Below are 72089 nucleotides of genomic sequence, written 5' to 3'. Positions count from 1 at the left end.
AATCCAAAAGAACTTTTAGAACTTTGCAGTGATTTCTCAGAATCAGGCTTGTTATTTCACAGGCTAAGTGCCATGGAGACCTCACTGAAATATCTCCTGATGTCCCCTCAACACCTTCTCGAAGGAGTCAATCATCTAACCTCCCCAGGACTAATTCTTCCAAAAACTTCTCTTAATTGGTGCCTCAAGTGGTTTTTAAATTCTCAGATCCCACCCAAAATATCTGTAGCAAGTGGTAGGGCCAGGGAGCACAGTGAAGAACACCCACATGCATTTCATTCTATTCTGCATATAGCAAGTTATTCAGTGATCACAACATCCCTGAACAGTAATGTCTTCTGCTTTTTAACATAAAACAAGATGTTAAAATTAAATTTTTAATAAGTCACCAAGATACAACAGGTGTGCCTGCCAAAGTTAGATACCAGAAAAAAATGCTAGATTTTTTTTTTAAAGATTTTATTTATTTATTTGACAGACAGAAATCACAAGTAGGCAGAGAGGCAGGCAGAGAGAGAGTAGGAAGCAGGCTCCTTGCCAAGCAGAGAGCCCGATGCAGGACCCGATCCCAGAACCCTGAGATCACGACCTGAGCCGAAGGCAGAGGCTCAACCCACTGAGCCATCCAGGCTCCCAAAATTGCTAGATTTTTTGAAGGAATGTTTGAGAACCATTTCCACATTGGCTGGCTTCGGTAGGAAATCACAGATGTGAAAAGAGGTGAAGATATGGAAAGAAAAGAGGATTTCATGAGAAATACGTCTTCAGAGCAATGATATTCAAAATGTGGTCTCCAGACTAGCAGCACCAGCAACTTGGGAACTTAGAAATATAAATTATCAGGCTCTGTCCCAGACCCACTAAATCAGAACCTCTGGGAGTGGGGTCCAGTTATCTGTTTCAATAAGCCTTCCTGTGATTCGGATGCAGGTCAGAGTTTGAGAACCATTACTTCAGAAAAGCCATGTTCTAAATACCCCGGGAAATGTCCCTAGATTGCCAAGAGCATTATTTTAGACCAACCAGGGAATCAGCATCAGTTTAACCAGGGGATGCCTCACTGTCAGCCAACTTCCAAGCCACTTGGGGGTCATTGTTCCCCAGGCAGGAAGGGAAGACAGAAAGAAGATCAGGCTGTTTGTGAGAAAACTTCTGAATTTACTAAAGACACTTAGACTGGGGAAAAGTCAAGACCTCAACCCCCCCTTAATGTCTATGCCCTGATAGAGCTAACCATACTAGCCCTTTCTAACCCCTGGGGAAAATCAGGGACCTCTTGGGGAAGTCCCTGAAAGGGCCTGAGAAACTGACAGACTGGTTTCCCTCCATCACTCAAGCATGCACTCAAGTTCGCTGATGAGACTGGACCACTCAGTCTAATATGTATCTCCTGGGGTTTGTGAAACTCAGTGGACTGAAATATGACCCTCGTCCCTCAAATTATGGAGTGCAGGAAGCATGATCTAGCAAACTAATTTAGTGTCCTTTAAAGTTGAGTGCCTTGGTATAGGTGTGAATTCCCAGATTTTATCAGCGGAAAGATATGTATGTTTTTCATAGGCCCAAGGTATATGGCCTGCATAAAAAAGCCAACATAGCTCCTCTTAGGACCTGTATTAGTTTTCGAAAGCTGTGTAATAAGTTATAACAAATTCAGTGGCTTAAAACATCGCCCATGTATTAGCTCACAATTCTGTAGGTCAAAAGTTCAGGCATGAAGTGTCTGGGTTCTCTATTGAGGGCTGCATTCATTTCCAGAGACTCTGGGGAAGAATTTGCTTCCAGCCCATTCAGGTTGTTGGCCTAACTTGGTTTCTTGCTGCTTAGGATGCAGGCCCCATTTCCTGCTGTTGTCAGCTGGGGCCACTCCCAGCAACTAGAGGGTCCCAACATTCTTTACCACATGGCCTCACCCATCTCAAGAAGATGTAGCAAGTGGTAGAGCCAGGGAGCACAGTGGCCTTAAAAAGCCAGCAGTGTAGAACCTCTCTAACTTGTTGTCTGTGGCTTCCTCTGTCTCTGACCTCTTGCCCCAGATTTAAAGGACATGTGTGATTAAGTTAGGCCAACATAAATAATTTCCATTTTTATTAACTCAGAGTTGACTGATTTTTTAAGTAATCAGTACTTAAGAAAAGTCAACTGATTAAGTAACATCAACTACATATGCAAATATCTTTTGTCATGTCATGTAATAATCACAGAAGTCATACCCATCATATTCTCACCCACATTCAGGATAAAGGAATTATGAAGGATGAAGATCATTGAGGGTTATCTTAGGATTCCGCCTACCAGAGATACTGTCCAAAAACCAAAATGGTAAGTGGACCCCAGCAGGTGATCAATGAAAATGAGTGCCAGGTAGCTAAAAATCATCTTTTGGAGGTTAAAAATTTTGCAAAAGAGGAATCCAAGCAAAAAGAACATCCAAATAGGTCATCAACATGACCTTGAGAGAGAAAGTAAGGTCAAAACTCTGGCAAGTATCAGAGAGCAAGGAGCCAGAAAGGACAGCCCTTCTCATCAGTTATATAAGAACTTCCTTGTAACCTCTTTTCCCCTAGACTCTCTACCAACTTGAACCCAGGCAAGGGAAAAACATGTGTGTAAGCTAGGGAAAGGGTAAATGCTGATACAGGAATGAGGAATCAAGCCATCACATCCTCTTTCACAAAATGCAGGAGGCCAGAAAATACAGGTCTTAACTAGATGGGAGAAATTTCACATTTGCTTGAAGACAGAAGTATCAATTAAAGCCTAGGGCTGCATATTTTCTTCCATAGAATTGCAACTGTAGTTTTCCTTTCTCCTTTTTTATTAACATATAATGTATTATTTATTTCAGGGGTTCAGGTCTGCGATTCGTCAGTCTTACACAATTCACAGCACTCACCATAGCACAATTGTAATTTTTCTTTTGTTTTTGTTCTTTATAGGACGTAAAGCAGCTATAGGTTTCCTAAGAATAAACAGAAAAGTCATGGGGATTCCTGAGCATTAATCAAGGGGTAGGGGAAAATTTTTCTCCAAGGAGTAAAGTTTAAAGGACAATGGGAGACTAAAGAAAATGAAGATGAAGACAAAGACAAAAAAGAAGGAGTGGGACACATTTTTATCACATCCCAAGTGTCATGATTATACAAAGTACTGGTTGCATACGTGTAAGGCAAGGGGGACCAAAGAAGTGAAGTGACTTATCAGACATGCAAATAGGAAGCCAAGGAGTGACTGAGCTGGGGTGGGAATTCAAGTCATCTAGACTCCAAAAAATTTCATTTCACTACTGTGCCAAGTAGAAATCTTGGCTACAGGAAAATCATGAATCTGGTGGACAGAAGCCAGAGAGGAGCTGTATGGAAGTAAAAGCCCGCTCCCACTGTGGAGAGGTTCTTACCACCTCCTTTTTTCTTCACATGGGTTCTTTTCAGGCTTAGGGACCAACATGACTCTTCACAGCAATGTGTCAGCACCTTAAAGAAGCCTAAACTGTTCTTCCAAGATAAAATTCCAGAGACTTAGACTTTCTTTTTCCAAGGACAAGAGGTAAGGACTCTGTTGTGGAAGGGAGCCAGTACCTCCTGGATAACCAAAACTGTGGAGCTTCAGTTAACTTGAGATAACTCTTTTTAATTCTAGTGGAATGAAAAATATATAGCAGCCTCCATTTCTCACCTTCCATCCAGAAAGGCAGTAGAAGACCCTGCTGTGGTGAGAGAGGAGGGAAAGGGAAGGAGAAAGACAGAGTGTTTTCTCTGTGGTCCAGGTCTTTCCCTTCAGTCATAGCAGCAGCCTTCTATGAAGATCAGAGAAGGAAAATAGCACACACCCATCCTTGTCAGCAGGAAATGAGAAGCCAAGGCTATGCCCTGAGATGACATGCAGTTAAATGGGGTTCAATGAGGTTGAGAAGTAAGATCACAGGCTGTGGTAGGGAAGAAGGAATAGGGACATAGCAGCTAGACAGATTATGATTTGTGCCAACTTTGGGATTTTGCACATACTTAACAAGCCTATCTGAATCTCTTTATTTCATCAGACAAATGGACTTACAGCTCCCCAGTATTGCTCTGGGATGAAATCAAATTATATTTATAAAACACTTGACACATGGTTGACATGACTGTTGGTTCTCTCTCCAGTCCTTATCTTTTGGCCATTGCCCTAGGAAATTAAAATTTTTAGAGAAACTCTCAGTGTTTATACAAAATGAAATATAGTCAAAGTCAATTATGATACTTGGACTCCATGAGAACACTCAACCACACATCGATGAACTCATTCATTCTATCTGTAAAATAATGACAAACACTGTGCTATATGCCTAGCATCAGGTTTGCGGTCAATGTTACTCAGTAGGAAGACAGGCCCACCTGCCCCCTTTTTCCTTCACAGAACCAGAGTGATGGAGTTAATGAAGGAACATGAAGCAGGAATAATTACATTTTAACTTTGAACACAAAAGCCAAGTGCTCTGCCAATATCTTGCTACAGCAGAAAGAAGAAGAAGGGAATAGAAAAACTAAGGCAGAAATACCAGATAAAATTGTCAGCCAATGCCTGAGTGGCTCACTCTGGGGCCTACCTGGGTGATAAAGCCCCAGGCACATAAAGACCTTTTCATGCCACTGTCAGTGAAGATGAAAATGTGCCATGCTCCTTGCAGGCTGTAGCTGTAGAGGAGCTGCCCTTCCATGCAATGCACTCACCTTAGCCACTGCACTAGGTGGCAAGAATGTCATGGTCCTAATCTGCAAAGAACTCATAAGTAACAGGAATAACAGATGCTATAGTAATCAAAGTAATTAATGTCCACTTCCCAACAGACCCAACACTTCAGTAATTTAATGCAAGTTTATTTTGTGCTCACACAACATCCAGATATGGGACAGGCAGCTTTCCTTTATGCTGCAGTTACAAAATCTGTAGTTACAATGAATTTCAAGGTCAGGAAAAGGGACGGAGGGTCATGTGGGATGATTTCAAGTGCAGGCCCAGAAGTGGCACACACTGGGCAGAACCCAGCCACATGGCTCCAGTCTAACTGAAATCCAGAGGCGCACCCAGATATTTGCTGAATATTAACAGTCTCCACCACAGATGGAAAAATAACAGCACTATAACAAGTCAAGTACACATTTGGTTTATGGCATAGGCTTGGCAGTGGCACAATGAAGGGAGTTGTTAATCCTGTTTGAGCAGGTCTAGGAAAGTTTCATGGAAAAGAAGACAATTCATATGGGTCTTAGAAAGGAAGTAAAAATAAGATAATGAAAAAATTAAGAGGGGGCATTTTCAGGCAGATGCACGGATGCATGAAACAACATGGCAAGTTTACAGACGGTACCAAATTTGGCATGTCCGGGGAAGAGTATTCATGGGGAGGTATGGTGGAGACACTAGAGTGAGTGGGACCTAATCCTGAAGTTAGGAAGAAGATTTCAGGGCTAGGATAATACTGTCCTTGAACTGATGCCAGGCATCCAGAGAAAATCTGTATCCCAGGGTGTTGCCAGATACGTGAGCGAGGTGTTGTGACCCTCAGGCAATAACCAAGGCCTCCTAAGTTTTCTGCTTTCATGACAAAAGGCAGCACCATAGCAATGAGCACTGTCACAGCCCCACACAGAAGTGAGGGGTTTGAGCGTCAGACACACCAGGCCTCAAATGCTTACTCCACCACTATCAGGCAAGTTGTTCTTGAAGCTACAGTTTTTCTAGAATGAGAAGAATAATGGCTATCATAGGAAATAGCATGCAGATGAAGGTGAATGCTGTTTGTAGGGCCATGAGAATGGCAACCGGCTGTGGGCCTTCCAAACATCGCCAGCACCTTCCACCCTCTGTCAGACCTACTTCTTTCCTCCTCTTTCTAGAACAGGATTTGGTCACACAATAGGCTGATTTGGATTGCTTCCAAAGTGCTTTCTCTTTTTACTGGCGTGTCCTTGGGCTCTGTGTCTGTTGGAGTAAACCCGCTGAGCGCCTGAAAAGTTGCAGGTATTTTGCCACTAAATTAGATGTCTCTTTAAAAAAGGAAGAAAGAAAACAAAAGAAAGAAAACTTGTCTAACTAGTTTCCCTTGTAAATACCCCATAGAAGAGGTATTCTCAAAACACTAAGCAATAAACACCAATTCTCGAGATAAAATAAAGAAGATACAGTGGCCCTCATTTGCTCTTGACTTGTACTGAACAGAAGTAAACTGGGCCCAGTGTTACCAAATGAAATAGCAGGGCCCTGGCACAGGATGAAACCCTCTTTCTTCTTGGTTAGTGCTTTTTTTATTCAGAAATTACGTAACTGATACATGTGTGAATACACAGGATGTACAAACACACGTATGCCCGTGCATTTATATGCATATAAACACATACGTTTACACACACATATACCCCAGTTAACACAAACCAGACTTCATTCTAGCATAGGCGTCATTAACGAGATGAGAGGGAGGATGCTCTAGGTAATCTGACCCTTGCACCCACCATTGAAGACAGTAAGCAAGTGAGGAAAAGTGAAATGAGACCTGGAGTATACAGCATTTCATGGCCAACACCTCTTAGCGAGGAGCTTCATGACCCACACTATTTTTTCTATCAGCTGCCATAGTAGAAGGTGCCAGCCCCCACTTCCCTCCATGCCCTCTCCACTCTCTTTGGTCATCTGCAACGGCTGGTGAGGGGAGCATGCTCAGGCCAGGCTCAGGACATGTCAGTGGTGCCAGGGAGATAATGCCCTAAGAGTGTCCTCCACATTGAATATGTCGGAGCTGGTAGACAAACACCCCAGCTTCCTCACTCACTGCAAGATAAAATCTGGGTGTGCTCTGTACAGCCTCTCTTCAGGACTGGGCTCCAGTCACCCATGGCAGAGACCTGCTAATTGATGTATCCTCACTGGCTTTTCCACTTAGGCCTGTCTGACGTCCCCATTCCCTTTCTCTGCTGACCGTGGTCATTGCCCAAGCAAAATCCCTGCCCAAATCCCATTCAGGGTGTACTAGCTGGGGACCCAAACTACTTCCCCAATTCTAATGCCTTCAAACCAGGTCTCCAACCCCTGACATCTCTGTCCTGCTAGATGCCCTGGGCCCTGTTTCCCAGCCAGTTCCAGAAGAAATCATGGTTTCCTCCTCTCTGCTGTGATTGTTCACACTTTGTGTCCCCAGGAGGCCTGCAGCAGGAATTCTGTCACACATCCAAGGCACCACTGGGACAAAACAGATGTTCAGCAACACATCTCTGGTATGTCTTAGAGCTGTTTAGAGGCTGTGGAGCTGCCTGGCCTGAAATCTGGGAGCCACTGGGGAATCCCACTAGCTGGCTCTGGTAATATGCTTTTCTGTAACTGCAAACAAGCAGACAGACACACCAACAGGCCTCTGGCCCCTGGTGCCCTCTGTCAGTATAGTGTGTGTTCTAAAAGGAACCTGCTTTGTTCCAGAGCAAAGAGATTAGCCACAAATGGCTCCCCGACCCAGCTCCACTTCTTGTAGTCTCCTGGAGTTAGACCCTGTCCCCGCCGTGCTCCAAGTGGTTCCACAGAGCCCAGCCTCCAGTTCCTGCAGGCCAAGGCCATCTTGCACCTGGGCTCAGACAGAGCCACCCTGCATTTGCTGCCAATATGCCCAGCAATCAGGAAAGTCTCACAGATATCTCACCAGAAAGCCTGCTGTTCACCTTCAGTGTAGACTGCCTGCCTCCCTGCTTTGCCTAAACGACCCACCAAGACGATTCCCTGCAAACCCCCTTCCCTCCCCAAGCCAAGCCTGGGAATGTCTTTTCTGCCAGGCTTCCTGAGAACAGGAAAGTTGGTTCATTCCTAAACCCACTGCTGGCCACAGTGCCAATTACACAGAAGGCAGAGCTTTCCACACCAGGGGGCACTAGGCCTTAACATGTAGATGTCCCTTGGAAAGGGGATAGAGTGATATGAATTCACTCAAGAACACAGAGTCTCTGAAGTGTAAAAGAAGGGGACTCCAAAAAGAGGAAAGATAGGAGACCAACAAAGGCATGCTTTGCTTAATTCGCATATCTTAGCCTGGGGAGAATGGGCAGAGCAAAATCTGTGTAGATAGTGCTGAGGAAGGGGAAAAGGAGGACACCTCTGAGAGGCGCATTTCTTCCTATAGTCACAAAGATTAAGACCCCTGAAGTCAGGCAGAATTTGACTTTTAGCCTAGCTTTTCTGTTGTCCATGGAGGACTCTGAAAATGACAACACAGAGTATCCAATGAGCTTTCGAAATGAGCTCAAGCCAGGCAGCATGTCTGATTTTTAGCCAGTCACGGTGTGGTTTATTTGAAGACTGCTTGAAGCTCGTGAAGAAACGAACAGACGGTCATAGCTGCACCAGTTACCTTCCAGATGAAGTGTCCACAGTGAGGACAGAGGTGATTTCTATACCCTGACTCAACTTGGAAAATTGTTTGGAAAATTTCCTGGCAATTATTAGTAGGGGCTTGATCTCAGGATAACTCTGGGTGGGGATGTTTTGATAAGCTCCATAAAGAAAGTCATCATCACAGCTGTGGAGGGATGCTGGCATTCCAGCATATCTGGTGGAGACCCAGCCTGGCCAGCGGCACGCAAAGCTGGCTTGCAGGCATGTGGGAGTCTTACCACAGATCCCACAGTGCTGCAGCAACTGCATTAGAGCCCTGGCCCAGGTGTCATGGAGATAGTTTTATATAAAGTTTTATCCACAGCCTCCTAACCTAGTGCATGAAGTGAGGTCCTTCACCCATCTCCATCCATTTCCATATTCCAACATGGGAGGCGATCCTCTTCTTAAAAGAATCCACTATGTGCCCAGCTCATTCTAGATGCTCCGGATGAATCATTTCACTTAATCTTCACACAGCCTGAAGTAGTTAGGCAGCATAAGGTAGTCTCATCTGTCAGGGTTCACTCAGGAGCACAGAAACCATTCTAGGTACGTCAGCAGAGAGGGAGTTAATACAGAGATCATTAAACGTACGGCAGGAGAGCCACACCTGTAAGAATCTCTTCTGGCTTTGAAGAGATCAGAAAATACTTAGAGCATAGGAAGCCCCTGCCAGTGACCTCACCCGCACATCACACTGAAGCTCATGTGGAAGCCACTGCAAACCGTCACGCCTGGTTTTACATTTGCATGGTCACCACCAAGGCAGAGGGCAAAATGCTTCTCTTTCTTTCTGCCCCAAATTTGCATGAATGCCTTGCGGTAGCATAATCTGAACCAGAGGGTCCTGGAAAGTATTTTTCAGCCTTCAAGCCCCCACAAAACAAGGAAAAACAGAATCAACAGGCAGTATACTTCATAGGGAGGTGCTACTGGGCTTATCTTATTGTCAAAGCAACTAGTTCCAAGAAGTGGAATAATTTTGCCTAAGGACCCACACAGCCAGTTTGCAGTGGCAAGGCCATATGAATAAGCCTACCTCTAAAATTCAGAAGAATGAATGGAACGCTGATGGATGTGGAGACGTAAATTTGTCCACCCGAAACCTGAGAGGACATTTCTATGCGTAGATTGGTGCATACTCACCAACCAGGCCAGCAGGAGAGAGAGAAGTAAGACCCAATGGAGAGGTTCTATGTTAAGAGTCTCTTTGGGGAGCGCCTGGGTGGCTCAGTCAGTTAAGCGTCTGCCTTCAGCTCAGGTCATGATCCCAGGGTCCTGGGATCGAGTCCTGCACTGGGCTCTCTGCTCAGCAGGGGGTCTGCTTCCCCCTCTCTCTGCTTGCCTCTCTACCTACTTGTGATCTAAATAAAATCTTAAAATAAATAAAATAAAATCTTAAAAAAAAAGTCTATTTGGTGTTTACCCATAGTATTTAGGAAGAATCTAAGAAAATAATATTAAAACCTGAAAAAGTTTCAAATGTTCTCAGGGGAATGCAAGTTAAAACTACATTGAGATACTCTTTCACATCCACCAGCTCAGCAACATGAAGGGTTGACAAGGATGGAGAGCCTCGCCTCCTCTCAGATGCTGCTGGTGGACATGTAAATTGGTGTAACCACTTTGAAAAATAACTCAGCATTACCTCTTAAAGTTAAATGTGTTCACAATTTATGAGCAAGAAATCATAAAAGTATTTCCTAAAGAAATTTTTTCATTAGTGCTCCATTATCCGAAACACATAAAAATGTTTACAGTAGCATTGCGCTTAGCAAACTGACCCTTCAAGCAAACCTAATGGCCATAACAGGATGAATAAATAAATAAATTCCATTTCATTCAGTGGAATATGATAGAGCAATGGAAACAAAGGAATCACAACTGGACTTAGCAAGATGTATGAACTTCAGAGTTTTGATGCTGACAGAAGATAGTAAGTTACCAAAGTAGTATTATTCCACTCTTATAGATGACAAAACTAAATAGCATACCATGGAGCTTACATGCATTATATCATAATATTATAAAAAAAAGTAAGTAATATTAATATTAATTAAAATGGAGAAAATGGGCTTTTTTAGAAGGAAAATTGAATGGAATGGAATTGGGAAGCTGTTTTTATGGTCTTAAAAATGATCCGTTTCCAAGAGGGTTAGTGGGTTCTTGTTTGATTGTTACACCTACCTCATATATGTTATATATATTATTTTATGTTTATGACACACTTCACATGCTAAGAAAGTTGATGCCCTAGTGAGGATCTCCTGTCCACCGATCTTTCTGTAGTTCCACCCAACTGTTGTTCCATACTAGGGGTAGTCAGTGTGTGGCCTGTCCAAGCCTCTCTGATCTTCCAAATGCAGCCTCACACATGCTCTAAAACAACATAAAGTTTACTGCAAGCTTATGGACTCCATCCCCAGAATTCCTCCTGACCACCTCTTACTTGCCAGCTCCACATGCAGAGAAATAAACTAAGATAGTTTAGAGCACGGATTTTTGGAAATTGATTTGCATTCTGAAACCTGATTTGAATTCCAGAACCTGGGTTTGAATCTTATCTCTACCATTCATTATCTGTGTGATCTTGGGGACATTATGTAACCATGTATCCCAGCCAGTAATTCAGTACTTATCTCACGGGATGCAACGTGTTAACCCATGTAGAGCACTTAGGAGAGTGATTAGCATACAGTGAGTATCACTCCATTGTCCATTTTTACCATTTATTTGAAGATGTATTTATTTAAGAGAAAGAGTGTGAGAGAAAGAGGGAGAGAGAGAGAGTGTGTGTGTGTGTGTGTGTGAAAGAGAGTGGGGAGAGGGGATGAGGGAGAGGAAAAAGAAAAATCTTCCAGCAGATTCCACACCCAGTGCAGAGCCCAGTGTGGGGCTCCATCCCAGGACCCCAAGATCATGACCTGAGCTGAAACCAAGAGTCGGACATTTAATTGACTGAGCCACCCAGGTGTCCTGTCAATTTTTATCATTTATTTGAAGATTTATTTACTCGAGAGAGAGAGGGAGTGTGGGGTTGGGGGGCGAGGAAGAGGGAGAGAGAAAATCCTCCAACAGACTCCACATTCAGTACAGAGCTCAACGTGGGGCTCAATCCCAGGATCCCAAGATCATGACCTGAGCTGAAACCGAGTCAGCCACTTAACTGACTGAGCCACTCAGGTGTCCTGTCAACTTTTATCATTTCTTCTCATTTTCTCCTTGCAATATTTGTTGCTCAAGCCATCCTTTTTGAACCCATATTACAGTAAATACTATCTGTTTGGTACCATTCTTAAAAATAAGGATCAGCAAACTATGTGACCCATGGGTCAAATAGGTCCAACTGCCTATTTTTATAACTAAAATGTTATTGGAGCACAGCCATGTCCATGCATTTCTCTATGATCTGTGACTGCCTCTGCACCACAATAGAACTGAATAATTGCAATAGAAGCTATATTACCTATAAAGCTTATCTGGCCTTTTATAGAAAATATTTACCAACTCCTACTTAAAAATATGGTTGAACTCTGCTCTCCTGGCTTTGATCTTGCCCCCTGCTTCCATAACCTCCCACCTACAGACCCGTTTCCAGATATCTGTACTCCAACCTCAGGCACAGTGACTGGTGAGGTCAACATAATCTTATGTCCTTGGGCTAGAGAGAACATAAAGTCAACTCCATTTTTTAATTGGTCATCCCACATCATGGATAGAAGATTGGACACATCAAATACCCAAGCCGTTTCTGTCCAAGGCAAGGCATGTGACAGCAGACTCTGACCCTAAGGTCTCACTGTCTCATATTAGAAATTTCCAACAGAACAGAACGTAATCACCTCACTTCCAAATAAAACATGTAAAAATGTAATAAGTATGTTAGTATTATGTATCTGTAAGCCATATAAAGATAACTATTAACTATCAGCATGATCCAGCCATTAAAAATGTTTTAAAGCCTAAATATTACCTATTCAATTCTCCTAAGTAAGACAAAGTCATTAGGATAATAATTATGAAGCCATATGATTTTCTCAACGGGTCTAGGAGAAAACAAGTTGATGTGAAACAAACATCTATTTTTTTAAGTTGTCTCTAATCCACTGACTTGGTCCACATGACCTCACCCACCCAAGACAACACACCGATTTCGCAGTTCTAAATGAGAAGTCCTCTAGTAAGGATAAAGGGTGACACAAAGACAAAGAAACTAGAACAGATGCAAAGAAAAGGAGTTTCAACAAATTACCCATTACCACCCAGGGAAGAAAAGAAAGAGGAGTGCCCTCCTCTGTGTGCTATTTTGGTCACATGTGATTAATAGCCTGTCACCCTGTCAGGAGAACCCAGACTCCATCAAATAGACACACATGGCAGCTCTGGGCACCAAATCAGGGCATATTTCTGTGCAAAATGTGCCAGGGGATGCTCTGTGTGTGCATATATATAGGACACATACCTGCCACCTGCATCCTTTGATCCTGAAATACTGCTGAAATTTCTCTTTCCACACACACTCTCAAACTCTGTGTGTGTGTGTGTGTGTGTGTGTGTGTGTGTGTGTGTATTTTCTCATTTCATTCAGCAAGCAGCTGTGAAAGCTATTATACTGCCTACATAACAACAGAAAAGGATCTGGTAAGTGTTTAATGAGGGGGAGGTGTGATAAAAAGGATAAGGCTGTTAAACTGGGTAACTTGGGAAATAATAAGGTAACGAATGTTGTTGCCTTGGAAACCAGGTCAGAGTCTATTATCTAATACCGCTCTACCTATCACATTCAATATTCTGAGAAATGGGCAAATCCAACTTGATTCACTCATGAATATTATCTTTATAGAGATATTAACAGTCTAGTCAAGGTACTTCATCTCCCCACCCATTAGTGAAGCAATACATAAATGAGATAGGAAGTATGTCCTCTAGAACAGAATGCAAAACCTTTTGTGAATCCTAAAAGGACTCTATAATTTATTTTTGTTCCTTATTAAATTGGTTGTCATATTTTTCTTTACTTTCCATAAACATCCTATCTTCTAAGCCTGCTCTTTAATAAAATATGCATGCAAGAACGTGCAAGAAATTGATACTTTTCTGTAAAATTTGGCCTTGAAAGCAAATGTGTCCCAACTTCAGTGTCAAAAATCTCTTCCAATATCATTCCTGGAAGTTTCTAGGCTGACTGATTCCCCAGAGCAAATTCAGTTCATGGGACTTAAGGTGACTTTAAAATACATATCCTAATGCTAAAACAGAAATAAAAACAAAAATTCAGAACTCAGAAACATAAATCTAAATTAAAGATCAGCATGGGAGAGAGGGTAGTACAGTACATATTTATAGCCTTTAATGTCCTAGCTATACTAGTTGAACCAACAATTTGACTGAACTTCCTGGATGTCAAAGCAAAAGAGAAAGTATGAAGACAATTAACTAAATGAATACAATATAGCATCCTTCAAAATAAGTCAAGCTTTTCCTAAAACTCAGTATTGAAAGAAATTTCTCACTTGGAGGTCCATATATGGACCCTGAGAGATAGTGTGCATAGTAACCCAACTGCAAATGCATTGATGGATTTCATTAGGACCCCTCAAGGAACAAAACAAAAGTGTAGTCCTCTCAAAGCAGTCTGGAGGGGTAGGGAGAAAGAGAGAGGTAGGGGGAATGAAGGGGTATAGGAGGGAATAATATGGAGGATCTACAAATTTATCTTGCTTGATCCAGAAATTATAAAATTTTCAAAACCTCCCACATACCCATTTTCATATATTCCTTATTTCAACTAAACTTTAAGTAAGAATTGGAAATCAGATTTTTTTGAAGCCAATATTGCACTATATGTTAACTAAGTAGAATTCAAATAAAAATTGGGGGAGTGGGAAAAGCATACTTTTCTTTTTTTTTTTTTTTTAATTCTCTGATCTGGAATGCAGATTTGTTCTGAGTACTACTACTACTACTATTAGTACTACTACTTTTATTATTACTATTATTATTCCAGATTGACAACCTTTTAAAAAGGGTGGAGTGAGTTTGATACTCTCCAACCAACTCCTGGATGAAGGTATTACCACAAAGGGATTACTACAATGGAACAAACTCTGAAGATGGTTCTAAAAAGTTAACAATGCAACTGTATCATCTTGCAGACCCTGGTCCTATTCATACACTTTCAAAGACCAAGACCAATCATGCCCACCAGATCTTCATGGGCTTCTCTACATTTCCCAATCTCCTTTGCAGTGAGGTTAGGCTATATGGCTAAGTTCTAACGAAAGGAATGGGGACAAAAAGTTATATAAGCCATTAAAAAGTCCAAAGTAACCCTCCAACGTACTTTCTTCCCTTGCTATGGCAACCTTAGAGGCCATATGTTCCAGATGGTATGGCTACATCTAGCTGTGACATGAGCAAAAAGTAAACTTTAATCTTCCTAAGCCACTGAGATTTCAAGGCTTACCTAGTGTGGGAGTGAGTATCAATTGCCTGAACAATGACTACATTGGCCACCAAACTGCTTCCACCACACTCTTTGTCATTTTTTTAAATTAAGTTTTATTAATTTGATTATAGATGTTATATATTTTGGCTTATCTATTTGTTGTAAAAATTGAGACTTAAAATTATACAAGCTTTAACTACTGCACTATCTTTGAACATAATTCTCTTTCTCTCCACCTACCTATGCTTTCTTAACATAGAGATGTACAAATATAATTAGAAAGAAAGATATAAATGGTGGGTGACAGATACAGATAAATAGTGGGACAGCCAGATGCGATGCTTAGATGGGCTTCTGTGAGTTTCGGGGGTTTGTGTCTTTCACATGTATTTTAATCAGGGATGGAGAAAAGGCCACTCCTGTTGGTTTATAAATGTTGACTGTGAGTACTGAGAGGTCGGCTGAAATTAGCAGTTAGAAAGTAGAAGAGAAGTGTTTTAACTCCAGGAGTCCTCTTCCAGAACCTACATATGAATTACCTTTCTGTCTGCTGCCCTAATTGATTATCTTTCATTCACTCAGTCACCTTTTCCAAAACCTAATGTTGCTTCACTAATAAGATTAGTGATAAGTCATTATTGTTTCGTTTCCTGACAATTTGTGTTTCATTTTCTATAGCTGCCTGTTCTCTTTAAGGATATTTATCTATCTGTTGATTTGTAAGAACTCTTCAAAACTTAAATTTAAAATATGTTAAATAAAAGATATCAACCTTGCATCTGTCATACTTGTTCACAAATATTTATCCAGTTCATTTTTCTTTTAATTTAAGGTGACTTTATTTCCTTTCAGATTTTATTCTATGACTTCCATCATAGTTGTAAAGTTCTTGTTTACTCCAAACTAACATAAATATGTGATTATATTTTCCATGTATGTTAATAGTTTCATTTTTTTTCACCTTGAGATCCTTTGTCTGCTTAAGAGTTACACTTACAAAAGACTTTGCACCCTCCTTAATTTTTGTTTTCCTGTTTTTATTTTTCACAATTTTCCCAATAATATTAACAAATATCTATGCTTTACCCCGTTAATTTAGAGCACTTTATTATACGTTGGATCAGTTGTGGTATAATGGGGAGAGCAGACAGTCTTAACTTGTACTAAGACTGGCTCTCAGGCTTGCATTGTAAGCATACTGCACAAGTGTCGGCCACGTATGTTTTCATTACATACAAAAATAGAAAGAAGTCCTATTTTACTATAGCTTTACATCAGAAATACTCATTCCTTTTTCTGTTACTAACATAATAGATTATAATAATATATATATTTTTATCAATTGAGCCATCATTAAACTCTTGGAATAAAGCCTACTTATTCATAGCACATAATTTCTTTAATATAGCTGAATTCATGCAGCCATCATGCATTTAGAATTTTGCATTTCTATATCTAAGAAAGATAGTTCTGTATAGTTACACTAGTTATAAGTGAAAGAAAGGAGAAACTTGCCTTTTTGTGCTTAAATACTTCAAGTGGCACAAGATTTTTGTGTTCTAAAATTGTTTGAAAGAACTTATTCCTTAAACCATATGGGTCTGACATCTTTCCAGGGGTTATTTTTATATGTTTTTCACAATGTCTTTCAGGTTCTATTCAGTTTTTCCATATTTTTTTTACAATCAGTTGCTTTTTACATTGTCCCATAAAATTGTTCTTTGATCCATGTATTTATTTGTATTGACATGTATTGATATAGAATTCATTTTTTTTTAAATTTTATTTATTTGACAGACAGAGATCACAAGTAGGCAAAGAGGCAGGCAGAGAGAGAGGAAGGGAAGCAGGTTCCATGCTAAGCAGAGAGCCCGATGCGGGGCTCGATCCCAGGACCCTGAGATCATGACCCGAGCTGCAGGCAGAGGCTTTAACCCACTGAGCCACCCAGGTGCCCCTAGAATTCTTTTTCTGATATGTGTATATAAGCATCAATAAATAACTATTTAATTACACTCCCTTAATCATTCCTAATAAAATGTATAGCTATTTCTTTTTAGTTCCCTGATCACCTTTATGAGAGTTTTATTTCTTTTATTGGTCTTGAGTCTTTTTTTAAATTTCTTTTTATTGACACATAAGGTATTATTTGCCCCAGGGGTACAGGTCTGTGAATTGCCAGGCTTACACACTTCACAGCACTCACATAACACATACCCTCCACAATGTTTGGCCTTGATTCTTAAGAAGGAAGGAAGAAGAGAAAGAAGGAAAGAAAGAAAGAAGGAAGGAAGGAAAAATCTCTGGTGTTTATCATTTATATTATTTTCATAAATATTAATTTCTATTCATATTTTCATTTACTTCTTCCTTGGATAGGACACAATTCCAAATATAACCATAAATAAAGTCCAATAATCTCATTATTGACTTCTCTACATTCTGCTACCTATTCAGTAATTAAAATATTGCTTCCTGCATGTTTCCTTGAGTTTTTAACTTCTTTCTTTTTTAATTTGTACATTTTTGTAATTCATTATCTAAAATTTTATGATTATTATATTTTTATTTTTACTTTACCATTAGCAATTTAAACTATTCCCTTTTTTACATTTAACATTTCCATGTAATTTTACTTCTAATATTAACCCTGGTTTCTTCTGTTTAAAATTACATGTAAGTATATTTTCATCCCCTCATTTTTAAGCACTTATTTTGTTTTAATTGAGTTATAGTTGCCATGCAATTTTATATTAGTTTTGGGTATGTGACATAGGGATTTGACAATTCTATACATCACAAAATGCTCCCCATGAAAAGTGTAGTTACAATCCGTCACCATACAAAATTGTCATAATTTTATTGACTACATTTCCTAGGTTGTATTTTCCATGTTTGTGACTTATTTATTTTATAACTGGAAGTTTGTACCTCTTAATCCCCTTCACCTATTTTTGCCTGTCTCCCCACCAGTTTGTTTTCTGTACTTGTGAGTTTGTGTCTGTTTTGTTTGTTTTCTTGTTTGTTTGCTTTTTAGATTCCACTTCTAAGTGAAATCATATGGTATTTGTCTTCCTCTGACTTATCTCACTTATCTCTCTCTGACTTTCTCTCATTTATCTCACTGTGGTGAGATAAGTCCATCTATGTTCTAGCAAATGGCAATATTTCATTCTTTTTTATATCTGAACAATGTTCTATTACATATACATACCACATCTCTATCATTCGTACACTGATGGACACTTTGCTTGCTTCCATGTCTTGGCTATTGTAAATAATGTTGCAATAAACATAGAGGTATATGTATCTTTTCAAATTAGTGTTTCCATTTTCTTTGATTATATACTCATTTGTGAGATTACTGGATCATAGGGTAGTTCTATTTTTAATTTTTTGAGGAACCTCCATACTGTCTTTCACAGGGGCTGCACCAAATTACATTTCCACCAACGGTGCACAGGGGTTCCCTTTTCTCCACATCCTCTCTAACACTTGTTGTTTCTTGTCTTTTTTTATGTTAGTCATTCTGACAAGTGTATAAGCTTTATTCTTTCATTTTGTTGAGGGATGCCTACTGGTAAACACATACAGTTAGATTTCATGTTATTCTAGTGTCTTTCATATTTATATAACAAATAGATTTAATTCTTATCTTTTTCCTTTCTTATCCCACAAGACCATTTTAAAATGTGAGAAATGTCAATTAAAATCAGAATGCGAATGAACACACATGTATGTGTACAGTGTGTATTTGTGCATATCTGTGTGTGCAAGCATGTGACATGTGTACATGTGAAGTTGAAAAGAAAAAAAGATGACCACAACAGACCAACAAAGTCAGGGAAAAAAAAAAATGGAACTGGATCTCAGAATTGCAGTCCAACACAGCAGCTATAGCCAGAACCCATAAAATATAGTGCACTGTCATATTTCCCCTGACAGCATGGGGAGACAAGATCAAAAGATTCAGGAGGACAGGTGAAAGCTAATTCAGGAAATCAAGACTTAATGATAACACTTCCAGGAACTGCAGAATGTTTTTTTATATCCTTATCCATATCAGTCTCTATAGTACTATCTGCATAAACAATTACAGCTTGCCAGAGTGTTTGAATAGTCAAATTTGTAGCAATGCTGTGATATTTCTATCAACTCCTTTCAGGATCTCAGAATAATTCCTGCACGTTTAGAGGCTCATGCTGGCTACCCCTCGGGACTGCCTGAGCCCCTCTCACATGACCCTCCCCTCCACGTGACCCCTCACACCTGTTCCAAGTGAACTCCCTAATTCATCAGAAGTGGGGCCCCAAGAAGGTCCTGGCGCACTGTCTGCTGCTGGTGTCTGGGCTGAATCAATCTTCTGTTTTTAGCAAGAATGGCAAAGATCATGCCCTGCCAAAGAGAAGAGGCAAAATCTGGGTTCTCTAAAATGTGTTACTGAAATGTGCTCTTTGGGAATTCACTACTCCATGGAGGAATCCTCTCCCCTTCCTGAGAGAAGGAAACCAGTTACCAATAACAATAAAGAGACTTGAAGCTAGAACACACTTGGTCTCCACTCCTTTATTCAAAAATAGATCCAAAAGAGCTGTATGATTTTTTTCTCCAGCAAAGTATAAAAATATCTTTGTTAAAGGACGACATTTTAATATAGTCCTGGATATTCACACAGGTTTTTGAAAGTGAGTTTAATTCACTGCCCTCATTAAGAAACATTTGCATTTCTTAGGCATCCTCTCTTCTGCCTTTTATGGTCTGCAAGTTGGACTCACCTGCTCAATCAGCCTGTAGTCATCAGGAAGAAAAAAATGCTTAAATACATTTCAGATGGAAATGGGCATCTAGGGAGAGAGCGTCATGAGTAAAGAGCCATTCTCACACACCTGTGGCCTCCTGAGGGCAATTGCTCCCCTGGAGTCCACTGTGACCCTGTTGACAGGTGGCCTGACAGTCTAAGAGAGGACCCACATTGGCACTGGTCCATCTCACCTGCTTCATGCTCTTGGCAGCCAGAGGGTATTTTCATCCTGCTATGTATAGGCCCAGTTTCAAAAGGTCCCCTAAATATGCTATCAAGAACTATTTTACATACCCGTCTCTTTTTTCTTAATTGTTTTATTATATACACAATGTAGTCAATATGAAAACTAAGAAATATGATAAACAAAGACTGAATGAGGCACAGGTGTTCCATGCAGGTCTCATCAAAGCACAATAAAACCAACCCATTAAAGAGGTTTAGATGCATTACTTTCTCCCTCAGCAGATTTTTATGGCTCCCCTACACCCACATTCACAAAATAGAAAGGAATGGGAAGTCACATGTGCATTCCCTAATGCTACCCTGTTAACAGGCCCTGGAGGAAGAAGAGGCTGTTTTTCCAGGAAAGTAGCCAAAGAGACACTCTCCTTTGTCCTTTTCTCAGTAAGGTTGTGAGCAGCGACCCCACACATCAAAACGGCAGACAATGGCATTGCCAAATGTTTCACACAATACCTGATTTTCTGCCTGTGTTTATGTTCTCATCCCTCTTCTGAAGTCACACAGAGCCCACTCAGCTAAACAAAGCTGTTCTTGCCTCCTTGAACCCTGGGGCCTGGACAGTCCTGACACGTAGTTTTCTCTCAGCTTTGAAACATAGGGGTCAGTTTGAGGGGCACCTGGGTGGCTCAGTCAGTAAGCATCTGACTCAGGTCATGACCTCAGGGTCTTGGGATGGAGCCCCATGTCGAAATCCCCACTCAGTAGGGAGTCTGCTTGCTTCCCTCTCCTTCTGTTCCTCCGCTTGCTTGTGGGTGCGCCCTCCCCCCACCAAATAAATAAATACATCTTTAAAAAAAAATCATCACATGATAAAACTGGACCTACACAGGTAATGCACATGGCCATTTCCTACATCCATTCTGCCACCCATCGCTGTTTAGACTGCCAGGCCAATGAGGCCAAAGCCACCCCCATTCCCACCTCAGAGGAGTGTCAAGAGAGACCGCTGGTACAGGTTTCTAGGACTTATAAGAATATGAGTATTTAGTTAGAAACTTCAGGGGAACATTTACCTGTCAGAGGACTGAAATACTTCAACCTCAATGTCCCTACAACAGGGAGGCTACCAAAGCATACACCTACAATGAACCCATCAATCTCCCCATGGAGCCCATTTCTCCATCTTGCCTTAAGGGACCAAGATAGAACAACATAGGTAGGTCAGATATAAATGAACTAGAATTCAAGTAACTAAAATAGCTAATGAAAAGCTTTACCTCCTCTCTGGTCTCGGAAGATGGGACATTTCCTTCATACAGAGACCAAGATAGTGAGAATTTATGATCTGGGCCTTCCCCCATCTTTAAAGTCCATCATTCAAAATTACCTCTGAAAGGGAACCTCCATGAATGAAATCTTGAGTCATGACAGTCACTAATAGTTCTGTTTCAAGCATGAATGAGATCATTATATCTTGCTACTTCTATTTAAAAAAAAAAAAATTTTTTTAATTTAGACTCTTCTTTATTGTTACCAGTAGCAGTATCAGCAATGAGTGAGCTTTAAAGGAACATGAATGCAGGGAAATATAAATAGCCAGAGTCATTTTCAGCCAAGGAACAATCAAGCAGCAATCTCCTGACATTGTGCAACCCCAGGACTCCCAGATGTGCCAAGGAGAAGATTGATTGCTTGCCTTTGGGAGGCATTCTTTCTGTTTGAGAAGGAGCCATAGGATAATCATCACACAGCTCTTTGGAGCCTCAAATGGGCTCTCTCTATAGCTTTGTTGTGTTTTGTATACACAGCTCCTCTGTGAAGGTTAACAAGAAGGTATAAAATGATACTACGCATAGCCCTGTGCACCTCAGTATTCAGGAAATCAAAGTGCTCAATGTTATAAGAGGCACAGAGAGAAAATGAGAGGCATTCACAACAGTGAGGATTCAAACTCTGACGTTGACACTCTGTTCTTACCAGCAATTTTTTTCAGGTCAAATTTGAATTTAAAAAAAATAGTGCACTTAAATATCATTTAATGATACAGAGTGATCAGTGTTTCTAGACTGATCCAACAAAATGCTCTGTCCTCTGTGCAACCTGCAGTGTTACTTGCCATCTCCCCTAGGTGGTCTTGAGAAAGAAGTCAGAAACTACAGGTTGAGTTTCCTTGGAAGAGAAGTTTCATCATGATCCCTAATCTAACACACACACACACACACACACACATGCACATACACATGTACACACATACAACTATTAGAGAAACCTATAAAGAGAATTTTAGATGTATAGTGAAAAGGGAAAATATGTCACTTAGAAATGTGTTTGCTACTATCTCAACAATCAGGATGGAGGATGGAGTACCACAATCCAGGAAAAAAAAAAAAGAGAGGTCTTGTCCTAAGGGATATAGACTTAAAGTCCTTAGAAATCCAGAACACAAAATGGAATGAGATTAATAAAGTTGGTTAAAAACCTGTTCACCAGAATTGCTAAAATGAAAAAAAAAAAAAAGAAGAAGAAGAAGAGGAAGAGGAAGAAGAAGAAGAAGAAGAACTATCATCAAATGAAGGTCATGTGGAAAAACTGGAATTCTCATAGTATATGCTGCTGGTGGGTGTATAAATTGGTATTACACAGGAAATGCACATGCACTTTGGAAAACTGCTTCACAAAATCTGTAAAGTTGCACACATGTCTATTCTATGACCCAGCAATTCCACTCTTAGGAAAGTATACAAAAGAAATATATAAATACGTTCACTAAAAGACATGTACTAGAATGTTTGTAAAGCATCATTCACAATAGCCCCAAACCGGAAACACTCCAAAGTCCATCAAACAGGGGTTAATAAATTGCAATATAGTCATGCAATAGAGTACCATGCTATACCCATACTAAATATACAAGCACACAACAGCAACAAGGATTCTGGAACTCACTTATGTATTGTTGCGTAAAAGCAGATGACACAAAAAATTATATACCATGTGATTCCATTTATATAAAGTTCACAATCAAATATAGCTAATCTATGGTGTTGGAAGTTAAAATCATGGCTAATTTTGGAGAGCGTGGAGGAGAGTAGGTAGTCATTAGACAAGCTTTTGGAGAGGTTGAATTTCTTAATTACATGGAGGTGCTCGGTTTGTGAAAATTCATGACTTTAGACACTTAAAATTTGAGAACTGTTTTGTATGTATGGAACACTTCAATAAGATGCTGATTTTTTAAATTTATTATTAGAGATGCTGATAAATATGGAACAAACAGAAGAAGAAAAAATTCCAGATGTAAAGAAAGACTTAAATTTGCAGGTAAAAAGGGCAATGACTTTCTCTCACCTCAAAATAAATAAACAAATAACAACAAAACCATAATCATATCCAAAATTATTGAAATTCAATGTTATAGAACCCTGCTGGGGAGTTCAGCTTCTGGTAACGGGACTTCTATAATTCAGAACAGCCCTTCCATGGAAGGCAACTAGCACAAAAGCTGAACATAATACTTTTCAAAAATATTCTGGAAGGCAATGAAAAGCAGGCTTTTCAGCAAGCAGTAAGAATTAATATTACAAGATTTGAGAAAAGTAAAAAACAAATGGAAGTGAGCCCTCCATGAGAAGCCAGTTTTCTTGTAAGAATTTTGTGAATCCAGAGAAGGCAGTGGATAGCAAACATTCTATTTCTTGACCTGGGTATGGGATACATAAGGGCTTCTTTTGTGTGTTGTGGATTTTTTGTGAGTTGTAGTTCAAAACACAATAGTTAAAAGGAAATATCAAACCACCATTGCAGTAGGAAAATAAACAAAACAAAACAAAACCAAAAAAAAAAGCAAGAGTTGATCTCAGATTTATCCAAAGCAATACTATCAAAGCCAGAAAACAGCAGACAAGTAGTTCAAATGTTCTGAGAGAAGAATACTCCATAAGTATAACTTCAAGTAGAAAGTATAAAAGCAATAAACAGACATTCTCTAGTAGGCAGTAACAGAAAATCCAGAACTTGTGAGCCTCTCTTATAAAAATTATCGTAGGATGAATTTCTGCTAGCAGAGAAATCTATCAATATACACAAAAGGAAGAGAGAAGAGTAAAACAAGGACCGGTAGTGGGCACAGAATTCATATAAATATAAACTTAATCTAAGCAACTAGAGAATTAAAAGATCACTGGCTCCTTTAATTTTACTGTGAATTTATCTCTACTAAATTAAAGAAGGATTAGGTTTAATACTGTAAGTAAAAATAGCATGTGTTTTATGAACCTTATCTTTTATCTCTCTCCTTCTTTCTCTCTCTCTCTCCATCTCCATATCTATCTCTCCTTACATATATATCAATAAAAGGATGTATGAAATTATGTTTACCAAGTGTTAAAAACAGTTGCTCCTAGGTAATGGGGTTTCGGGTCATTATTTTTTCTTTTTGGTATGCCCCATTTTAATGCATTTTTATTTTTAAAAATGAACATTTATGTTTATGAATAAATAATAGTCATTATTCTTTCAAAAAATAAAGTGGCAACAATATAAACAAAAATAAAATCTATACACACAAGTCAGGTACAAAAGTATGTTTCCCTTAGCAACACTGAAGGAGATATTTAAACATAGTCAGCATTCGATGAACACATAATTTAGCAATCAACAAAATAACTGACAGTCAGCATGTAAATTATTCATATTCTAATTTTTCAACTGTTTACTGTTTTAAATTTTTATTTCTCCCTTTAAAGCAAACACATTTATTCAGGAGTTTAAAATAAGAAAAGAAGTAAATTTTGTATCAAGCTGGGTTTAAATTACACATTGAAAATTTAGGTTCAGCAGAAGAAAGAAGCTTCAGATGGAAAAAAGGCAAACCTATCTTAAATAGCTGCAGTATTTTTTACTCTATTAAATTCAACTTCTATAACACCACCCTAAAATTATCCCCTCCCCCCAATATTTCCACTCCTAGCACACACAGTCTTCTAAAGCAGGCCAAAGCTTCTGGCACTTTTGTTCTTTCCTGCATTATACATGACATCCAGTCAGGGGTGGCTCTGACTCCACCTCTGAAAAATCAGACAGTCCATTCTCTAGTCTGCCTTATGTGGACTCTCACCACATTCATTCTCTAGTTCACTTAGGGAACCTGCCATGAGCAGTCACTGAGCTGGTCACATGAACAAATCTCCTGCCATCAGCTGGGCTGCAGGGTCACAAGGCAAAGGGAAAGCAAGAGATGCCCATGACACAGCGTGATAAAAGAGAGGAAAGCAACCACCCTCACAGTGGGCATTGCCCACACTGGGGAAGCTGAGTTGAGGGGAACTCACCCAAGAGGTGATGGGTGAAATAAACCTGAAGCATAACTGCCAAGCACAGAAGAGGGTACTCCAGGAAGAGAGAGTATGACATATTTGGGGGAATGTCTAACTGTTTATTTACCCTGACATGTTCACAAAGAGACGTAGAGAGAGGAGACAGGGGGTGTGGTGGTGGCCTAGACTGTGGAGGCCTGACAGGACTCCACTGGATGACATGGCAAGATAACCTTTCCAAAAACGTAGCTCTGATTTCTCTCATTCCCTTGCTTTAAAATGTATCAGCTGTTCCTCAATTAAGTATAAATACCTTCAGAATAAATGACAATTACTTTCTCATTTTGCAGCAGATTGGTGGATACTGCTCCACAGCTTAAGCATATTATTCATGATGATAATAAGGGGGTTGGGGGGGTAGTAGAAAATACTAAGAAAAAATGTGAATTACCACTGTGGCTCCTTCATATGCCATGTCCTACACTCAAACTTTCTCTCAAGGGAGCAGAGGTCCTCATCATGTCTGAATGAGTAGGACAATTAATGAAAGAAAACTGAAAAAAAAAGCTTGAAATATAGACCATTTTTTAAAACATAACAAAGCATCACTTCCAATTATGAAGAATAATCGAAAGAATGTCAATAAAGCTTTGTAGACATATTTATTGTAATAAACTGATACGTATTGTACACAATAAAATCAGTGATTTAACTAAAAAAATTAATGTCTCAGAAGGACAGAAGTATTTAAAAACACTTTTGTCTTTAGTAGTTAAAGAATCTTTCTGCAATTTTATGTCTTACATCAATTCTGACAAAGAGCCATATCTAAAAAGGTATCTATAATGTTTCAAGCATAGCAATTGTCCCCAGGGAAAAAGAAAAAGGCTTAAATATGCCCCACACCCCTTCTGGGGCTCCCTATAGTCAATCCACCAAAACTCCACAAATCCTGATTTAATGAAATCAAAATAACTAAGCTGTAGCTCACTACCCAGCAATCTTCCCATTCATTCACATACAATGATGAACAAAAGACAGTCTAGAATCCTAAGAGATTCGGACATGAACCATAACAGAAATCTGATTAGAGCTCTAATTACGATTTGTACAGGGCACTGTGGGATCCGAGATGATGCATCCTACATCTGCCTGCGGGTATTGTGAAAGGTGGCCAAGGGAGATAGGAACCAGGCAGAAAGTTGAAGGATGAATGGGTTTCTCAGGCAGGCAAGGGCAGGAGGGCCCTCAAGTCCATGTTCAAGAGTTTGAAAGGCAAAATACAACCCGCTGACCACAGGGTGCAAGAGACAACAAGCATCTGACAAAGACAGAAAAAATCAAATTATAAACCCCAGGAACTTTTCAGTGTTGCCTTTTGAAATGTTCACTCTAGCAAGACTGTAGAGTCGGAACAGCAAGAAAGGAGACTAACAGCAGAGAAGGAGAAAGTGTCTACATAAACCCATTGAAAAAAGATGAGGGCTTGAATGCCTTCTTTCTCAGACCTGACTTTTCTGGTTCAATTCTCTCTCGGTAGGACTCATCCATGTATACAACTAACTTTAGAAGTCGTTAAACCTAAATCATCTAACACCACATTTCAATTCCATAATTTCTGGGGCCCCTTCTCAGACAATGAGCTCTGGTGGGGCATGTGGAGGCTTTATTTATGTCTATAGCTCTAGTAAACACCACACGGGTTGCTGAGCTGTCTTAAGTCAAGGATTTCCAAAACCTGATGAAAGCTATGGATCTTTTAACTCAGAAATTACATATATACAAATTTTAGTGTGTGTCCAAGAGTGACTGAGACTCAGATTTTTACATTTAATTAGATTTGATAGGTACTGTAGGGAATAGTATTTTAAGTGCTTCTAAAGATTTAGGGTTTCACCCAGGGAGGAATCACTGATCAAGGTTTACTTAAAAACAGCCAAATTTGGGAACACCTGGGTGGCTCAGTGAGTTAAAGCCTCTGCCTTCAGCTCAGATCATGATCCCAGGGTCCTAGGATCAAGCGCCACATTGGGCTCTCTGCTCAGTGGGGAGCCTGCTTCCTCCTCTCTCTCTGCCTGCTTCTCTGCCTACTTGTGATTTCTGTCTGTCAAATGACTAAATAAAACCTTTAAAAAAAAGAAGCCAAATTTTTATTTGAAATACATATGCCTGCTTTTAATTATTAAGTTAGGTTTGGTAATGTTGCTTCATTAATAAACTGTTCTAAAAGTTCTAAAAGTTCTCAAATTTAGAACTACCTCAATTATTATTATTCCATGGGGAACACACTGTATTGGATTCAGCATGGCATGGGATTATATAGAGAATGACTTACTAATCACAAAGTTAGATTCTGTGTTAAAGAAGCCATCATAAAAATCTCTTTTACTGAGCCCAGTAGTAAGTGGTCAGAATGTGTCTGTTGCTGCTTCTCTCCAAAGATGAACTTAACCCTGCCCCCATCATTAGCTATAGCACCAAGGGTTTTGCAAGCCACACAGGAAATAACAATGACACTTTACCTAATCTCAGAGGTTAATACTGCACTGCAGGTCTCTGTGGACCAGTACAACATGAAGAAAAGAGTTGGGAATAATAATTACAAGTTTCGCTTATGTATCCTCTGTGGTGTTCATACATCCACACACATTTGCTGAGTTTCTGCTATAAGCTGGGCAATGTGGTACACAAAGTCTACAGCAATGGGAAGAAAGAAGGAGCACTCCCAGTCTAGCAGTGGGAAGACACTCCCAGAGCACAAGTCCCAGAGAGATGAGGGAACAACTCCTGCTCAACCTCATCTTGGAAATACAGACTAGACATGTTGGTGAAGAATGGATGGATGGAAACTGATGTGCTAGCCCTCCAAACCAAAAGTACCAAGTAAACCAAATATTTGCTTCCAAGGCAGTATTCCAAAAGGGAAAGAGCTTAGTGTTGGGGAGTCAATGAGCTACGTCTGCATGATGAACATGAAAGAGAGATTATGTTTACGTACAAATGTCCCTACTTGTGGCAACAAAAATAACAGAGGCTTGAACTAGATAGAAGTTTATTTTTCTTTCATATAAAAGCCCAAGCTGGTAAGAAATCTCTGTTTTTGCAAATTCATCTGTGACCCAGGCTCCTACTATTTTATTGTTTTGGCATCCCTCGGATGTTGTGTTCATATGATAAAAGATGGCTTATTATTATATCCATATTCTAAGCAGCAGAATGAAAGATGAAAGAAAGAGGAATGTACCCTGTCACTTCAATGACATATCTCAGAAATGGCACACGACCCTAATATTCCATTGTCCAGAACTTAATTACATGGGCAAATCTAGATGCAAGAGAAGTGGGGAAATGTGTCCAATTAAAAATTATTGTAGAAGAAGGGGAGAGATAAAGATATTCACTTATATTTTCCTTTAACTCAGCCTCCACCTTTCATGAGGGAAGAGTTATATTCACCTCAAGATTAAGCCAGTGAAAACTAAACTCTCAAGTTTGAGAAGCACAAAATAGATTCATAATGCCAGGCATCAAGATCCCTGATCTTTTGTGCCAGAATATCAAAAATCACTGGAAGTGACCAAGTTCACATAGATACTGTAGATAATGCAAAGAGTGAGGCTTAATAAGCACATTGACTAAGATAAGGTTATCTTACAAGATCAAGAGCAACCACATAAGAGGGAGGGCAAGGATAGTGGGTCATCACCTGCAATGGCTGCAAAACTATATGATAAACAGCAATTCCAAGAACAAGAGCAAAAGATCTCTGGGGGAGGAACAAGATGGCAGAGGACTAGGAGACCTAAATATCATCAGGACCCAGAAGCTAAGCTAGATAGTTATCAAACCATTCTGAACAGCTACAAACTCAACAGGACAGAGAAGAGAAGAAAAGGAACAATTCTAGGAACAGAGAAAAGACCACTTTCTGGAAGGTAGGATGTGCAAAGAAGTAAATCTGAGGCAATATACAGGAAGATGGACCATGGGGGAGGGGCCGGCTCCCTACAAGCGGTAGAGCAGCTAAGAATAAAATCAGAACTTTTAGAAGTCTGCTCCACTGAGGGTCATCACTCCAGAGGCTAAGCAGGGGGGAAGGGAGGTGGTGGAGCCCTCGTAGGGGACAGTGTGGTCTCAGGACCTGTGGGTCACAAAAAGACCAGAGGTGTCTGAGTGTGACAGAGCTGCCAGGCATTGGAGCAGGGAAACCAGCCTTTAAGACAGAGCCAAGGAGTGGAATATCAGTTTGGGGTTACCTTAAACCATAATCTGAGGCACAGTCAGGCCACTACTCTTTGGGCAGGGACCGTACATGTGGCAGATCCAAGGAGACTCACCTTCCTCCTCTGGGAGGAGCAGTGGTAGAGGGCACTGCAGGAACAGCTGGGTTTAGAGACTCCAAACGGGGCTATGCACCAGAGATAGAAACACTCAGTCACAGGCGGGGTGAACTTAGAATGTGGCAGGAGACCAGGGAGACGGGAAGTATTGATTGCTTTTCTCTGAGGGCACACTGAGGAGCAAAGCCTGAGCTCTCAGCTCCTATGGAGCTGAAGATTGGGAGGTTGCCTTTTTCATTCTCCAGCTCCAAAGCTGTACAGAAAGCATTCAGGGAACAAAAGCTACCAAGTCAACTGGAGCACATTACTTAGCCTGGCCTCTGGCAAGGGCAGTGCAATTCTGCCTTGGGCAAAGACATTTGAGAATCACTGGCAACAGGCCCCTCCCCACCAGAAGATCAGCAAGAACATCCAGCCAAGACCAACTTCGCCAATCAATGAGAACTGACTCAGAGCTAGGGGAAAGCAACCATAGAATTCATGGCTTTTATCTTATGGTTCTTTAGTCTTTCAAAGTTTTGTTGTTGTTTTTTTTTTAATTTTTCTTCTTATTCTATTTTTTTAAATTTTCCCTCTTTCCTATTTTAACATTTTTTAACTATTCTATCTTATCAACAATATCTTTTTAAAAATATTTAATTTTCATTGTTATTGTTATAGCCATATTTTATCCTTTTGCTATATTTAACCTTTTTTGTGTGCATATAGGGTTTTTTTTTCTTTAAAATTTTTGGATACAATTTCTTCTAATAGATGAAAATATACTCTAAATCTAGTGCCTGGCTTTGTTCTAGTCTCCAGCCTGATCACATTCTTTCTTCCTTTTTTTCTTTTCCTTTTTCAACCAACTTCTTATCTTATCAATTCATTTCTTAGAATCTTTTTGAATTTTTATCTTTACAGTCATTTTCCACCCCTTCATCATGTTTACCCTTATTTTTGTATATATATAAGTTTTTCTTTCTTCAAAAATTTTGGGAGGCAGTTTCTTCTAACAGACCAAAATACAACCAAAATCAAGTGTGTGGCTCTGTTCTATTTACCAGTCTAAAATATTTATTTATTGTTCTTTTTGCCCTCTTTCTTCTACCCCCAGTTTCAGATCTCTTCTGATTTGGTTAGTGTATATCTTTCTGGGGTCATTACTACACTTGTAGTATTTTGTTCTCTCATTCATCTATTCTTGTCTGGATAAAATGACTAGGTATAAAAACTCACCACAAAAAATAATAATAATAATAATAACAAGAGGCAGTACTGATGGCTAGGGACCTAATCAATATGGACATTAGCAATGTGTCAGAACTAGAGTTCAGAATGATGATTAAAAGATGCTAGCTGGGTTTTAAAAAAGAATCAAAGGTATTAGAGAATCCCTTTCTGAAGAAATAAAAATACCAAAATCTAACCAAGTTGAAATAAAAAAGCTATTAATGAGGTGCAATAAAAAATGGAGGCTCTTACTGCTAGGATAAATGAGGCAGAAGAGAGAATTAATGATATCAAAGACCAGATGATGGAGAATAAAGAAGTTGAGCAAAAGAGAGACAAATAACTACTTGACCAGGAGTGGAAAATTCAAGAGATAAGTGATACCATAAGATAAAACAATATTAGAATAATTGGGATCTCAGAAGAAGAAAGAAAGAGAGGGGCAGAAGGTACATTGGAACAAATTATAGCAGAGAATTTCCCTAATTTGGCAAAAGGAACAAGCATCAAAATCAGGAGGCAAAGACAAACCCTCCTCAAAAATAAATAAAAATAGGTCCACACTCCGTCCTATAATAATAAAACTTACAAGTCTCAGTGACAAAAAGAAAATCCTGAAAGCAGCTTGGGATAAGAGGTCTGTAACAGACAATGATAGAAATATTATATTGGCAGCAGACCTATCCATAGAGACTTGGCAGGCCAGAAAGGACTAGTAGGATATACTCAGAACACTAAAGGATAAAAATAAACAGCCAAGAATACTATAACCAGATAGGCTGTCATTGAAAATAGGAGAGATAAAAAGCTTCCAGGACAAACAAAAGCTGAAAGAATTTGCAAACACGAAACCAGCCCTACAGGAGATACTGAAAGGGGTCCTCTAAGCAAAGAGAAAGCCTAAAAGTAACAGAACAGAAAGGAACAGAGACAATATACAGTAACAGTCACCTCACAGGCAATACAATGGCACTAAATTCATATATTTCAATAGTTACCCTGAAAGTAAATGGACTAAATGCCTCAATCAAAAGACACAGGGTATCAGAATGGATTAAAAAAACAAGACCCTTTGATATGCTGTCTGCAAGAAACTCATTTTAGAATGAAAGACACCTCCACATTTCAAGTGTGGGGGTGGAAAACAACTTTCCATCCTAAAGGACATCAAAAGAAAGCTGGGGTGGCAATCCTTATATCAGATAAATTAGATTTTAAGTCAAAGACCATAATAAGAGATAAGGAAGCACACTATATCATACTTAAATGGTCTGCCTGACAAGAAGATCTAACAATTTTAAATATCTATGCCCTTGACATTGGAGCAGCCAACTATATAAACCAAATAATAACAAAAGCAAAGAAACACATAGACAATAATACAATAATAGAAGGGGACTTTAACACCCCCTCACTAAAATGGACAGATCATCAAAGCAAAAGATCAACAAGGAAATAAAGCCCATTAATGACACATTGGACCAGATGGACATCATGGATATATTCAGAACAGTCAATCCCAAAGCAATAGAAAACACATTCTTCTCTAGTGCATGTTATACCCAAGTTTTTGCATCTGAGAGACCACCAAGGAGCCAACATCAATGCGATTACACAAGGGTTTATTTAACAAGCTTAAGCTTGGGCTCCAGTATATCCCACACAGCAGAGTAGGGATTTGGACCCCGAGCTTAATTAAGGCAGAGGTATTTATGGGTTTCTGTTACTAAAGCAGGGTGTGTGTTTCTGGAAGCAAAGCAGGGTGGGGCTTCCTGTTTACTAAAGCAGGGTGGGTGTTTCTGGAAGCAAAGCAGGGTGGGGCTTCCTGTTTACTAAAGCAGGGTGGGGGTCTCTGGAACTAAAGCAGGGTGGGGCTTTCTGTTACTAAAGCAGGGTAGGGGTCCTTAGAACTAAAGTAGAGTAGGGGAAAGTTCAGCCCTTGGGCACAGGGGTTTGAGATAGCTTCCAGAGCTAAGATGGCTGTACTTATGCTAAGGCTAAACCTGAGGTGGGATGGCCTTAATTTTTCTCGGCCTCCACAGTGCACATGGAACAGTCTCCAGAATAGATCACATCCTGGGTCACAAATCAGGTCTCAACCAGTACCAAAAGATTGGGATCATTCCCTGCATATTTTCATACCACAATGCTTTGAAACTAGAACTCAATCACAAGAGGAAAGTTGGAAAGAACTCAAATCATGGATGCTAAAGAGCATCTTACTTAAGAATGAGTGGGTCAACCAGAAAATTAAAGAAGAATTTTTAAAAACTTCATGGAAACAAATGAAAATGAAAACACAACTGTTCAAAATCCTTGGGACACAGCCAAAGCGGCCCTGAGAGGAAAGTATATAGCCATACAAGCCTTTCTCAAGAAACAAGAAAAGTATCAAGTACACCTAACCCTACACCTAAAGGAGCTGAAGAATGAACAGCAAAGAAAGTCTAAACCCAGCAGGAGAAGAGCAACAATAAGGATAAGAGCAGAAATCAACAAAATAGAAATGAAAAGAAGAGCAGAATAAATCAATGAAACTAGGAGTTGATTCTTCAAAATAATTAATAAGACTGATAAACCCCTGGCCAGACTTATCAAAAAGAAAAGAGAAGGGATCCAAACTAATAAAATCAGGAATGAAAAAGGAGATATCACAACCAACACCAAAGAAATACAAGCAATTATAAGAACAATTTATAAGCAACTATACACCAGCAAATTTGACAATCTGGAAGAAATGGATGCATTCTACCACAACTGAACCAGGAAAAAATAGAAAACCTGAACAGACCCATAGGAGATTGAAATAGTCATCAAAAATATCCCAACAAAGAAGAGCCCAGGGCCAGACGGCTTTCCAGGGGAATTCTACCAAACATTTAAAGAAGAATTAATACCTATTAACCTGAAACTGTTATAAAAATAGAAATGGAAGGAAAACTTCCAAACTCATTTTATGAGGCCAGCATTATCTTGATCCCCAAACCAGACAAAGACCCCATCAAAAAGGATAATTACAGACCAATATCCTTGATGAACATGGATGCAAAAATTCTCATCAAAATACTAGCCAATAGGTTCTGCACAGCAAAGGAAACAGGCAAAAAAACAAAGAGGCAACCCATGGAATGGGAGAAGATATTTGCAAATGACAGTACAGACAAAAGGTTGATATCCAGGGTCTATAATGAACTCCTCAAACAACACACACGAAACAGGCAAACATATCAAAAAATGGGAAGAAGATATGAACAGACACTTCTTCAATGAAGACATAAAAATGGCTATCAGACACATGAAAAAATGTTCATCATCACTAGCCCTCAGGGAGATTCAAAATTAAAACCACATTGAGATATCACCTTACACCAGTTAGAATGGCCAAAATTAACAAAACAGGAAACAACATGTGTTGGAGAGGATGTGGAGAAAGGGGAACCCTCTTACACTGTTGGTGGGAATGCAAGTTGGTGCAGCCTCTTTGGAGAACAGTGTGGAGATTCCTCAAGAAATTAAAAATGGAACTTCCCTATGACCCTGCAATTGCACTCCTGGGTATTTACCCCAAAGATACAGATGTCGTGAAAAGAAGGGCCATCTGTACCCAAATGTTTATAGCAGCAATGGCCACGGTCGCCAAACTATGGAAAGAACCAAGGTGCCCTTCAATGGACGAATGGATAAGGAAGATGTGGTCCATATACACTATGGAGTATTATGCCTCCATCAGAAAGGACGAATACCCAACTTTTGTAGCAACATGGACGGGACTGGAAGAGATTATGCTGAGTGAAATAAGTCAAACAGAGAGAGTCAATTATCATATGGTTTCACTTATTTATGGAGCATAACAAATATCATGGAGGACAAGGGGTGTTAGAGAGGAGAATGGAGTTGGGGTAAATTGGAAGGGGAGGTGAATCATGAGAGACTATGGACTTTGAAAAACAATCTGAGGGGTTTGAAGTGGCGGGGGGGTGGGAGGTTGGGGTACCAGGTGGTGGGTTTTATGGAGGGGACAGATTGCATGGAGCACTGGGTGTGGTGAAAAAAATAATGAATACTGTTTTTCTGAAAATAAATTAAAAAAAAAAACTAGCCAATAAGATCCAACAGTGCATTAAAAGGATTATTCACTATGACTGAGTGCGATTTATTGCTGGGCTCAAGGTTCATTTAACATCAGCAAATCAATCAATGTGAGACAATACATTAATAAAAGAAAAAACAACAACCATATGATACTCTCAACAGATGCTGAAAAAGCATTTGACAAAGTACAGCATCCTTTCTTTTTTTTTTTTAAGATTCTATTTATTTATTTGACAGAGAGAGATCACAAGTAGGCAGAGAGAGGGAAAGAGAGAGGAAGGGAAGCAGGCTCCCTGCCTAGCAGAGAGCCCGATGTGGAGCTCGATCCCAGAACCCTGGGATTGTGACCTGAGCCAAAGGCAGAGGCTTTAACCCATTGAGCCACCCAGGTGCCCCTACAGCATCCTTTCTTAATCAAAATTCTTCAAAGTGTAGGGATAGAGAGTACATACTTCAATATCATCAAAGCCATATATGAAAAGCCCACAGTGAATATCATCTTCAATGGGGAAAAACTGATATCTTTTCCACTAAGATCAGGAACATGGCAGGGATGTCCACTATCACCACTGCTATTCAACATAGTACTAGAAGCCCTAGCCCCAGCAATCAAACCACAAAAGAAATAAAGGCATCTGAATCCACAAAAAAGAAGTCAAACTCTCACTCTTTGCAGATGATATGCTACTTTATGTGGAAAACCCAAAAGACTCCATTCCAAAACTGCTAGAACTCACACAGGAATTCAGTAAAGTGTCAGGATATAAAATCAATGCACAGAAATCAGTTGCATTTCTATACATGAACAACAAGACAGGAGAAAGAGAATTAAGGAGTCGATCCCATTTACAATTGCACCCAAAACCCTAAGATACCTAGGAATAAACCTAACCAAAGAGGTAAAGAATCTGGACTCAGAAAACTGTAAGTACTATAAGTACTCATGAAAGAAATGGAGTAACATTTCATGCTCATGGAATTCATGCTTTGCTACCCAAAGCAGTCTACACATTTCATGCAATCCTTATCAAAATACCATCTTTTTTTTTTTCAAAGAAATGGAACAAATAATCCTAAAATTTATATGGAACCAGAAAAGACCCCAAATAGCCAGAGGAATGTTGAAAAAGAAAACTGAAGTTGGTGGACTCACAATTCCAGTCTTCAAGCTCCATTACAAAGCTGTCATCATCAAGACAGTATGGTACTGTCACAAAAACAGATACATAGATCAATGGAACAGAATAGAGAGCCCAGAAATAGACCCTCAATTCTTTGGTCAACTAATCTTCAACAATGCAGGAAAGAATGTCCAATGGAAAAAAGACAGTCTCTTCAACAAATGGTGTTGGGAAAATTGGACAGCCACATGCAGAAAAATGATCTGGACAATTTCCTTATACCACACACAAAAATAGACTCAAAATGGATGAAAAACCTCATTGTGAGACAGGAATCCATCAAAATCCTTGACAACACAGGTAGCAATCTCTTCAACCTCAACCGCAGCAACTTTTTCCTTGAAACATCACCAAAGGCAAGGGAAGCAAGGGCAAAAATGAACTATTGGGACTTCATCAAGATCAAAAGTTTTTGCACAACGAAGGAAATAGTCAACAAAACCAAAAGACAACTGACAGAATGGGAGAGGATATTTGCAAATGACATATCAGATAAAGGACTGATATCCAAAATCTATAAAGAACTTATCAAACTCAACACCCAAAAAACAAATTATCTAAAAAGTAATGGGCAGAAGACATGCACAGACATTTCTGCAAAAAAGACATCCAAATGGCCAACAGACACATGAAAAAGTACGTGACATCACTCGGCATCAGTTAAATACAAATCAAAACCATAGTGAAATACCACCTCACACAAGTGAGAATGGCTAAAATTAAGTCAGGAAAGAACAGATTTTGGCAAGGATGCTGAGAAAGGGGAACCTCCCTACACTGTTGGTGTAGCCACTCTGGAAAACAGTATGGAGGTTCCTCAAAAAGGTGAAAATAGAGCTATCCTGTGACCCAGCAATCTCACTACTAGGTATTTACCTTAAAAATACAAATGTAGAGATCTGAAGGGGAACATGCACCTGAATATTTAGAGCAGCAATGTCCAAACTATGGAAAGAACCTAGATGTCCATCAACAGATGAGTGGATAAAGATGGTGTGGTATATTCACATGTGGATGGAAAAGTATGCAGTCATCAAAAGGAAAAAAAAGGAATCTTGCCATTTGCAATGACATGGATGGACTAGAGGGTATTATGCTAAGCAAAATAAGTCAATCAGAGAAAGACAATTATCATATTTCTCTCTCTGATATGAGGACTTTGAGAGGCAGGGTGGGGGGTCATGGGGTGTAGGGAAGGAAAAAATGAAACAAGATATGATTGAGAGGGAAACAAATCATAAGAGACTCTTAATCTCAGGAAACAATCTGAGGGTTGCTAGGGGGTGGGGTGTTATGGTGTTAGGGTGGCTGGGTTATGGGTTATGACTAAGTTTCATCTTCTGACTTCCTTCTGTTAGCACAGGCCAGTTATTCAGGATCTCTGAACCTCAATTTCTTCCTTACCTTAAATGTAAAAGTTAATTTGGGGGAAATGAATACCTTCTTAGTACTTAATCTTCTCATTCATTTTCTTGTTTTCTTTTTATTTCTTTTCAGTGTTCCAGAATTCATTGTGTATGCCTCACACCCAGTGCTCCATGTAATATGTGCCCTCCTTAATACCCACAACCAGGCTCACCCAACCCCCCTACCCCCTCCCCTCTTCAGTTTGTTTCCCAGAGTCCATAGTCTCTCATGGTTCATCTCCCTCTCCAATTTCCCCCAACTCCCTTCTCCTCTCCATCTCCCCATATCCTCCATGTTATTCCTTATGCTCCATAAGTAGGTGAAACCATATGATAATTGATTCTCTCTGCTTGACTTACTTCACTCAGCATAATCTCTTCCAGCCCCATCCATGTTGATACAAAAGTTGAGTATTCATCCTTTCTGATGGAGGCATAATATTCCACAGTATATATGGACCACATCTTCTTTATCCATTTGTCCATTGAAAGGCATCTTGGTTCTTTCCACAGTTTGGCGACTGTGATCATTGCTGCTATGAACATTGGGGTACAGATGGCCCTTCTTTTCACTACATCTGTATCTTTGGGGTAAATACCCAATAGTTGCCATTGCAGGTTCTTAGGAAAGCTCTATTTTTAATTTCTTAAGGAATCTCCACACTGTTTTCCAAAGTGGCTGCACTAACTTGCAATCCAACTAATAGTGTAAGAGGGTTCCCCTTTCTCCACATCCTTTGCAACACACGTTATTTACTGTCTTGTTAATTTTGGCCATTCTAACTGGTGTAAGGTGGTATCTCAGTGTGATTTTGATTTGAATCTCCCTGATGGCTAATGATGATGAATATTTTTTCATGTGTCTATTAGCCATTCATATGTCTTCTTTAGAGAACTGTCTGTTCATGTCTTCTGCCCATTTTTTGGTGGGATTATCTGTTTTTTGTGTGTTGAGTTTGAGGTGTTCTTTATAGATCTTGGATATCATCCCTTTGTACTGTCATTTGTGAATATCTTCTCCCATTCCGTGGGTTGCCTCTTTGTTTTTTTGACTGTTTCATTCATTTTATATCACTCAGTAAAGTTTTCTTTGTATCACATTTCTTATTCACTGCATTTTGGGGTATCATATAATTTTGTTACTTTGATACCAGAAATCTTGTTCCTAATTACATTCACAAGTATGTAAAAAAGTTAAGGGGCCCCTGGGTGGCTCAGTGGGTTAAAGCCTCTGCCTTTGACTCAGGTCATGGTTCCAGGGTCCCAAGATCAAGTCCCGCATCAGGCTCTCTGCATGTAACACCTCAGATTATATTCCATTAGCCAAAGGAAGTCACATGGCCAAGGCAGACATCAATGGGGAGGCATACTCCCCCACAGCAAAGCATGTCAAGTCAAACAGCATAAGCAGGAATATATTAACCCTCTTATAGACAGGATAGCAAATTCAGAACAATAACACATCACTTGTGTTGTGTTGAATAATACTTGTTGAATAAATACAATTGCATTTCATTAGACTGTATCTGGGGATGGATCTCTTCATTCATCTAGTCTGGCCCTTAGTGAATATTTTCTTATCTCTACCTTGTGTTTTTGGTGGGATTTGTTTTGTTTAATTTTCAATCTTAGAGAAATATACTTCTATCCCTTTCCCCTTGTTTTTGCTTTTACACTCTGCTTTTTTCTTTCTTTTAAGTCTTGTTACAAGTGTAGTTGATATTCCCTACCTAGATTATCTCTTCTTTCAAAGTTTGAATATCTTCACTTTTTTCTGAGCTGTAGGAATATTACTCCAACAGCTACCAGACTCCTAGATCTACTTTCTGTGAGGGTCATCAGGGTTCACTGTTTTATGTAATATATTTATTGAAGTTCCATTTATGATTATCTTACCTTGGGAGGATGAAAAATAAAGAAATCAGGTGTCAGACTGTATAGGACATTTTTCAATAGGTTATTGTATTTTCTCCCCTCAACGGGGAATTAAAATAAAAGTCATATGACCATGTCTCTGTCGGCTATTAAGTGTTTTAGTTTTAAATGTGCAATAAATCATGGAAACCCAGCTAGATATGTTATTATTTTTATTATAAGTAGAGGTCCTTTAATCCCATTTTGTCCATTGTTCTAGGACAATTATCAATAGCTCCTATTTTCATTCTGAGAACGGTCCTGGTTTGCAATATAAATTATATGAACACAGTAATCATTAGTCAATTTTTGTCTCCTTATATAAAAAAAGAAATGAAGAACAATTAGACCCCACCCCTCAGATTATCCTTAGGAGGATTTAAGTTGTTAAAAAACAATTTCTCGCTTCTGATGTTACATCCTTGAGGACAATTAACCAGTACAGATCTGGGCCTGTTTTGATTAACAAGAGCAGAGAAGGGAAGTATTACAAAAAGGGCTAATCTACAGACAAAGAATGGGATTGTTTTGATTAATGCATCCATACTTCCCTGGTTTCTGCAGATGAGAAAAAACAGGGTTCTAATGGAGTAGATCCATCACCAAACCATATCCATCCCGTTGGTAGGGAAAGCATTAGCCTTCTGTGGTATTTGTCTAGCCAGACACTGTGATGCATCTTCTTTCTGTGTTCACAGCACTTGAGTAATTAGGATTCTTTTTTCTTTTGTTAAGTTTATGTTTTATCTAAGTTACCTGGATAAACTTTGAGGAAGGTTTGTGGCAAGTGAAATATGCAGTCAGCAAATTATTTGGATCATTAAGTATTTTTTTTAACACTCCATCATTTTTTTTTTAATTTCTAAGGACTCTCCCATTTCCATGAAAGATAATTCTTTCATGATTCTCTACTTACATTTTATTGACTTAATTTCCCCTCTGATTTCATTGAATTCTATTATTATTTATCTATCAATGGCAGTAAATTTGTTGTAAAGGGACTATTTGTCTATATTGGTATCCTAAATTTTTTATTACTGATTTTATAGATGGATAGATGGGAAATTGATAGATAGAGATTTATAAATAGTTGCAGATTTTATATATACATATATTGGGAAGGTTTTAAAATGTTTACTCATTCTTATGTGGTGGTAGGAAGTCTCTCTATGTCTGTTCAGTTTTAGGAGCACCTGACCTAGCTGCTTCAGAAGGTTCTATGGCTCAAACATGTTAGTGTTTAAATCTTTAATAAAATATCAAAAGAAAAAGGTTTCAATTTATTGCAAAACAATAGTCTTCATAGGGACTGCATGGGGTATTTTGGTAAATACAAGCAAAACAAGGCAGAGTTGGGCAGGAAAATCCTTTGGGGCTAAACATTCTCTCCACCCCTTGAATCCTATCTTTCTTCCCCATACATTCCACCTAATCAAACAGAAGGAAACTCACCAAGACAATATCTGCCTCTAATACCTTTCTAGTGTCCGCATAACCTTCAGCTTATCATCTATACTCAAGGCCATCTGGGGTGCCATATTGGGATTGTTCCCACTCTGCATAAATCCTTGCAAAGCTTGGTTGGTAAATCTAATATAATCATAGATTTGCATGCCCCCCCCACACACATCCATTGCCAATAATCAGTTCTCATTCTCAATTTGGTCAAGAAAAATTTATTTATTGAATTGTTATATTTTTGTTTACCAGAGGTCTTCTTAACTTCCTAGGTAGGTTGTTCCTCTCAACAGAGAGAATGGGAACTTATTAATTCTTCCTTCACATCTCTACCATTTCTTGTCATCCTTCAAGTTTTAGAAAGCCACTATTTGCTAATTCATAGCCATGACATAGTGATTTCTTTGTTATTGAGCCATATCCATGGACATGTGGAAAACTACTAAAGAATTGGTCCTGTGTACTAAGATGGTTATCTGGAACAGAAATTAGGAGGAATTCATTATTCTGTTCCATTATCATGGAACTCCAGTATGCAGATATTTCAGTGAGTTTCAAAGTAACCCAATGGAAATTTCCTCAATCACATGAGATAGCAAAATGATCTCTTATCTGAGACTTTTGGAAGACATCTCTTATTTCTAGAGCTCTAACTTGTATCTCCAAAGTCACCAATAATTCAATCAGTATAGAATCAGTAAATAGGCAACACTAAGTAACTGAATTAACTTTCCCAGTGTGGCAGAACTGAGTACTCCTTTCTAAATCTTTCCCTGACTTTGGAAGCAAGTGTCCTTTTACTTAAGTTACTGAAGCTACTGTTGTTGGAATGTGAGCTTTAAACAGCTCATTTGTGTTATAACCCTTTTATTTACTTGTGATTCAACTTTGGAGTCATTGTCAATGAGGAACATTATATTTGGGGTTCCTTATGTATATAGGCAATTCTTATCACATTGCTGCTATGTCTGTTGGGGAGGTAGGTTTAGGAGCAAAAGTAGGAGGCATAGTGTGGTTATTAGTGGCTACTGTCTTTGTTTTTAGTTCTGTTTAGCCACTAAGAAAAATACTGACAATTTAAGAGCTTCAATTGAAGAGCAAGTTGCAAAAAAAAAGATGTGTGAGTTTACTTGAGTTACTTTTAACTTTGAGCTCTGCCTACACACACCTGCTGAAAGTGTGGACAAGAGGGAAGACATGTGGTGACAGTCTTTGGGCTGAGAGACCTCAAAGGAACCTAAGAGAAGCTTAAGGGCCCTGGGATCCACCTGAGGGAATTGCAAAGTCTCTGAAAATGCTTCATCCAGGTGCCTTTCTTCTATTTTGGATATATAAGCAATCAGAAGAAAAACAAAGTGTAATTTGCATTTTCAGTAGGAAGCAGAAATGTGCAGACCTTCAAAACAGACTATCTCCACTCAAAAAAATCAGCAAGCCATGCATATTAATATTGAAGAGATTAGAGGCTAACAGCTCTATTCCCAGTTAGGTTACCAGTTTATGGAAGGGGTAGAAGTAGGACCTGTGTGTTCTAATTTCCACCCAGTGTACTCATCATCACTCTACATACCCTTCTCCACATTACTCAATAATCAAGGATGATTGCCCATGATGTTCTCAGTAGGCATGTGACGTCTCATTTGGTAAGACTGACAATTTCCAAATCACCTGTGCTAGAAACTTTAAGCCTTCTTTGATTTGCCTCCATTTCATTCCTCTGATCACTGAGGAGGGATTAATCAAGGTTTCATATCTGCCTCATCCATTCCTTTCCCTACTTCAGGCCTTCAGCATTTTGGAACTGGCTTCCTACAATGGCATCTTAATGCACTCCTTCCTTTCAGCCTCTCACTTTTCCAATTCTGTACACTACCAATAGTAGTATAACCTTTCTCCCAAGTGATTTGGATCACTTCCTTCCTGAATACCTGTTCTGGATTCTCATTCCTAACAAAATCTCATCAAAAATCCTTAGCACAGACTCTTAGGGTCTGAACTATAATGCTTCTCTGGCCTCATCTCCCATGATTTCTCTTTACCAACCATGTACTTCTGGCAGATGGGCCTGACAGACTTTTCCAGAATAAAAAGCCATGCATGTTCACCTTCGTTTAATGCCCTGGGTTTTGATAATACTGATTCCTCTCTTTGGAATACCATATTTTACTTTTTAAATTACCACAATTTGAAACAATATAGTTAACTGAGTGCAAGTGAACAAAACAATGTTGAATTCAATACCTATACATTCCACTTTGTTTATATCCCACAGTTTGTTCTTCCAATTCCTCTAGATGATTAGTTCCAGAGACCACAGAACCTGTCATATACCTTCCTATAGAAGAATGCTTACCCTGTTATGCCCATAGTGCTGTGATATCCCACAAAAAAGTCTGCTGTCAGAGCATCCTGAGCTAATGGGCATGTGGTTTGCACCCATTTTCCTGTCACTGCATACACAGCAGGAGGAAAATAATCAGGGTCATCAATAAAATGAGAGTATTGTCCATGCCAACCTGCCACCACTGTTCCTCTCCCAAAAGCCAGATGTATATCCAAAATGAAGAGAAAGCCCTCAGCCAATTATGCACAATGTAAAGAGAGGTGACACTTGTCTTAGGACTGAGTTCTGATAACCCAGATGGAGGGTCTCAGGAAGAGAAACTGTCCCAAAGTTTGGTACTAATTTTTCCAGGAGTCTCCTGAAGCCACTTCCAGAGTACGAGTCCTTGAGAAACAAGAGTTCTTAGAAAGTAATAGTCCTCTTAAGGCAAAGATACTCATGGAGAAAGGTCTTCATGGAGGCAATATTTAAAGAGGAATATAGCCTCTTGGAAGGATTAGTACTCAGATGGAACAGGTCCTTATGGAAAAAGAGACTTTCTTAGGGTAGGGTCCTCATGGAAGAAAGGTTCTCATGGGTGAGGGATCCTCATGAAGTAAGAGTCCTTTAAGGGGAAAGGTCCTCATGAACAAATGTTCTCATAGGGAAGGATTCTCATGGGAAGGATTTTGTTGGGGTAAGAGTCCTCCTTGTTTTAGGATTCCTACAGGAGAAGGATGCTCATGGGGAGAATTCCCTCAGTGAAGAGGCTCTACCAGGTTCCTCTACCAAGATTCCTCTACCAGAACTCTTCTCCATGTGACCTTCCTAAGAAGGGTGGGAGATGTAAGGATTCCATGATGAGGAAGAAAAGCAAGGAATCTAATAATAGCAAATGTACATTGAACACCTACTATGTACCAACCCTGAGCCCCTTTACAGTACTAGCTCAATTAACACTTTAAAAGTCACAGAAGATAGATACTATTATCATATCCATTTAGCAAGGATGAAACTAAAGAACAAGGCTAAGTAAGCCATCTGAATCATACAAGTGGTAAATAGTAGAACCAGAACTTGAATCTAAAACCCAATTTCTTACCCAGTACACTAACTACAGTAAGACCAAAGGCCTTACATTATTCTGACTCAGAAAGAAGTCAAAGGTTATAACCCTGGAATCAGGATCTCAGTTCTATAGGCTTTCTTGCTCTACTATTTTCTTCACTCTGGGGTACCTTCTTCCCAGAGGAGTAAATAATAAAACTCTTAAAACAGAAAGGTTTTAATTTGTTCAGGACATTTGTTCAGGACAGCTAGAGAGACTGATTTCTCACACAATCAATCTCTGGAATATGAAAACCCAAAGCTGCAGTAGATAGTGGTGATTATTGAGGAAAAAAACATCTGAATAGGTCCTTGAAGGATTGATATCAGAAAAGGGTCAGCTCAATAGCTGTTCTGGGCCTGAAGAAGAAACTTCCCAAGAGTCCTCAACCCTCAGCAGAAGTTCCTATGACAGGCTGAACTCCAATATAAAACCAGCCTTGAGACACTGGCTGAGGTCCATCACTTGCACCTGGTCACCAGCCCAGAAAAAAATCTCTGCCTTCAGATTTGGACTATGTTCCTTCCTGGACTCTGCCTAAATTGTAATCCTACATGTTGCAGAAACAGCACACCAATCTTTTATTCAAATCTGGCCAATGTGCTTCCTAAGACTCCTAACCCAAAGAGACACCCAGATATAAAGCAAAGAGAAGACAGGTGGAACCACCAACAAACAAAAAGGCAATCTACTGATTGGGAGAAGATATATGCAAATGATATATCCAGTCAGGGGTTAAAATCCAAATTACATTAAGAATTTATAAAACTCAAAAACCAAAACCACAAATAATCTAATTAAAACATGGGGAAAAAAGCCTGAATAGACATTTTTCCAAAAACATATGATGGCCAACAAACTCATATAGAGAGACGTTCAACATCATTCATCATCAGGGAAATGCAAATCAAAACTACAATAAGATATCACCTCATATTTGTCAGAATGCCTAAAATCAAAAACACAAGAAACAATAAGTGTTGACGGGGTTGTAGAGACAAGGGAACCCTCTTGCACTATTGATAGGCTCAAAAAGCTGTCAGCTCAAAAGCTGTCAGCAGTCAGACTCCTCATTACATAGAATAATCAGACTGCTGGCTGACTGACTTCTCTTCAGAAACAATGGAATCAAACAGAAGATAGTGGATTCATACTTTCAAAGTGCAGAAAGCACAATACTACAAATCTAGAACTCAATACTTGCAAAATACAACTGGAGAATGGAGGGTGAAACAAAGACAAATAAAAATGGGAAGGCTCTAGAGCACACTTAGGGAAAAGAACAAAGAATCTTCTTCAGGCAGAAAGAAAATGACTCCACATGGAGACTTGGAGATACAGGAAGGAACAAAGAACAACAAAAAGCCAAAGATGTAAGTCAACCAAAATGAATGCTTCCTGTATAAAATAATGATAACAATAATAATAATTATTATTGTTAATTGTGTTTTATTAATAATAATTATTAGTATTGTGTTTAAAATGTAAAATCAACTAAAATGCACAACAATTGCTTATAAATTGATAGGAGGTTAAATGGAGTTAAAATTTTTAACATTGTCCATGAAGAGGATAGTAGTTCCAAATAATATCAGACTTCGACAAGTCAAAGACAGACACTATAATCTCCAGAGTAATCATCAAAATATAAATACTTAAAAAGAGAAAAATCAGGTGGGCATCGAGGCCAGAAGAGAAAATCATAGATCGGCTTATGGAGTGTGTGATTGAGTGTAGGAGGGGGATTTAGTGAGGTTCCTATTGGGCTCAGCATTATCCAAGCAACATTTAATATCAGTAGACAATGGTGCAATATCCATAAAGTTCTGAGTAAAAAGAAGACATATTCGTTAATTGGATACCTAGCCAAGTCATTCTCCAAGTACAGATGCAACTGAGAAATATCCTGAAAGATGAAAGAACTCAGGAAATCTAACACTGTGAACCTCTCATGAAGAAAATTGTTAGAATAATAAAATGAATATAAATAGCAATAAACCAAAGTAAAGAAACTGTAAATGCAATGCCAAGGTAAAAGAAATGCTGATGATGTGTTTTCAAATAGGAAAAAAAATTGACCACTGTGGGAATCATAGTTAGAGAAAAGGCTGTAAATGTTATAAAACTTGGCAACATTAAAATAAGATAACTAATAAAATCAGCAGTGTTAAGGAAATAACAGAAGAAAGTATGTTTGCTAATTCTTCAACTTTTATAGCAAATATTTCCAGATAACTTCCAAAGTTAAATTATATGGTTCAAACATAATTCCAAACTCTAGAATTTTTTTCATACTAAAGGATCTTTGAAAATTAATATATTTTGTAATAAAGACCCAATTATCTCAAGTATAACTGTTTTAATTATGATTTATATTGCACTCTTAGGCAATTCTTCTAAACTTCTACCTACATACTCAGTTCTTTTTCTCCATTATATGCAGAGAGAGATGTTTGAAGTGATTTTCACCAGAATATTACTGATTATCTCTAGGTTTTGTTTTTTGTTTTGTCTCTGGGGAGTGGAATTTGGAAGAATTTTTTTTTATCTTTCTATGATCTTCCTCCATTGCTTGAATGTTTTATGATGAGCAAGTAGTATTTTTTAGGTAATAAAAGTCACTTTTCTAAAAGAAAGGGCGCCTGGGTGGCTCAGTAGGTTAAGCATCTGCCTTCAGCTCAGGTCATGATCTCAGGGTCCTGGGATCAAGTTCCACATCAGGCTCTCTGCTCAGCAGGAAGCCTGCTTCCCCCTCTCTCTCTCTGCCTGCCTCTCTGCCTACTTGTGATCTCTCTCTCTCTGTGTCAAATAAATAAAATCTTTTAAAAAATTAAAAAATAAATAAAAGAAAGATAAACAACAAAATGAGAAAAGTATTTGCAACATATATGACAAGCAATAGCAATATACAGCCATATAAACACCACCAGGAGGAATTAAACACTAGAGGATATTGGCATAGGACACGAAGTCAGTTCACTAAGAAAAAATACAACTATTGGTAAGAAATAAATAAATAAATAAAATGCTCTACTCTATTAGTTATCAAGCATGAAAAACTTGATGGAAATAAGATATAAACATTATCAGTCTACATTTGGTGATCAACTTTTAGTACTCACTTCTTCTATGCTACTGCCATGTAGTTTGGAATACACAAAATTACTGTGGTTTTTTTTTTATTTTTTATTTTTTATAAACATATATTTTTATCCCCAGGGGTACAGGTCTGTGAATCACCAGGTTTACACACTTCACAGCACTCACCAAAGCACATACCCTCCCCAATGTCCATAATCCCACCCCCTTCTCCCAAACCCCCTCCCCCCAGCAACCCTCAGTTTGTTTTGTGAGATTAAGAGTCACTTATGGTTTGTCTCCCTCCCAATCCCATCTTGTTTCATTTATTCTTCTCCTACCCACTTAAGCCCCCATGTTGCATCACCACTGTGTTTTTATCAGCATTGTGAGTTTCAGACAAAAGCAGGACACTGATGGGATATGAGTGGGGGCAATACAGACCCATGCATAGAATTCTTTTCATGTTCTAGTTCTCTTACCAAATTTTTAATCTTCTCTTTTATCCCAAGTTCCTCAAATGAATTTGTGCTACTTTACAGTGATTTCCAACACAATCTCATTACTTTGAATCACCAAAGGCAACCAGAATTTTCATCTGCTACTAATGGGTGTATGAAAGGGTACAATCACTTTGAAGAACTGTTTGGGAGTTTCTAATAAAATTAAAATACATTGACACCATACCCCAGAAATTCCGCTCTAACTACGTACCTGAGAGCACTCAGCATCTCTATGTGTGAACCTTGGGCAAGAATATCTACAAAAGTTTTGCTTATAATAGACAAAAACAGAACACAATGTCCATCAACAGGAGCATGATTAAACTGGTTCACTCAGGTAATGAGATGCCGCTCAAAAATTCAAAGGAATGAGCCACTGATACATACAACAACACACGTGAACTTCACAGACATTATTTGAGCAGAAGAGTACACATTATATGCTTTCGTGTATTTGAAGTTCTAGAACAGGAACAACGTACCTATGGCGATAAATGACAAAATAGAGGCTATCTTTGGGGATTGGGCTATTGACTGGAAAGGGACATGAAAAAATCTTCAGGGGTAAGAGAAGTGTTCCATATCTTAATCTGAGTGTTGATTATATAGCTATATGCAAAAGTTAAAATTCTTCTAACTGTCCATTTATGATTTCTGCATTTTAAATAAATTTAAATTGTTGGCTTGAAAGAAAGGCCATTTGCCCCACCCACAAGGAATAGAACACCAGTGGCTGCCTACATGTCTAAGCCTTGCACCTTTTCTCCCAACACTTAGTAGATTCCTGGTTGCCTGGGAACCACCAGAGCCTGGGAAGAACCTGAAGAGCTGGATGGATTCAGTCCAAGGAGAGAAAGGGGTGACTGACCTCATTTCATTACTTTGGATGGAGCTGTATCTATGCTGTTTGGTAAAACAGCACAAATGTAAACGAGGTGTAAACTGCTTTCACATCTCATTTAGGGAACAGATGAGGCGTGAAATGCATTTCACAGGCACAAGTACTGGAGGGGTATGCTTAGCATGGTGCAATGTAGAACATTTGTTCCTCCTCCCTCAGGGATGCTGGATTATTTCTGAACATGGCTACTGTAGGGACAGGAGAAGGGGGTGGGGGTGTCAGTGCAGGGGGAGGAAGAAGGGCTCTGCTGTCTCCTGTACTTGTGACATCTGCCTTCCTTCCTCCACCTGACTACCTTCTCCACATCTGTTAAAGTCCAGCTCAGGCTTACTCTCACTGATTCATGGCTCTCCCCTCGGGTCACCTACAGTACTTGGCTCAGCACACAAATCTGTCACTTATTGTCCTCTGCTTTGCATTACAAAGACAAGGAATATGTATCATTCTTGTCATCCATTGGTGGAATCCAGTAGTTGCTCAATTAACCCTTAAGGAATGAATGTGAACTGAGGCAGGGAAATAGGGAGGGAGAATAATGTACCTCAGGATGACATTTTGGCAGTGAAGACTTCTTCAAATACCCAAAAGAAATATAAAGTTCCAGAGATAATTCAAAATCTTAGATGACATATCATTTTATACCTCTCTCAAAGACAAACACATATACACCCTTCAGGGTAAGCTTATGTATAAAGATAAATGTAGCAGTTGTGTTCTTTTTTTTTAATTATTAAAACAATGGTTTGCCCCTTTTTAAAGAGGAACTTTGATATCTCAGATTGATAACTGTTACATCTCTATCACCATTCTAAAATATTTGGCTGGTTTTATAGACCTTTGTTAGAAAACAGAAGCTCTTTTTAAAGAAAACAGTTTGGGGCTTACATTCCCAATGCTACAGCTTGATAGCAATTACATATGTCTCTGTGTGAACTGCAACTTATATAATGAATTTTTTCCCTACTTAGGTGACCAAAATGAGGAAGATTCCAGGCTATAACACACATGAAACTATCATACCAAAGGTTTTTTATTTAGACAATTCCAGAGACCACTGAGAAATTGAGATGGAGTAACATATTGTGAAATAAATATTTCATTTAGATTTAGAAGATCTGAGATCAAGCCTTGCTTCAAACTTGACCTTGAAAAATTACTTAACATCTCAAGATCTTCATTTCTTCCTAGGCAAAAGCTGATTGATTCTGGGGTACAGTGTACACTTGTTCTATGGCCCAATGATTGCTTTCTCCAAGGAATATATTTCAGACAGCTACCTAAATTCAGATGCATGAAGATATTCATCCCAGCACTGCTTATAAAAGGAGAAAGTTGGAAACAATTTGAAAGCTTCTAAATGGGGGCATGGATCAATAATATTTGCATATGAAAAGGACCCATATACCTACTTAGATGGGTCTCAAAGACAAAAGGTTGAGAGAAAAATGAGAGATGCAGTTTGGAATTTATAGCACAATAGCATTTAGGTAAAGAAACACTCAAGATAGAGGAGAATTAGACAGTATTAGAGATGAAAGGGACAAAATAAAATAAAATATTGACAAAATAAAAAGAGACTATATCTGAAGTAATGTCAAATGAGAGGCATTAAACGTTGGTTTAGCAAAAGAGAGACAGAGAAGGATAGGCAACTATTTCTAGGTGAATAAGATTTTACTTCCCCTGATTTACTCAAGTGAGAGCCAAAACCCTCAAGACTTTTCAGTGGCTTTAAACATGGCCTGAGATTTTGACCACATCATCTTCTATATTTGGAAAAAGTTTAAGCCCCCATGTGTTTAAATGGGATACTCTGCACAATGGAGGTGCCAGATTGTCACAGATTTTACTCAGTATTGACAATCAAGGCATTTTTTTTTATTGTTAATGCAATGTTAATTGGGACCATGCTAACATTTAATTAATTTTAAGTACAATAGATCATTTGTCAACAAAAGGGGGTAAAAATATTAATTGAAACATATGTGAATGGTTATTTGCCGTGTGTAGGAAACACCCCACCATTAAAGTTAATCACAATGTGATTAATTGATTTTAATTGATTCAAGATGGGTTCCTGTAGCATAACATAAGTCTGTCAATAAAACTTACAATTAAGCTTCATTATGAAAAGCAAAGTTACTAAGACAAGCAGCAATGGGCAGAGCAGTAGCAGACTGTTTTCCTTATGATTAAGAAGGAAAGAAAGGCCAGCATTTCAGGGAGAACGAAAAGTCCCAGAGACTGGGCATTTGGGGAAAGCAGAAGAGATAATCAGAGAACATACTTGAGTCTGGGAAATGGAAACTGACTGATGAAAGCTCTGGAGATGAGAGGGGTGGTAGGGACTTGAGTCCAGTGGTGGATGGGGAAGGCCAGTGGGCCAGCAGCTCTATCCATCAAGTACAGAGATAAGAAAGGCTCTGAAACCCAGAGTGTTTCAGAGGCTCTGATGCATAGAGCCAGAGTGTTTCAGAGGCTCTGAAGCACACTGGAATGGACAGGATCACAAGTCTTATAAAAACAGGAGTGAACTTTCCCTACAAAACAGACGTTAAGTTGAATCCTTTGCTGATTAACATGGATGGGCTCTCAAGGCCTCCAGGGAACTGGGTCTCAGTCATGACTGCTGTTCAGAATGTTGGATGTCCATGGTACTCCAGGAAGTCTTCAGGATGCCTAGCTTTGCACATGATTCTCATTGGCCTACAAGGCCAATGCACTCATTCACTTATTATTTACTCAGGAAATTCAAGTGATTGTCATTTGTTTACATTATAAGCAGGGGATATGAGGCTTTCCATGATAATGTCCCATAAAACTTCCGTGATTTCTACTCCCTCACCCCGTGAGGGAAAGTTGGAACCCACCAACAAAGTGCTTTTTCCAAGTATTGGATATGAGTATAAAAACTTTTTATCTCAGTTTGAATTACTCCAAAAGTGCAGCTGTAGCATAATTAATACATTTGGTCACTGTCCCCAGTTCTTGGCAGATTTTCAAAAACCTTGGAGCTTCCTTTAGTGATAGGAGTATCTTTGTTATGCTAATGAGTGATTTAAGACAGTAGCCTCTACATAGCTTCAAGATAGGAACTGCTCAGCAAAAAGACCAAGCAAATAATTAGAGAATTGGAATTATGGGCCAGCCCAACATATGGGAAAGGAAATGGAGCTGGAGATTAAGCTCAATCATGACTTAATCAGTGAATTAATAATAATTGTTAATCCATAATAATCAGGAATAATACCTATGTAATGAAACTCCAAAAGTAACTCTGGATACCAAGGCTCAGTGAGGCTTCCTCATTGAACATACTGATGTGCAGGATAAATGAGGTACCCAGGTTGCACAGAAAGACGACATGGAAGCTCTGGTAACCCTCTTAGAGATTGCCCTATCCATCTCTTTCATATGGCTCTTCCTGAGTTACAACATTTATAATAAAAATGTAATCATAATTACAGTGCTTTCAGGGAGTCCTGTGGGATTTCCTAGCAAATTATCAAACCTGAGGAGTCACAGAAGTCTCTCAATTTATAGCCAGTAGGTCAGAATCAAGTGACCCTGAGGCTTGCAGGTGACATTTGAAGTAGAGCAGTATTGTGAAGAACTTTGTCCTTGTGGGGTATAAAAAATACCAGGTAGTTAGTGTCTGAATGGAACCCAGTTGATGTCAGACAATTGGTGTCAAAACACAAAAGCTTAAGACAAAAGCTTGGGTGCTGACAACTTATTTAAGAGGCAGTCCCAAGAAGAAAAAGTAAGGAATAAGATAGAGAAGAGAGAAAAGCTGATATATAAGGCAGTAATTGTTGGTTACCTCTAGGGCATCTAGTGGTCAGTACTGTTGGGGATGTGTGAAAGAACCAGAGAGAAGACATCTACAAAGACAAGGAGGTCAAGGGGCTCCACTGATTCTCTTCCCCAGTTGGTTAAGGGTTGCTCTGGGGAAGGGACTCGTTAATTCCTCCACCTCTCTGGTTGTGACTGAATGTTCTCCTTGGCTTCAGAGAAATTCCTGAAGCAACAAAGCAGAGAGACAGAGAGGTATAAGGTTCATCCAAAGTGCCAGAAACATACAAGAATCAGAGGGTTCAAGAAAGGAAGCAATGTGGTGCATGACAAGTACCTGGTACACTCATGAATCTCAAGAGTAATTCTTTATGGAGTAACTTAAGCTGTTTTTTGGAGTAAAATTATAAACAAATCTTTTCTAAGGCAGAATTCAAGCTTTAGAATGGTTTCCTTTCCCTTCCAGTTCTACCCTAGAGGAATGAGCCCAAGGGGTTACTTACAAATAAGTCACTAGGCTCATACCATGTGACATTGGCCCCCCTTGCAAGAACTGATTTGATTAGGAATGGCATCTCTCCCTAAAAAGCTAATCTGTGGGCTAGCTACTGGTCCATGGAAGTAATGTGGGAGAGAGTCATGTTGTCAGTGCTGGAGCTAGAGTGAGAACAAAGGGAGGATGACTGAATCCCAATAATGAAGGAACCGCCATATTACAAGAATGTACCAAGATGGTCTGAGACAGGAGTTACCTTGGGTAGAACAAACATCTAATTTCCAAATTACATTCCAGTATCCACAGAACCCCATGTTATGGCTCTGCTCCTGCAAGAGGTCTTCAGAGCAACTCATGGACAACTTCATAACACTGACAACTTCACAACAGTCCTATTACTATAGCTAGCCTGAATGAATGGCCATGTAAGAGTCCCGAACAACAGACTGCTTCCAGTAGAACTGTTCTCCAGTGGCTTGAAACCAGCCATAGCCACCAGAATCTGCACTGCTTTCCTCTATCCATCATCACCATCCCAACCTTGGCCGAGCAGGTATCCAACAAACAGATCTCAGTGATATTCACTGAGCTGGGTTTGGAGGTAGAAAAACTAAGTAAAAGAGACTCTCTTTAAATATAGGTAAGGTAAAATGCCTGAGGGCTTGCCAAGAAGAGAGGAAGAAAGACTGAGAAGACATACATTTTGACCCAGTTCTAGAATATTTCTTGTAGCATATACATCTAATGGGGCAATGGAATTGACATCCAAAATAAAACCATCTTCCTATGACAACACCACTTTCAACCTGCCCTTTTTGACTAAAACAATAGTACTTACTTATAAAAGAGTCAATTTAACATCGTGCAGAATAATTGAGTCACAAATCCTGTTTTCACTTCTCTCTGTATGTTGGCTTTCAGTCTTGCTCCATATAACAGGACATCTGACCAAATTCACATCCTTCAAACTTTGGAACCAATGACCACAGCCAAGAAGACACAACATTATGACCACCTGATCCTGAGTGGTTTGGCCAATGCTTTGACCAGAAACATGGGATATGGTACCAAAGAAAGTAGGGAAAGTAACCATACCTATCTTTACCACTTTCCCTGCATATTCATTCTATAAGTATATTCAGTACCTACTATGGACCAGGCACTGTACTGGGCTCTGAGCTTGCAACGGTGAGCAAACTCAATATAGTCCCCACCCCCACTGAGCTTACAGTTGAGACATTTTAGCTGACTTTAGAAACAAGCTAGCTAACATCTCTGAACTTCACTTATCACTGTAAAATGACAATAATAGTATTTATCTTTCATTGTCACTGCAGGGAAAATTAGATGTGGCTTCCAACGTTCAGCATTACTAGGTCAAGCTGTGTGCTATGGCCAGGGGTGGCAGTCCTCAATACCTCAATGTCCTCATTGAGGTGCAATGTCCTCATTACCTCAAATTCTGTAGTGAGATTTGGGATATTGTTCCTGGCTGCACAGCTTCCAAACTGTTCTTTAGTTTTGCTGGAGATTCGTTGTACAAGCTAATATTCTTTAATAAATTACCCTTCTGCTCAAGTCAGTTTTGACTATTTGCTACTAAAAGCCTTAACTGATAAGTTAATAATGGTAACTTAATAAATGATAACTATAGTTACTAATCCCTCACCCTTTTGTCCCTTTATTAAGAAAAGTACATATGAGAGGCATGAAAGGTAGGACCCAAAAAAGCGGTCCTAAGAATTAAATATGACCTAAGCTCTACCCACAGCAGAAGTTGAAGTCAGCCCCATGTCTGATGGACAGGTAGGGTGAAGAGTCCTTATCATTTCTGAGGGACCAGAGGAAGTGGGGAGGCAGTTTCACCCTCCACATGCAGAGTGTAACAGTGACTTCTCCAAAGAAACATTAGATGCTGTCACTTCAACTTCAGGTTGAATTTCAGACACTTAAATTTGTTATACCATTTCTATTGAGTTCTGCATCTTTGGTGGATTAGATAGGTAGAGAATCTTAGATCTTCCTTATCATTCAGAAAACACTAAAGAAAGCCATGTCCAATCTTTGAACTCACAGGAAAAGTATAGGACATGACTGGCTAACATGGAGGACATGACTTGGGGCACAGGTGGTTTCAAATGAGAAGTCACAGAGTTTTGCCCAACTGATCCTGACATGATGCCCCCATCAGATAGTTCTTAAGGGATAGCTGGGTCACTACAGGGCAGGTCACCAGGCAGAGTTTACAGAGAGATTCAGAGACCCCTTGTCCCAGCCCCAGAGAATGGCTCCCATTTATGATCCTCCTCTGGGCTACCAGTGGCTGGTCTAGGGAACCGAGATGAGAGACACTCCTCATCAACACACTGACATGTGACCATTCCCAGAATGCCACACCAGTGCCACCTCCCATATGGCAGGAGTTAGACTCAGGGGAACCTGGGGTGAGAGCATAGAGATACTTCAATGCGTGCATGAATTTAGAGCTCCTTTGGTGCTTAGCATAGAGCCATAGAAGATTTTGGAATAAAGAAATAGAATGTTAAGATCAGTTTAAATTCTGACATTTAAGTTGGGGTGAGCATAACCAAGACTAACATTTCCCTAGGTCTGACTTTTGACAGGCTTCCTTCTGACTATTGGCTCTGATCTCCCTTTCCTTCGAGCATTTACTTTAGAAAACTGGTGATTGGAAATTCTTTCCCTGTGCCTTTGAGAACTAACTCTTCTCCCAGCCAATTACAACTCAGGGATATTGTTCTGAAGGACCCAGGAGTCATCCCTTTGAAATGCAATCCTCAAGAGAAGATTAAAGCCATTTCCCAGTTTCTGCTGGCAGGATAGAAGCCTAACTTTGATAAACACCAATTAACAAATACAGACAGCCTAATCACATTGACCAACCTGCCCCCTAAAGTCCTCCAGTACTTTTCCACCCAATACTCTACGGAACCATCTTTTGTTTAAAACTTAAAAACTCCCATCTTTTGTTTCTATGAAACTGAATTCAATCTTTTTCCCCTATGGCAATAATTTTGATCTTTATTACAGTAGTCCTGACTAAAATCTTCCTTACATCGTTAACTCCATCAAGTGTGACTTTTTTTTCCCTGACAAAGGTAAGCAAAGGAGCAATTTAGAAGCTGTTATAGTTTTCCAAAAGAACAGAGACAAAAAAAGACAGTAGAGCTAGAAAGCATTGTTTGGATGTTGGAGAAGGAAGTAAAGCAAATTTAGAAGTTAGAGCAAATCTCTCTTCTTAGTTTCTGGGCTGTAATCCTGCCATCCCACACCTGGCATAGAGACCAGAAAAGAAACTGAGCTGGGACAGAAAAGCAAAATGAAGAGCTTACTTTTTACCACATTGACTGAAATTTATGCTAGACAGCCATCCAACACATAGTGTTGGAGATGAGGCAGGGATAAGGGCACAATATTATATATATTTCTTTTCTTTAAGGTATGATATATATATTTTTTATCATTATGATGGTAATACACATAGTAGAAAGTTAGGACACAGATAATTAAAAAGTAAAAAACAAACAAAATACCCAGATGCTCCATGAAAATAGCAGCCTCTGTTCCATTTATAGTCATCTCTCCCTAGAGTGCTTATGGGCTGGAAGGGGAGCAGTAAGAAAATGGATCGTTGTAGCTAAAGTGACAATTTCTATGAGAGGGTTTTAGGCAGATGCTGTAGAGGGCCAAGGAGTGGGCAATGACCCTGAGAGATAGGGGATGGGTAAAAAGTCACCAGAAAGCTGACAGTTGAGCTAGAGTTTAAAGTATGAGTTTGACAATTGCAAATTAGGGACTTTAATAATGAGTGGGAGGGTAAGCCATTGGCTGGGAGAAGACATTTGCTCTAGAACATCCATCTAAGAATTCACACCCACAATTATAAAGAACTCCTACAAAGCAATAAGAAAAAGCAGATAACCTGATTTTGTAAATGGACGAAATACTTAACAGGCACTTCCCCAGAAATGTATTTAAATGGCCAGCAAACACTGAAAGGTGCTCCACTCACCACTGAAGACATGCAGATTAAACCCACAATCCTCTATCAACACCTGGAGAGCAGAATGACTACAATTAAAAATATCCGGTGAGGCTCTAGAGCAAGCAGAACTCTTGAACTCTTCTGGTGGGACTATAAATTGGTAAAGCAACTACAGAATATCACTTAGTAGTATCTACTGAAGATGAGTAAGTGCCAGTCTGTGGAGCAGTTCCACTCGTACAGAAATCCAACAGAGAGAGGATGTGTGTTTGCAGAAAACCATGCAAAGTATGTCCATAGCAATGAAACTCCTAACAGTCTCAAACTAGAAAAACCAAATGTCCATCAATAGTGGAACGAATAAAGCATGATACGTCCTTTACACAGAGAGGGGGAGGGAGAGAGAACAATAAAAACAGGAACTAACTACAAGGACATGTAACAACATAAATGAATTTCAGAAATGTCATACTGAGAAAAATCGCCAGCCACAAATTAGTATGTATTGAATGATTCCATTTACATAAAATTAAAAACCAGTCACAGTTAATGTGTGGTGTTACAAGTCAGGATGAAAGAAATTCCGGGGTGTGGGGGGTCACTGAAAGGGGGCTCTAGGGGCTTTGAGGGGGGGCTGGCCATGTTCTGTTTCTTGATCTTGGTTTTGGTCACTCCATGCGTTCATTCTGTGAAGATCCATCAGGCTGAAAATGTATATTTGTGTGTTTTCCTATATGCAGGTTACATCTCACCAGTATCTACATTAAGCAAAATAGAAGTGGGGGGGGCCTCATTTTGCCTGAAATGAAAGTTGGATGGGGGAGGAGTGGCTCCACAAACCGTGTGTTTCATAACCACCTATGCAGTCTGCTCTGAATTCAGAGCAGAAGTCTGAATTCCCCAAAAAGGAACAAAGACGGTGCCAGCGAGAAAGAACAGAAGAGGAAAATGATGTAAGGAATTAAAACAAAGGGGGAAAATACTTAGAAAGGCTGCAGACAAGAAACAAGAGAGAGAAGCAGGACAATGACTTGACAATTACAGAGCTTCTGTTTTCTAACTTCAGTGTGAGGGAGGCAGCAAGATTTAGCACGCGCACCCCTGCAAAGAGCCGAATTGTTTTCTCCTCTTGTTCCAGGCATGGATGGGACTACAATGGGAGGCAAACAGAGTTTCTCCTGATATTCTTCCATCAGGGAAGAAGGGAGGCCGCGTTAGGGCCTAAAATTCTCAGAACTGAAGGAAATCCTCCCACTGCTCTTCGCCCTTCCTTCCTCTCCCGCTGACCCCTGACCTCATCACTGCTCAGTCTAAATACCCACCTTGCCATGCCCACCTTGCTGCCTCTTTCCCTCCACCCCCCTCCTTGCTGCTTAACCATCAGTTCGTCAACCGTCTACCGATCCCGCAGATGCCCTGACAGGAAAGGCCTGGGCTCAGTGGCTAGGGTCTCCACCCTGCGAGCTTTGATGGAATTTTAGTGCAATCCAGCATCGTTCATCACTGTCAGGTCTGCCCGGCACTGAGTGATCACCACAGCAAATGCAAATCCACTGTTCAGACATCAGCGAGGCCTTCTCAAGTTCGCTTTTCTATTTCAGATCCCCAGGAAAGTGACAGTTCTTCTCCCAAGTCCTTCTTCTCTGACTTGCGGTCAGAGGTGGGGATACATGAGAAATCCCTGTGTTTTTCCAAGCCCATGTGGCTTTTGAGTAGCTGGATCCAGGCCCTAAGTTCACAGCCAGGAACAGAGCTTTCTCTTACTCAGGCAAAAACTATGCAGAGTCCCTATAGTGGAATAAGTTTCTCTTGGGGAATATGGGTATTTCTGCCCCCTCTTCGACCCCACAGGTTGCAGAAACTCACCTGTTACCTCAAAAGAGCCCAGTTTATGGATCATGAAATCAAGAGAGGAGAACTCCAGTCCAGTGATTCTCAAAGTCTAAACTCTTCACCAAGACCAAAAACTTGAGCATGACCTTGGAGTTTATTAGAAATGCAAATTCCTGGGCCCCACCTCTAGATTTACAGAATCAGAAACTAAGGGTGGCATTGATGAGGGAGGAGGAGGCTGGCTGAGGACAAAGCAAAAGCTGGCGCCTTGCACCCCCTCTTCTCCCGCTCCCCTCCATATGTGTGGCATTCCTCAGGCACCCCTGACTGCCATAAAACGATAAATGGTTAACTTGCAGGGATCGCAATCCTGCAGAACAGGAATCTCCCTTGCCCTACAAGATGTCCTAGAGACCTAAACAGGGAGGTTACCTTATCAATAGCACAGATTTCCAGGGGCAAATAACTCTTGGTTCCTGAAGCCCTAATGTCCCCCTCCCACCATAAACTGGAGGAGACTGGGGTAGAAAGGAATGTAAATGATAGGCCATAAGGGCAAAGACTCCCCCCCCCCACCTCCCGGCACCTTGTAGACCCTCCCTAGCATGTGAGAACTCTGTCGAAATCCCCCATTCCTTCACCACCTCCCCCCCAACCGTGGGGTATATAACATGCCCACCTTCACAACCCGGGGCAGCAGCATCTCTGCCTGCCCACGGGCCCTGTCCCCGTGCTTTAATAAACCACCATTTTGCACCAATGACGTCTTAAGAATTCTTTCTTTAGTCGTCGGCTCCGAACCTCCTCACCCCACCGAACCTGACTTAGGTTCTGGGACTTCATCATTTTTGGCGAGCCAGCCAGGAGATTCATGAGTCTTTATATTTGGACTCTGAGCTTCGGTGCAAAATTGGTGAGTACTTTCTCTCCTTTTCCTTTATGCTCATTCCAGGGCTTTTCAAGGAGTATGGTCTTATTGGAACACTAGCATGTCAATTGCTCAGGCTGCAATCCTCTAGCCCGTGGCTACTCTACGAGGAGGAGAACGTCTGCCTTTTGGCTGTAAGCTAGTACCCTGGCCGGAATGGCAATAAGACCCAGAAACTTGATGGCCTCTCTTTATTCCTGTTCTTATAGAAAGTTGTCTCTCTTGGGCACGGGACAGCCACCTAAGTCACCAGGAGGGCTGCCAATCTTAAGACTCCCGTGTGAGGTTTCCTCCTGATTGATCTAATGTGATCCCCTCCACATGCCCGGTCTAGCCACTTCTGGCCGCGGGACCTCCACTGGGAGCCGGCCGAAACTAGTACCCGATTGAATTAAAACGCAACCGGGGACCGTTTCCTAGGGAAGTTGGCTGTAAGGACCACATGTGTTGGAATGTCGCATAGACCATGATGGATTTCAGTCTTTACTGTTTCTCATCAGTGTCTTCTGCAAACCGCCTAAAGCTATGAAATTGAGTAATTTCCCCTTTCCAAACTTTTCTAGTATTTCCATGGGTTAATATGGCAAAACAGTATGCAGTCTTCAGGACATATGATAGCATGGCACAAGCATTTTAGTCCATTCACCAGGCACCCATCTGTAGCCTAGGATGCGATGGGGAAGTGGAGGGACGCCAGCACCCCTCCAGGGCCTTTTAAGGCATGACGGTGATCAATAGTGATATCTTGAGGGACGCCTCTGGTCGCTTTTGACACACAGGAACCTCTGACATATCCTGCGTGGGACGCTACCCAGGAGTCAGGGGGGATTTGGTAATGGACCTTCATTACTTTTCTGGAAGCATGGCCTCAGTAGGCTTCTTCAGTTCCCAAGGACTCTACCTTGGGGTGCCTTTTAACCCCCTGGAAATAATTTGGATTGCAAAACTTAGGAAAGGACCGAGCTCCTGTAACACTGCATGGCCTCAGTGGGATCTATCAGTTAGATCTCCTCTGCAGGAAGCAGGGCAAATGGACCTAGGGTGCCTGCATTGCTCATACCTAGGCCTTCATTGCTCTGCACCAGGACCCCAGTCTAAGGGGCTTTTGCGGAATGTGTTTGCCCAAATGAGTCATCTAGTAAACTTTCTCCTGACATATTGGATGGTAATTATGTAAATAAGCCTTCTTCTAGTAAACCCAGGTTGCTGGGCCATCCCTAGCAAAGGGGATTCTGGCTTTATTTCTCTCTGTTACTCCTAATAGATGTGGGGGCTTCTCCCTCACTCACTTCCCGTGTTAATGGCTATAACTGGAGCCAACTGGGGTCTGTCTAACTCGAGACAGAGACTATAAGGAATATTCCCAAGCAGCTGCCGAAACTCTCTTTGTTTCGGGGAAGTTTCCCTGTGTTCTCTGGCCTGACTTGGACTGCCTAACCCCTTCCCCCTTGCTGGTGGGAAAGCATGGCGTCTGCTCCTCTGTTGGGGCTTATGAGCTCTAAAACCGGGAATCTTTTCTCTGCCTCCTGGCAGCACTTTGTTTCTTCTGTTTCCCCCTTACGTGTTTCTGTACCAACGTGTGTGCAGCCTGCATGACTGGCCTCTAGATCATACACCACAGCTCCTTCTCTCTCCACTGTAAAGGAGCAAGAAGAGCACCCCTGGACCTAACACTCCCCACTCCAGATCTTCCCACGCATGTCTCAGGTAAACATTCAAAGTGGAGTGGGCCCAGGTGGAACATAAATCACTATTGGAACTAAGTTAAGTTTGTCGGTTTAATTAAGACCTGTCTTTTAAGTTAACAGCAGTAAATGTGAAGCTTTTATTCTATCAAAGTTTACTGAAGGTCAAATAAGCTTGTTTAACTTGTTAAAATTTGTTAGCAAAGAAATGACTAAACTGATGGTTAATTGTCTGTCTCAAATTTCTAATGGGTAATTGCTGAAGTAGCTTTCAAAGTCTTTGGTAACCTGAAAGTTTTAAAGTTTTGCTTGGATGACAAATGGAATTAAATTGTGGACATCTAGGTCTTAACCAAACAGGATAAAATTCTAAGTTGTTAATTACTGAATGTAGGTTTGTGCTTTTGACTTCTTACTGCAAAGAAACTAAGAGTATTTAAATCTGCTGGTAAGCTTGTTTTCTACTTAACTGATTCATAAATTGCCACCTGAAGAATTCTGTTGTAACAGTTCACAATTGGTTAATAACTAAAGGTGTTTCTAAGAATACAAAGTTCTGCTTAGTGTAACTAAGACTGATGGAAATAAAGGGAAACTGTATGTAGGAAAGTAGGAGATATGTAAGAAAGACTTAAGGAATGGGAATACATTTTGTTGAAGGTAAAGGAAGGTAATTTTGTCCTAAATGAGATGGTTGTTTAGAAGGAAATGGCTTGGGACAAAACCTGAATGCAAAGGAAAGTTGTAGAAGGTTTGTGAACGGAAATCTTCACAAAAGAAATTTTAGATATTGTCAGGACAGACTAAAAAAAGAAAGAAAAACAGCCTCCAAGGTGATTTAGCACTCTCCTGGCCTGCCTCCACACAGATTATACTTCCAAGTATAAGGGCCATTTGGCCTTGAGAGATTAAGGAAGCAGCCCAACCTTGAGGGACTGCAAAAACACCCTGTTACCATCCTCCATTGCCTGTAACCATAGAAACTCACTCTAATCTGTAAAGAATGAAAGGGGAGACTGATCACCTCCCATTAGCCAGAGATGCCCTGAAGGGGAGGGTATCCAACCTGTTTGAATCTGAAGAGTGCCTGACTGTGTGAATGTGTCTGTATGGCTCCACCACTTCAGCTACGGAGTCTGAGTGGGCTGCACCTTGAGTCTCGCGGGGCGTCATATGGCATAACGGTCATCTACTCCATGGAGTAGCCTGGTCCGGGGTTTATACGGACAGGCCTTAGCTAAGACGCTCCTAAATTCCCATGAGGGATGCAAACAGGACAGCAGGGGAAAGATCCCCCCCCCCTTGTCTGCGACATCATTCATGATAGGAGAGAAACCCAGAAAACTCCTATCTTAAGACTGCACACTTAGAAGTAAAATAAAAAAAGGGAAAGACACTGGTATAAAAAGCTGGTTTTCTTTCTGTTTAAAAGGGGCAAAGTTTTCTTAGCTAATTGATCTGTTAAGAAAATGTAAATGGTTTTCTCTTTGCCTGCCCAGAAAAACCAGTTTCTATGTTTTGTTTATCAGGTGTTTAACATCCCTAATTATATTTAGGCATGCGCTTTAAAACTTTCTAAAATTTTAGCAAATGTTGACAGGATTTAAATTGTAAATCTCTTTAACTCAGGCTTTTCCTTGGTATGTGAAGTTGTTCATGAGGTACTACTGAACCAATGATAAAACTTGGATTACACTTGGGAAAATATTATAACTATTCTAGAGATTCTACACACTTCCTAAAGTTTTAATGTTTTGAGAGATCACCGCTTGATACTGTAATTATGGAAATGTTATGTATCACAGAAATAACCTGATTTCCTTGCAGCTAAATTGTAAACTCCCGTGTCTCTTTAGCTCTAACCATATCCATTCTGAGTTTTTGTCATTTATAATTGTTTTAATTCTCTTGTAAAATGAGTTTTATCTTCAAGGAGATTCCTATAAAGGACTTTCAGGACAAATACAGATATTTGATATACTTGAAAGTCCTAAAACTGAAATGGGTAAGAATTTCCAAAACTGACTAAAGCCGCATTCACCAGATTTAGTAACATGGGACTAAATGAACTAAAAGATTATAGTGTTGTGTCTCTTAATGTTTTGTCTTATTTTAAACATTGCCGGTTCTCTCTAATGTTTGCTCTTCCAGACTAGGGATACTTTTTCTTAAGTTATCTGTAACTTATAGAGATGTATAAGTGCTCATTTGTAAAAGTGCTCAAAGCATTCAAGCTTTTCTCCCTATATGAACCCTCTGAAACCAAAAGGTCTCAGTAAGCATTCTTCTATGGCAATCAGTCATTTGCATAAGTTCAATAAGAATCTGTTCTCCTTGTAACAGGACACCATTGGAAACTGGTTATTTTACCAAGGCTTTGACTGGAATGTCATATTTGAGAAAGATATGCATAAACTCAGCTATGACCAGACAGCTTTAAGAAACTAAGGTTGACTTTATGAAACCTGGAGCCATAAAGCCTCTTGGGACTGTTGGCCTGATACCTTGCTTACAGAGTTCCCAGCAGCCTCACCAGGTGAGTAAAGAATGTCACTCCTTGGTAGGTGCAGTCTCAGGAAGAGGAACTCGCCCAAATCAACAGGTATTGCAGGCATGCCTGATGGCAAGTACAGGGCTTGGCTTCTGGCCCGGAGAGGCTACTAAAAGTTCAACCTAGAGATTCCTTATAAGAAGTTCCAGCAAAGCAGATTCTAAAAGATCTATATGATCACACTCAACTATTCTTGCTGAGCTTATGTAAATAATGGGCCAAGTTTGTTAAAACTGGACTTGTTTCACAAGTGAATTAGTCCTGATTTCGCTATCTCTGTAAATGAGGATTATTTTAGAGAGAAAAATTGTTTTAGTAACACACCTTTATGGATGTTAAATTCTAGATTTGATTGTCTTTAAATGTTTACCTAAGCTAAACAATTTGAGGTAAACTTCAGAGAAGTTGTACAATAGCTTCTTTCGTTGATCTTACTGTTTTGTGGGGATATTCGCAGACCCCACGGCACATGATTAAACAACTGAAAAATGGGATTGATTCCCCTACAATTGTATAACTTAACTAACACCTTATGTGTGGCTGGGATAATGAAATTGCCTAAAAGCCAGCCTATTGCACTCCATAGGATTAACTATGGACTTGTGGAGACAATGGATGACCCCACTTTCTTTATGATTGGATTGGATGATGCATGGGGAACTCCCCTTATCTCTTGACAAGTTTTCTCCCACTTGACAATGATCCTCTGTAATCAGGATATTGTTAAGGTTGGACCACTCAGAGGTCGTCTTATTGGTTTCATCCCTTAGTCATATTTATCCTAGAGGCCACCTCTGTTGAGGTGCGATTGCAAACAGATGCTTTAGCTAAGCATAGAACAGCCCTCATAAAAGGAGCCTCAAAGCTCACTATGGGACAGTCCCTGACTATAATGATGTCACATCAGGTCCAGATTTGTCTTAGTAGTCAAATTGTCAAAGCCTAAGAATTAACATTTATACTGACTCCAAATATGCCTTCCTGGTACTACATGCCCAGGGAGCTATTTGGAAGGAAAGGGGATGCTATCAAGCCATAACTCCCCAATCAAATATGGGCCTAAGTTACAAAACCCTCCTTATCGCTATACTAAGGATGGCCTTAGATGTCCTGACAGCAGCCCAGGGTGGCCCATGTGCAATTATCAAGACAGAATGTTGTGTGTACATCCCAGACTATCACAAAAGTATCACAGGATACTTTTATATAAAGGATATGAATGCCCAGATTAAGGCTCTACAAGGTCCCTCTCTCTCTTTTAGTGATTAGTTAAGTTCATGGCTTGAAGGAGGGCTATGGCCAAATCTCCTTTTCGGGCTTCTCATTCTTATCGCCTCATTAACCTTAATATGTTGCTTTGTTCCATGTTTCTCTACTTGGTGCCGAGACTCCATTGCTACAATGACTACACCATGACAGACGATCCTTGTCACGCACGAGGACGCCTCTTCACTGTCAGCGCTGGATTCAGCTGCCTCCACCTTTCGTAACTCCCTTATACGTTCCTACCCTGACCAATATTGACCCGAGCAGGTAGGGACAGCTCTATGCCCCTATTCAGCACGAAGAAGTTACAGAAGATGAGACCTTCCACCTTCAACCACCTTAAAGATTTAAGGGTCAAAATTGTTCAGGGGGGAATGATGAGGGAGCAGGAGGCTGGCTGAGGACAAAGCAAAAGCTGGCGCCTTGCACCCCCTCTTCTCCCGCTCCCCTCCATATGTGTGGCATTCCTCAGGCACCCCTGACTGCCATAAAACGATAAATGGTTAACTTGCAGGGATCGCAATCCTGCAGAACAGGAATCTCCCTTGCCCTACAAGATGTCCTAGAGACCTAAACAGGGAGGTTACCTTATCAATAGCACAAATTTCCAAAGGCAAATAACTCTTGGTTCCTGAAGCCCTAATGTCCCCCTCCCACCATAAACTGGAGGAGACTGGGGTAGAAAGGAATGTAAATGATAGGCCATAAGGGCAAAGACTCCCCCCCCCCCACCTCCCGGCACCTTGTAGACCCTCCCTAGCATGTGAGAACTCTGTCGAAATCCCCCATTCCTTCACCACCTCCCCCCCAACCGTGGGGTATATAACATGCCCACCTTCACAACCCGGGGCAGCAGCATCTCTGCCTGCCCACGGGCCCTGTCCCCGTGCTTTAATAAACCACCATTTTGCACCAATGACGTCTTAAGAATTCTTTCTTTAGTCGTCGGCTCCGAACCTCCTCACCCCACCGAACCTGACTTAGGTTCTGGGACTTCATCAGCATCAGGGAATCTGTGTTTTAATGAGCCTCTGGGTGGTTCTGTACAAGCCCAAGTCAGAGGAACACTTACCTACCCCTAGACATGGATGTTACTTCCCAGCCCTCTGAGCTGGATCTTCAGAATTCCTTCTGAGCAGTGGGGGCTAAGGAATCCTAGATTAGATCTCTGAAGGAGGCTCTCTTTCAGCTTTAATATCTGTGATTCTTTGGCTTCAAAGTACTCTAATGCTTTTCCTAGGATAGAGCTGGAAGGAGTTCATTTGTTATTCAAGCCTGGTGCTGATTATACAGCCCCAGGGATTTATTTGAGTCCTTGCCAGAGCAGTTGAGAGACAACAGGGGTAACAAAATACTAAGACATCCTAATGTTCTACAGAGACAGGTGAACCCTTTTGAGCTTCCACAATTTCCCCCTCGTACAAATGTGGGACATGCTGCAGCACCAGCCATAGGACATGGAAAGGGAAGAAAGAGTCTCCCCATTTGGCGGAGGGATACCTCAGACGAAGGCACGGAAAATGCAAGGTTCCGGGATTTCTCTGCCTCTGTTGTTCTAACCACCATCTACTCTCATGTACCCTAGACCTACAGCGCTAAAGCCAGCCTATTTAAAATAAATCTCCCTCAGTCTGTTCCAAAGAGATTTGTACCCCTGAATTTGTACCAGACTGAAAACTGCACACGTCCAAGGTTTAAGAGCTTATGTTAGGAGAAATTGAACATTATCTCAGGATAATGTTTTCCTACTGCTACTTAAATTTCCAGAGGCATTTACAAAAATTAAACATCAATGGGAAGCCAAGTCCTTTATTTATGAAGCCAACAATAGACATTGATCCTGTGATAATGTTATTATTTTTCTTATTGCTCTTGTCAGTGCGCATTTCATCATCATTGGGTTGGATGAGTATAGGGTGGCACGGGAATAGAATGTTTATTGACTTGCAGATTTTCGGTGCTTTAAAAAAAAAAGACTGTCGTTCTGTCTCAAGGCTTTAAAAAGCTAGTTATGCAGAAACACATATGAGCATATTAAAGCTTTTAGTTAATTGGTGTTTCTGATCATTGCTTCTTGGGTTTTTTAAAAATGTCACACTTGGATATTTTTTATATGGTCAGCATTTTATTAACACTTACAGAAATGAGTGACACATCCTGAAGTCAGATTAAATGACACCCAAGCAACCTAGCACACACAGGTGAGGCAGATAGACTCCTTAGGCCTCTCCATAAACTAGGCAAATGGGGCCAATCGTTTCATTTATAAGAAAAATGGCCTTGGCCAAGAACATTAGAGAATGCTGACTCACCCTGGACCCAGACACAGAGGAGTTTGGGCCAGACCAGGGGAAATGAGACCATCATGCACGGCAAGAGCGGCTTGTCCTGCTGGTCTGAGGGGACAAAAAGAGACAGTCAGCTGTGGGTCAGCAAGATGAGAATTGGAAAGTCGGATGACAATGAACACTTGAAAGCGGGCAGTGAGCAAGGAGCCTTGGCACCATCATCACACCTGATCAACCTCTGTTTGAACTGAGGCAGGGAGGGGTTTAGTCCCAATCACTAAGGACGAGCCTATGAAGTCCTGAGACATTCTCCTCCCCGCACGCATTTGAAATTCAGGCTGCTGCTGAGGAGGAAGGTCTGAGTAAGAGATATTGAACAAGCGTTTTGGCCCCAGGTGAGGGAAGGAGGAATAGCAGCAGCCCAGCAAATTAGAACGTGATTTCCACAGCAGCACAGGCTTCCCTGATCGACATTCAAGGCCGTGTCCTCCTCTGCAAGGATGGTGCCTCCTCCCACACACTGGCTCTCCTCCCTAGTCTTTTTAGGGCACCAAGTCATCCGTCTCACTTCTACGGAGTCAACCCTTTCCTCTCAATCACATTTTCTCCAATTCAAGTCTTTCCCACCTTAAAAATATCTTCTTTCCACTCCACATTTCCTGTAGCCCTCTCTCCTCCTCCTCACACCCAAAGTTTTCCAGAAAGTTGTCTATCCTTGTAGTCCCCATATGTTCCCTCCCACTTACTCCTCAATTGATTCCACTCAGTCTTCCACCCCCTACCGCAGGCTTAAAATACCCTCTGCGATCATCAGATGACCTCTCTGGTGCTGAAATCCTAGGACAGTTTTCAGTCCTCATCTTACTTGTAGCTTAGCAGTGAGGACTACTCTCATCACCTGGAGCCATCTGGGCTCTCAGGACTTTACTATCACCTGATTTTACTCCCACCTCCCTGGCTCTTCTATTTCCTTTGCAAATTCCTCCCCTCCATCCAGTACGATAAAGTACCTTGATTGTCCTCTCTCCCTCACCCCCATCAAAAGCATCACTAAATCTGTTCATCTGGGCTTTCTGATATTTGATTATTTTGCCCACTATTGTATATCTTTAACTTGTTGAGAGCTGCAGGAGCCACCCCCAGAACAAGAGAGAAATTTGCATATGATCATATAGCTAATTAATGACCACTGGACATGCTACCCCTAATGCATTGGTGTTTCCTTGTCACCCTAATGTAACCATACTTTATCCAGAAAAGCCAAAAATTAGTTATGGCTCTATATCATCTGCCATCAAGATATTGTTGAGGAAGAATAGGGGCATGTAGATTCCCCTAAGCAGGAATGTTCTTGAGTTGGCAGGGTTAGAAAAACAGAGACAAGATTCCATGGATGTCCTCAAAAGACCTTCCCAAGGACCATTCTCCTGGGAACCTAGCAAACAGTGAACCTCCAACTCTCTTCAACCCATCTGGATAACAGAGGGAGCTGATGACAACTAAGGAAGGAAGGAGGGAGAAAAAAAAGACTCAAACATCAAAGGTTTGGATGCAGCTGTCAGCAAGAGGTGAGAACAGCAGATGAGACAGCAACACTCCCTGAAATAATCAATCTGTAAGGTCTGTCATGTGAAATGCAGAGCAGACTTGTTCTGACTGGCTTCAGGAGGCAAAATTAAGACTCAAGAGGAGAAGTTACTGATAGACAGATTTCAGCCCACTGAAAAAGATCTATGGGAGCTGTCCAAAATGCCAACAGAGGGAAGGGGTAGGAGGAGCACTTCTGTCTAGGTTGCATACCACTTCCTTATGGGTAACGTCACCCAGATTCTTGCACTAGATTCTTGCACTAAAGAGATCTGGTTTTTATATCATGCCTCATGCTCATGGCTACGATAGTACTGGGAGGCCTGACCTCAACAATAGTAAGGGACCAGTAGACAGGTATTATTCCCTAATTACAAAAGTGAGAATTTAGGCTCACAGAAGTTAAGTATGTGATCTTGATCACACAGCAAACTAATGGAGGATCCAGAATTTCACTCACTCACTCAACACAATTTTATGGAACACTATTTTGTTGTGCATACTGTGGTAAGCATGGCAAGGACAAAGAATAGAGGAAAAGATATTCATGTAGGTCCATTAATACAGTGAGATGAGATGGAGGTTGAGAAGTCCAGGAGACTATAGAATAGAGATGAGGGATGCCTAACACCCTAGAAAGGAAAGAAGTGCTCAAACATGTGACCAGAGCCCAAGTCTTGAAAAATCAGTGACTAGAACTTACCAAGGTGAAGAATTGGGGGAGGGGGGGATCCTGTTGGTGCTCCACCAAGATCTCCTTTATCTGCTATGTTTCACATCTGCCTCCTTCTTGAGACAATTGCTCCTGGGCCATTGAGAGACACTTAATTAGGAGGTTAATACCCTATCTACAGGAATAGCCCCTTTCCAACAACTGACTTCCATGGGGGTCCAAATGCCCTTCCTGAAATTGGAACAATCTCTGTGGTGCAGTCCACACACAGAACTCCCTGTAGGATTGATTGAGTTCACATTCTTACTTAGCTTCTCCCCCTACTCCTTTCTCCTGAGACCACTCCTTTAAGAAATCCTAAGAATCCTGTCTTCCTCTTTTATTTTGGGAACTCTACCTAAGTCAAAGAGGAAGGCTATTCTAGGCAGAGAGAATAATGCGTGCGAAGGCATGGATGTGAGAAGGCATGGTGCGATGCAGAGTAACAGTAAGTTGGAGCAGAGGGGTGAGCTATAGTGTGGCATGATATAAACAAGGTAGATAGGGGACAGAATCCTATCTCCTGACATATAGCCAGTCACATTTCCTCTCTCCATTATACTAACTGAACTCTGATGTCCTGCATGGCTGCTTTAAATGTGATATTTCAGAGCACATCTAGGCCATGAAGTGAGTTTATAGAGGAAGAAGTTACAAAGCAAGATTCCTTGATTTATTTAGTGGCATTTCACAAAGCAGGAACAAAGACAAGCCCCCCGGAATTTCCTGAATCTCAGACCACACTGCCTCTATGGAACTCACCACAGACTCTACTAGTGGGAGAGCAAATTATCTCCACGGGCTATTTTTGTCCTCCTTCGCCTCTCCAGAAACAGTGGCCTCCCTCGCCCCTTTCATTGACTCTGCTTTCCTGCTTTCCTTTCTGGCCTCTGTTCATAAGTTCTTGCCCCTGGGTCTCTGTTAGCACTGGTTTTTAAATTCTAAAACTTTCCAAAGCCAATGAAGCTCTTAATCAGGAAGTTGGGCTGCCAAGGAAACAATGCTAATTGGAAACTTAGACTTGAGGTCCTGGGGAGTTTAGAGACAGATATCTTTCTTTTGTCTATCATGCCATTAGCACAGAATAAACTCAGGAGGGGCAGGAAATAAAATCTGGTCCCAAATAGGAGAAATTAATCCAAGACATACACCAATTCTTAAACAAATGAGACACCTCTGGACTTCAAAGATCAAAATCAGAAGTGGCTGAAAAGTAGTGATTTTTCCTTAGGAAGCACAGGGATAATCAAAGACAGATTAATAGGTGGGGCTCACAACATAGATCCCAAGAAAAGACCAGCCCCTGCATCACTGCTCAAATTTAGAATATAATCCCATTTCATAGCCACATATGTAGCCGTCTAGATTCCAAACTCCTCACTAGCCCACAGAAAGGCAGACAGATGGGGATAAGAAAAGTTTTTGTCCTCAGAACCTAGAAAGAACAGACAGAGAAAGATTGGGCAGATATAACAGAGTTACCCAAACTCAAGAAGAGGGAAGAAACCTGCCCAACCTTTGGGGTGGAGGTGAAGAGCTTGGCAGACTTTTCCTGACATGGACTATGCAGAAGACCCTCATCTCCTTCCTAGACACAGCATCCACCAATAGCCAAACACCAACCACTTGACAAGATTTCACGTTCTTCACTGAATCTTTAGTTATATTAACAGAATAATTCTGGCTGACTGAGTTAAAAAATAATAATAATAATAATTGTTGGGTCCGCGGGCTCCGGGAGTGCAGGAAGAACAACAGAAATGACCGGCGGCTCAGGAGTCTCCGGGAGTGCAGGAAGAGCAATGGAAATGACTGCCACAGGGTCTCGCCGCTGTCTTCCAGCCAACCCCCCCCCCTCCTTAACCCTTGACTCTCCTGCCAAAAGAATGTTTGCCCAGGTCACTCTCCATAGGTAACCCGATACCTATGCAGGAGATAGATAAAAGATCCCCGCCAGCTCCCTCCCAGCGCGACTTCCCCCACTCTGCTTTCCAGAGTCGCAGAACCTCGCCCGAGGGTGCCCACCTCCTCCCGGTACAACTTTCTTGGCTCCCTGTCTCCTGAGCCCTGAAACTTCACCAAAGAGTGCCTTTAATGAACCTTGCCTTGCACCCACTTCGCCTGGTATTGTGTTTATCTTGCCTATAAAACCTTACAATAATAATCTCTGAAGACTCTGTGATGCTTCATAGAATCCAAGGAATGGCTGAAGAGTTGAATTTGGACAAAAGCTGGAGACCAGAGATGTTTCAAGGATTTAGGTAGCAGACATTAATACCAGGTGG

At 40.3% G+C, this 72089-nt stretch overlaps 1 long non-coding RNA gene across 1 annotated transcript; it reads left to right on the top strand.

Moving 5' to 3' along the window:
- The first annotated feature begins 48264 nt into the window (after window positions 1-48264).
- LOC106003892 lies at window positions 48265-49807 on the top strand. Its single transcript, XR_001176640.2, has 3 exons — window positions 48265-48320; window positions 48534-48615; window positions 49626-49807. It is a non-coding gene; the product is annotated as an uncharacterized LOC106003892 (long non-coding RNA).
- The last annotated feature ends 22282 nt before the right edge of the window (window positions 49808-72089 follow it).

Source organism: Mustela putorius, unplaced genomic scaffold, assembly GCF_011764305.1.
Source record: "Mustela putorius furo isolate JIRA1106 unplaced genomic scaffold, ASM1176430v1.1 tig00003834_pilon_pilon_pilon, whole genome shotgun sequence".
NCBI lineage: Eukaryota > Metazoa > Chordata > Mammalia > Carnivora > Mustelidae > Mustela > Mustela putorius.
Note: the sequence above shows the minus strand (reverse complement) of the source record. Positions and strands in the feature narration are given on the sequence as shown.